The sequence below is a fragment of the Lactuca serriola genome, chromosome 4 (genome assembly GCF_051521515.1).
Source record: "Lactuca serriola cultivar US96UC23 chromosome 4, Lser_US96UC23_V15, whole genome shotgun sequence".
Lineage (NCBI taxonomy): Eukaryota > Viridiplantae > Streptophyta > Magnoliopsida > Asterales > Asteraceae > Lactuca > Lactuca serriola.
The window spans coordinates 336,007,387-336,079,475 of NC_136411.1; positions in this window are offsets into that span (position 1 = coordinate 336,007,387).

Here is a 72,089-nt window from a genome sequence, read left to right on the forward strand (position 1 = left end):
CCCTCAAATTTTAAGGTTTAGGTGCTCTAAGTCCAATATGGTAAGCCCCTAAGTCGTATCTAAGCTCCAAATGTGGTTTGGAAGGGTTTTAAGGCTCAAAAACCTCCTTTGTATGAGTTTGCTGCCCAAGGATGTTCCAAGGCCGTAAACTCATGTCTTTGGTCCTAATTCATGATTTAACTACGAATTTGCAAGCTAAACTTGTTAATCTATGAGTTAGGAAGGATTACATACCTATTTGGGACTTGAACTATGTGATTTTGGGTCCAAGATAGAGTTTCTAGTGAGAGAGTAGAGAGAGAGAGAGAGAGTGTGGAAAGGTTCAAATGAAGCCCACTCAAATTTAAATAGGGTTCGGCTTTGGGGCTCGGTGGAATTCTACCCGATACTGATGTTAAACGAGGCTTTTGGTCGCACCCGATTAAATTGTCGTAATACGATATGGTCGAAACTAGAATTTCTCTAATCACTAGTTTGGGGTGTTTTCTTGAGTTTCAAACGTGTTTGGATACCTACGAGGTCTTATTAAAAGTCTTAAATTAATTGACTTAATTCAAAAACGAATTGGAAACAATTTGCTAAAGACGAGTTTTATGAACGGAAACGAGTTACGACGATGAGACAAACTTCGGGTTGTCACATTATCCCACCGTTAGAGGGAATTTCGTCCCGAAATTCAAACTTTAGATACAATTCATGGATTCGGAAAGAAATACGGATACTTCTACTTTGTCGGATTTTCACGCTCTCAAGTGAACTCGGGTCCTCGTATAACATTCCAGCGAACCTTCACTTATCGGGATACGGCTTTGTTTCGCACGTTTAAATATTTTCATCTATGATTTCGATTGGTTATCTCATGAGGTTCAGACTTTCTTTGATTTCGGTCACATCGGAGGGATTACTAGGGTTTCATTGGATAAGAACTACTTTAGAATGAAGATGTGGAATACCGAATGGATGTTGCTAAGTTTTGAAGGTAATCGGAGTTTGTAAGTTACGGAATTGATCCTAAGCGTATTATGTCCTTTCGGGGAAAAACTTTCAATAGGACACGGTCTCCAACAAATGAGTACACCTTTCTATGTCGGAGTGGTTAGGGGTTTGGAGATCTTGGAAAAATTTTGAGTGAATCTACGATAGTAGTTGACAAGATCCAATAATTGACAGATTTCTGTGGGTGTCTTCGGTGTCGATTAATTCTTTATCATCTGGGTCTTGGACGGGTCCACATGTATGCTTTCCTAGCTTACCACGTGACCAGGGCTTGACTACGAGGGTAGCTCCAGGAATTTGGTCGATGTGGAACTTGACTTGACGTTCGAGAGGAACTCCTGGAAGCTTTTCGGGAAATACACCAGGAAAAATTACAGACTTCGGGGATGCAACTTCCTGTTTCTCGATGGTTATATAGGCTAGGAATTTATGGCACTCCCTTCGGGGAAGCCTTTTGAGCTTTGATGTATGAAATGATGCAAGGGATGAAACTAATTTTATCGCCATAGATTATAAGAGTTTGACCAGGGGAAAGGTTGAGATGGATAGATTTCTCGGAACAAAGGATATCAGCACGAGTGAGACTCAATCAATCCATGCCCATGATAACATCAAAGTTCTTTATTGAAAACTGGCATAAGATTGATCGCCAAGGGTAAGGGTACAACCTATGAATATATCGCTAATTTCCTTATTCTCATTGTTAGTCATCTCGACGGTAGACATTTCGGTTACTAATGGAGGACTAAGATTAAGATGATGTTTGAATAAATAGATAACAGGTTCACTTTCAACAGTATAATCGAAAAGGATTGCAAGTATAAGGGCTGTCGAGGAGGAATATACCTGTGGCAACGTTAGGATCGGTGGCTTCCTCATCTTGTCCTATAGCTAGGACTCTTCCAGTGTTGCCAGCTATTGTTGTCTTGGGGCAGTTTCGCTTGAAATGCTCGACTTCGCCGTAACCGTAGCAGGCCTGACTGATACCCGCTCCAGATGCTTGATTGGTTGATTGGGTTGGTGTCTTGCAATTTTTCGTAGTGTGACCCTTTTTGCCATAGCTGTTACAAAATACCTCTCGAAATGGGCTGGAAGTGAGGTGATGATAGTTGCACTTGTTACACGGAGGGAGGGTACCAGCATACATACTGGTAGGAGTTTGAGCTGTGGATCCGACGGCAGACACAGCAACAGGGGCAGTAGCAGCGCGAACTGCCACCGTTTGCTGCTTCTTCCATGACTCCCGAGAAGGCTGAATCTTCTTCTTTTTCTCATATTTTCTTTTCTCACCACTCCTCTCTGTCGGCTCAAGAGTGGTGGCTGCTTCCTCTAAGTCATCGCTATGGTCGATCAGGGTTTGCGCTAGGCATTTGGCGTTGTTGTAGGTGTCTGGCTTCGCTGCCAAGACAATTCCCTTGGTTGGCTGGGTCAACCCCCAGATGAACCTCTCAATCTTTTTACTCTCTGGGGTAACCATTCCCCGACAAAGTACCGCCAAGTCATCGAATCTTGAAGTGTAAGCGGCGATATCGGAACCCTTCATCTTCAGGTTCCAGAGTTCGTGTTCTAGCTTCTGCATTTCGCCTCGAGGGCAGTACTCCGCAAGCAGAAGTTCCTTCATGGCCTCCCAACCCATGGCATTGGCTACCGGTAGGGTTAGGGATTTGACTCGGTCGTTCCACCAAGTCAGGGCTTTATCGGTGAACGTGCAGGCAGCGAACTTCACCTTATCCGATTCAGAGCAGGCACAGATTTCGAAAATAGATTCGATTTTCTCGAACCATCGGGTTAGGGCAATGACACCTCCAGTTCCATCGAAAGACGAGGGTTTCGCGTTCATAAAATCTTTATAGGAACACTCCTTCCGGTGTCCCTGGCTACCTTCCTGGTTTTGGGGCTGTGGACCACCTCCTGAACCACCGGGGTTCATTTGCGACATGGCGGCTGCCACTGCGGCATTAACAGCTGCCTGGAACATTACGGGATCAAATTAGGGAGGAAGTGGTGGCGGAGGATTGTTGTTCTTTGAGCTGGGTCTCTTTCTTGGAGGCATCTTGATCTAAAAAGATCAGGAAAGAGAGGATGGTAAGTCCTCTGAAATGAACCAAGAGATATGATACAAGGGATATCTCATTACGACAGATATAGAATTCTATTAAGCGATAAAGCAGGAATGAGTTATCAAAGCAGACTAACTATCGATAAGGAATGATTGAGGAGCAATGTTGGAATGAGGATTTCTATAACGGATTTGGCTCGAGAAATACAACCATAGTATTTCATGTTTCACTGCAATGACGGCTCGTTGTTTGGGTATTGGGTAAGTTTTAGGCATGCCGATTACCATAGTTACTCCCAAGCACATGTTGGCCGTGTCTCGAATGAATATAATTGATCAGGCTATATTGATCCTAGACACGACTATATAACTGCCCAGGTTTAACCGCAGCGTACAACACCCACTTACTTATGTTTTGTTCTACTTGTAGCTACGGATTTCGACGGTTAGGTATACTTGAATACTTTTGAAAATACTTATATTTTAAAGTATACTTTTAGTTCAGAGCACTTATGCCCCTTAGTGTTTATAGTCTTATACCATGTAAGGTTTGGTATACTAGTTCACTATAAACAAGGGCTCTGATACCAATCTGTCACACCCCGAAACCGATGGCGGAAACGTTCCGAGGCGGAGGACGTCATGAAATATCGCAACCAATGTACATAGTAAGCATAGTAAACACAAAACTTTACATTACGTAGATTCATTTACATTGTCTAAAAAAAAGAGTTACATTTGTTATATATATATATATATATATATATATATATATATATATATATTGTAGGGTCTGAAAGGTGTTGTGTCTTGGGCTCACTATTTAGTTCATTTAGTGTCCGGATTGGGCCTGTCCATACGTGAGTTATATCTAGGGTTTTGTATTTATAGGTGCTTGCATGCATCTTAGTACGTAGGGATTTGGAAGTTAATTGCTCTAAAAGATTTATTTGTTTTGTAACCCTAACAGCCTCTACATCGGAAGTTCTTTATCGAGCTATGCTGAGGCTTCAAGCTATTGAATCATTCGACATATTTTGATTCATTCTTGTGTTTTATATTGCTGTTTATCATTTTTGTGATTAACCTGTTAGAAGATCTAAACGATCAAAGAGTTTCTTAACTCATCAATTGGTATCAGAGCAGGAGACTGTGTAATTCATACACATCTTTTCTGTGAAATAAGTGATTAGGGTTTATTCCGCATTTACTGGTATTTATTGAGCCGTCACTCCATAATTGACGTATCTAAGTATTTATTCATCTTGCCCTAATATTACCGATTACAAGTCTGATCTTACAACAGGTTAAAACAATCAAGCATGGACGATTCTCAATCCAATCCTATCAACATCTCAAACAGTATTGGATCTACAACAAAGATTCCAATTCTCTACACTCAAGATTATGAGGTTTGGGCGCATCACTTTGAAGACTACGTCATTGGATCTGAAGATAATGGATATTTGATATGGGAAGCTATTGTGTCTGGACCATTTGCTCATTCAGGAACATCCAGAATTATTAAAACTCAAAAGGAGTATAATGATTTGTTAAAAGATGTGAAAGATGTTGCTCAGGATGAAAAGGAGAAGTTTCAGTGCAACATCAAGGCATTGCGACTGATTCGATTCGCTCTTCAATTTGACACGTTTAGATTGGTTAGTTCCTGTAGTACTGCTAAAGAAATCTGGGATCGGCTGCGAGAGCTGTATTCTACAGATGAAGATCCGGAGCACTCAATTCAGACCTTGCTTCTATCTGAATTTGGAGAGTTCAAGCAAAATCCTGATGATTCTGTTAAACAGACGTTTGATCGCTTCAATCATCTTCCCAGCAAGATGATCAAACATGATATTGAAAGGAAGCTTATGGAACAGAAGGTCACTTTTCTGAATGGTCTAAGATCCGAATGGAGAGCTGTTGTGTCAACAGTTAAAGCACACGAGCAGTTCAAATCATACTCGCTGGCGAAACTGGTGGGAATTCTGAAATCCCAAGAAAAGATTGTGCTGCAAGAAAATAGCGTTGTTTCTAGTCTGGGGTCTCTAGCGCTTCTGTCCAAGGGTAAAAATGTAGAAGAAGATGAAGAGGATCTTAATCTGGGAGATCACGATATGACAGCCGAAGACTATGCTTTAATGGTGTCAAATCCTAGAAGGTTTATCAAGAAAAAGTTTCCTTCCAACAAAAATCGTAATTGGCAGGGAAGCTATAGTTCCGAAAGAGTGAAAGATGAACCGAAGGTTGAGGAGTCGAAAAAGGAAGCAAAGGGTGAAGCTAACTCTGGTGTCAGTTGCTTCTACTGTGGGGGAAAGAATCACTGCGCAAAGGATTGCGCGCTGAAGAAGATTGATATGGGAAGCTATTGTGTCTGGACCATTTACTCATTCAGGAACATCCAGAATTATTAAAACTCAAAAGGAGTATAATGATTTGTTAAAAGATGTGAAAGATGTTGCTCAGGATGAAAAGGAGAAGTTTCAGTGCAACATCAAGGCATTGTGACTGATTCGATTCGCTCTTCAATCTGACACGTTTAGATTGGTTAGTTCCTGTAGTACTGCTAAAGAAATCTGGGATCGGCTGCAAGAGTTGTATTCTACAGATGAAGATCTGGAGCACTCAATTCAGACCTTGCTTCTATCTGAATTTGGAGAGTTCAAGCAAAATCCTGATGAGTCTGTTACACAGACGTTTGATCGCTTCAATCATCTTCCCAGCAAGATGATCAAACATGATATTGAAAGGAAGCTTATGGAACAGAAGGTCACTTTTCTGAATGGTCTAAGATCCGAATGGAGAGCTGTTGTGTCAACAGTTAAAGCACACGAGCAGTTCAAATCATACTCGCTGGCGAAACTGGTGGGAATTCTGAAATCCCAAGAAAAGATTGTGCTGCAAGAAAATAGCGTTGTTTCTAGTCTGGGGTCTCTGGCGTTTCTGTCCAAGGGTAAAAATGTAGAAGAAGATGAAGAGGATCTTAATCTGGGAGATCACGATATGACAGCCGAAGACTATGCTTTAATGGTGTCAAATCCTAGAAGGTTTATCAAGAAAAAGTTTCCTTCCAACAAAAATCGTAATTGGCAGGGAAGCTATAGTTCCGAAAGAGTGAAAGATGAACCGAAGGTTGAGGAGTCGAAAAAGGAAGCAAAGGGTGAAGCTAACTCTGGTGTCAGTTGCTTCTACTGTGGGGGAAAGAATCACTGCGCAAAGGATTGCGCGCTGAAGAAGATTGATATGGGAAGCTATTGTGTCTGGACCATTTGCTCATTCAGGAACATCCAGAATTATTAAAACTCAAAAGGAGTATAATGATTTGTTAAAAGATGTGAAAGATGTTGCTCAGGATGAAAAGGAGAAGTTTCAGTGCAACATCAAGGCATTGTGACTGATTCGATTCGCTCTTCAATCTGACACGTTTAGATTGGTTAGTTCCTGTAGTACTGCTAAAGAAATCTGGGATCGGCTGCAAGAGTTGTATTCTACAGATGAAGATCTGGAGCACTCAATTCAGACCTTGCTTCTATCTGAATTTGGAGAGTTCAAGCAAAATCCTGATGAGTCTGTTACACAGACGTTTGATCGCTTCAATCATCTTCCCAGCAAGATGATCAAACATGATATTGAAAGGAAGCTTATGGAACAGAAGGTCACTTTTCTGAATGGTATAAGATCCGAATGGAGAGCTGTTGTGTCAACAGTTAAAGCACACGAGCAGTTCAAATCATACTCGCTGGCGAAACTGGTGGGAATTCTGAAATCCCAAGAAAAGATTGTGCTGCAAGAAAATAGCGTTGTTTCTAGTCTGGGGTCTCTAGCGCTTCTGTCCAAGGGTAAAAATGTAGAAGAAGATGAAGAGGATCTTAATCTGGGAGATCACGATATGACAGCCGAAGACTATGCTTTAATGGTGTCAAATCCTAGAAGGTTTATCAAGAAAAAGTTTCCTTCCAACAAAAATCGTAATTGGCAGGGAAGCTATAGTTCCGAAAGAGTGAAAGATGAACCGAAGGTTGAGGAGTCGAAAAAGGAAGCAAAGGGTGAAGCTAACTCTGGTGTCAGTTGCTTCTACTGTGGGGGAAAGAATCACTGCGCAAAGGATTGCGCGCTGAAGAAGATTGATATGGGAAGCTATTGTGTCTGGACCATTTGCTCATTCAGGAACATCCAGAATTATTAAAACTCAAAAGGAGTATAATGATTTGTTAAAAGATGTGAAAGATGTTGCTCAGGATGAAAAGGAGAAGTTTCAGTGCAACATCAAGGCATTGTGACTGATTCGATTCGCTCTTCAATCTGACACGTTTAGATTGGTTAGTTCCTGTAGTACTGCTAAAGAAATCTGGGATCGGCTGCAAGAGTTGTATTCTACAGATGAAGATCTGGAGCACTCATTTCAGACCTTGCTTCTATCTGAATTTGGAGAGTTCAAGCAAAATCCTGATGAGTCTGTTACACAGACGTTTGATCGCTTCAATCATCTTCCCAGCAAGATGATCAAACATGATATTGAAAGGAAGCTTATGGAACAGAAGGTCACTTTTCTGAATGGTCTAAGATCCGAATGGAGAGCTGTTGTGTCAACAGTTAAAGCACACGAGCAGTTCAAATCATACTCGCTGGCGAAACTGGTGGGAATTCTGAAATCCCAAGAAAAGATTGTGCTGCAAGAAAATAGCGTTGTTTCTAGTCTGGGGTCTCTGGCGTTTCTGTCCAAGGGTAAAAATGTAGAAGAAGATGAAGAGGATCTTAATATGGGAGATCACGATATGACAGCCGAAGACTATGCTTTAATGGTGTCAAATCCTAGAAGGTTTATCAAGAAAAAGTTTCCTTCCAACAAAAATCGTAATTGGCAGGGAAGCTATAGTTACGAAAGAGTGAAAGATGAATCGAAGGTTGAGGAGTCGAAAAAGGAAGCAAAGGGTGAAGCTAACTCTGGTGTCAGTTGCTTCTACTGTGGGGGAAAGAATCACTGCGCAAAGGATTGCGCGCTGAAGAAGATTGATATGGGAAGCTATTGTGTCTGGACCATTTGCTCATTCAGGAACATCCAGAATTATTAAAACTCAAAAGGAGTATAATGATTTGTTAAAAGATGTGAAAGATGTTGCTCAGGATGAAAAGGAGAAGTTTCAGTGCAACATCAAGGCATTGTGACTGATTCGATTCGCTCTTCAATCTGACACGTTTAGATTGGTTAGTTCCTGTAGTACTGCTAAAGAAATCTGGGATCGGCTGCAAGAGTTGTATTCTACAGATGAAGATCTGGAGCACTCAATTCAGACCTTGCTTCTATCTGAATTTGGAGAGTTCAAGCAAAATCCTGATGAGTCTGTTACACAGACGTTTGATCGCTTCAATCATCTTCCCAGCAAGATGATCAAACATGATATTGAAAGGAAGCTTATGGAACAGAAGGTCACTTTTCTGAATGGTCTAAGATCCGAATGGAGAGCTGTTGTGTCAACAGTTAAAGCACACGAGCAGTTCAAATCATACTCGCTGGCGAAACTGGTGGGAATTCTGAAATCCCAAGAAAAGATTGTGCTGCAAGAAAATAGCGTTGTTTCTAGTCTGGGGTCTCTGGCGTTTCTGTCCAAGGGTAAAAATGTAGAAGAAGATGAAGAGGATCTTAATCTGGGAGATCACGATATGACAGCCGAAGACTATGCTTTAATGGTGTCAAATCCTAGAAGGTTTATCAAGAAAAAGTTTCCTTCCAACAAAAATCGTAATTGGCAGGGAAGCTATAGTTCCGAAAGAGTGAAAGATGAACCGAAGGTTGAGGAGTCGAAAAAGGAAGCAAAGGGTGAAGCTAACTCTGGTGTCAGTTGCTTCTACTGTGGGGGAAAGAATCACTGCGCAAAGGATTGCGCGCTGAAGAAGATGGCAGAGAAAGACGAAGAGAAAGATGAAGAAGCAAGTCTTATGAAAAGACTAGAAGAGATAAAGAGGAAGAAGGCTGCTACTAATTATTCTATGAATGCTCTTATTATGCAGGGTTCGGCAGAGGATGACGAGTTCGGTGGCGTACAGGTGTGGTCGACCGACTCAGAAGATGATGAGGTGAGAAAGCCTTCTCATGGAAAGGCTTATGTCGCAAAAGGTGGTCAAACCACTGGAAGATGTCTGATGGTGACCGATGTATCTCAGATGAGGGGATAAAACACTGATTGTGGAAATGAAGGGGCCAAGGAGCAAGAGGACTTATGCTTTACAGCAAAACCTCTCAGTGTGCAGATCAGTGAACTTGATGAACTAATCAAGAAGGTACAATCTGTTTTTGTTTCGTTTAAAATTCCACAAAAATCATATGAAAAGGAATTAAATAACTTGAATTCAAGAATTTCAAATCTAGATAGTTGTTTAACTCAAACACGGGTCACAAATTCTAATCTGACTGACCAAATAAGCAGGGTGTCATCCAAGAGTGAGGAGTGAAGGATGTGGATTGAGCAGAGGGAGTTGGAGCTAATTATGTCTAGGGATGAAAACATTTATTTGCAAAGAGACAATTTGAAATTGTTAAAACAAAGGAATGTTTTTTGTTTGATCGCTAAAAGACTTTATGCTAACATTACTCAACTGTATCTAAATTGTGAAATAGGGCAGAAGATACATCGCATGATTCTACCCTTCCTTGAGTTTAAGGAGGATGAAATCGATGCTGAAGCATACAACTGTGAAAGTGTTGTATCTTCCGATGATGTTAATCCTACTTATATGTATGGTCTGGACAAAATAAAATCTTTTATAAGGTCCAAAGACCATAAGGACATGCTTAAAAATCTTTTAGATGGAAATGATAAGCTGATACTCAGGACCGAAAGCATACAAAAATTCGACTCATTGAGTACCAATTTAAGTTCAGAAAACAAAATTGATGTTGAAAACGCATCTGAACTTAATGAGGACGATGATATGATTGAAATTTCTGTAGAGGTTGAAGTCGACTGTTCTGAGTTTGTCAAGAGCGAACCCGAAAACCACAAAAACCTGATTTCTGAAAATTCTGTGGAATTCGCTCGTTTGTCCAAATCTAAGTCCCCAGCCCTTAAAGAAAAGGCCGTTGTGTTTCAGAAGGTTAGAACTACTCCCAATCAGGTGTATAAGGTCACAGGAGTAACCGAACATCAAACAGCCGAACTCACTACCATAGTGAACGAAGATAATACAGATGGCTGTGATGCGTTTTTCTGGTCAGCACCCATAGACAATGCAGACAAAACGGTTGGTCTGTCGGAGCGAACATCCTGGAAGACCAAAGGTAGATATGTGCCCGAACCGCTGAATAAGCCTACCAAATTTGACGAACCAAGTACAAGTGGCACAAAAGAAATTCCTGTAGAAGAAGTCACCTACACAAGCGAAACATCATCTATGAAGAGTGAACCGATTGCTAAGAAGCTGAAACAAAAAGCTAATATCCACAGACAACTGAAACAGGTGAAAAATCAAAAGCAGCAGAGAAACCTGAGATACAAGAAAAATCTCTCAGAGCGAAAGTAGTTGTGGCGCTCTCAAAACCCTCATTACTCTTACCATGATAAATATTCTAAGTCAGAGAGAAAGACTTTCGGGCCACACAAAGAACATAACCGAAAGGATAGGTTCGGTCCCGAAAGCAACAGCAACCGAAAAACTAGTTTCGGTCCACCAAATAATAACAGGCAAAGACCTGATTCCAGTCCATCAAGCTTTTATAATAAAAGACCAAGTTTCGGACCACCAACCAACAACATCCAAAAATCCAACTTCGGCTCATTATCAAGCGGCTACCGAAGGTCCAGGTTCGGTCCCTCTAATGACCACAAACGAAAGGGTCATTTTGAACCCCAAGTTAGGAAAGACTCTCATTCTAATTTCTTTTCCTCTAATTCTTCTCATTCTCAATCTTCTTCTAAACCCAATTATGTTCCTACACAAAATTCAAGATCATCAACGAACTTGAAAGGAAAAAGGAAGATTTCCATAGCCAAGGAAGACCAAAAGCAGACTAAAGTCCATACCCCAGAATCTGAATCCAAAAAGCATGCAACTAATCCTAATAAAATCAAAGTGTTTACCATAAAAAGAAAAGTTGAAACAACCTTAATAAAACGAACATATCTTGTTGATGTTTCTCTTACTATTCATGTTCATGTGAAAGGCTCACGTGGACCCAAGAAACTTTGGGTTCCTAAATCTACTTAATTTTTGCAGGTTACTAGTGACGAGCAGTTAGACGAAGAATGGTATATTGATAGTGGCTACTCACGTCACATGACAGGAAGGAAGGAAGAGCTAAGGGAGTTTCGATCACTTCAAAATGGTGGCAATGTCAAGTTCGGTAACAACTCCTATGGAACAATAAAGGGTTATGGGATGATAACCAATGGAGACTTCACAAATAAGAAAGGTGGAATACGTAAAAGGATTGCAGCATAACCTCATCACTGTATCTCAACTGGTGGGAGGTACCGGTCTTAAAGTTTCATTCGACGACGAAGGCTCAGAAATTGTAGAGAAGAAATCCAATTAGGTAATTCTCAAATTAGATCGAAAAGGCCAAATGTTTCCTCTGAATCTTAGACCAATCAAAGGGAATCCAACCATATGTCTTTTATCCAAAGCTCATTCCGACGAAAGTTGGTTGTGGCACCGAAGGCTCTCACATCTCAGCTTCAAAGACATCAACAAACTTGTCGCCGGAGGTCATGTTCGGGGTCTCCCATTGCTCAAGTTTGATCGAGAACACTTGTGCGCTGCATGCGAAATGGGGAAACAAAGTCGTCAAAGTCACCCATCAATTATAAACACGAAAGTTGTTGAACCACTTGAGTTGCTTCACATCGACTTGTGTGGTCCATCATCAATCGAGAGCATTGGCGGTAGCAAGTATATTCTTGTTATTGTTGATGATTTCTCACGTTTTACATGGGTATTCTTTCTGAAGCACAAATCTGAGGCCACTCCCAAGCTGAAGATGTTTATTAAGCAGGTTGAAGTGCAACCAAGAAAAGTCGTTCGAAACATTAGGAGCGACAATGGACTGGAATTCAAGAACAAAGAATTCGAATACTTCTTGGCAGAAAAAGGAACCAGTCATCACTTCTCAGCCCCTTATACGCCTCAACAGAATGGTATTGTCGAAAGGAGAAACCGATCCTTGTGCGAGGCGGCCCGAACTATGCTAAGGTTTGCTTCTCTTCCCTTATATTTATGGGCTGATGTTATTGCTGCAGCATGTTTTATGCAGAATAGGTCTTATCTCAACAAGCGTTTCTCTCTCACTCCTTATGAGATCATCAATAACAGGAAGCCGAATGTAAAATTCTTCCATGTGTTCGATTCAAGGTACTTCATCTTCAACTCCAAAGAACATCGTAACAAGTTTGATGTTAAAGCTGACGAAGGAACTTTTCTGGGATATTCTCTTACTTCAAAGGCATACCGGGTTTTAAATAAATGTTCTAGAAAGATTGAAGAAACCTATTATGTGACGTTCGATGACAGTTACGTCAAAAAACTAAAGACTACTGAAGAAGCAATTGGAGAGATTTTCTCTCAAACAGGTCAAGTCACAGCCCCAATTGCTAATTTATTTGATCAGTTCGTAGACTTATTCGATGAACCTGAGAAAGCCACTCTCTCGGAAGACAAGGCGGCAGACAACAAAATCGATCGTCTGAAGCAGATTATCGAAGAAGCAGCCAAACAAATGGGAGAAGGAGAACCAGTTCGAAATGAACCTCCTCAGCACAACACTTCAGTTGAGGGGGAGAATGAATTCTCTTCAAATCAACTGGACTCACATTTTCAGGGGGAGAATTCAATCCCTATAGCACCCGAAAGTCCTGTAGCACCTGAAAGCCCGGCTACACCCGAAAGTCTTGTAGCACCTGAAAGCCCGGCTACACCCGAAAGTTCAGTAGCACCCGAAGGTCCAAATCAACATGAAGATCCAAATGATTCATCATCTGTTGAGGGGGAGAATTCTGACATGGTCTATGATGATGATATTCAATCTGAGTTGGAAGATATGGTCAATGCCGAATTGGATCCATCCTTTGATCCAAACTTTCCTCCGCTCACTAACTGGACCAGAGATCATCCTGTATCGCAGATAGTGGGTAATGTATCTGAAAAGGTCCTAACCCGATCTCAAGTGAAGGCAAAGCAAACCTCCCTATTTTCGAAAGTAGAGTTCTGCATGTATAATTCCTTCGTATCCAAAGTTGAGCCAAAGACCGTCAATATGGCTCTTGATCATTCTGATTGGTTCCAAGCAATGCAAGATGAACTCAATGAGTTTGAAAGAAATAAGGTCTGGCGTCTCATTCCAACACCAAAAGATGCCTCAGTCGTTGGTCTCAAATGGGTATTCAGAAATAAAATGGATAAGGAGGGAAATGTGATTCATAATAAAGCTCGTCTTGTGGTGAAAGGATACTTCCAGGAAGAAGGAATTGATTATGAAGAAACATTTTCTCCGGTAGCAAGGCTGGAATCTGTTCGGATATTTCTTGCCTATGCTGCACACAAGAACTTCGAGGTCTACCAAATGGATGTGAAATGCGCCTTACTGAATGGAGAACTTGAAGAAACAGTTTACGTGGTGCAACCTCCTGGTTTTGTAAATGAAAAGCATCCAAATCACTGCTACGTTCTAGACAAGGCAATTTATGGTCTGAAACAAGCGCCTAGGGCATGGTATGAAACACTAACTAAGTTCTTAAAGATGTCTAAATTCAAACAAGGTTCGGTTGACCTAACCGTCTTTCGTAAAAAGGAAGGTAACCACCTGATGATAGTTCAAATCTATGTCGATGATATCATCTTTGGCTCAACGAATCCTAGCTTAACAGCTGAATTCAGAAAGCTGATGGAGACTAAATTTGAAATGAGCTCAATGGGTCCGATTAACTTTTTCCTTTGTTTAAACATTAGACAGGGACCCGAAGGCATCTTTATCAACCAGGAAGCATATACCAAGACTCTTCTCACTAAATTCGGAATGATGGGAGATTCAAAGGTCAAAGTTCCAATGGCGTTCGGCACCAAGCTTACACCATCTTTGGAAAAACCAGCAGTCGATATAACGCTTTACTGCCAAATGATTGGTTCCCTGATGTACCTCACAGCTAGCAGGCCTGATATAATGTTTTCTGTGTGTTATTGTGCTAGGTTTCAGGCGAATCCTCGTGAACCACACATGCTAGAAGTGAAAAACATACTCCGATATCTGAAGCGAACCACCTCTCTCGGTCTCTGGTATCCCTCAAACTCAGGTTTCTTTTTTCAAGCATACTCAGATGCAGAACTTGGAGGATGTGGTTTAGACAGGAAAAGCACCACAGGAGGATGTCAATTCCTCGATGGGAAGTTGGTGAGCTGGCAATCTAAGAAACAAACATGTGTTTCACTGTCTACAGCTGAAGCAGAATATATTGCATCCGCTTCTTGCACATCTCAAGTGATTTGGATCCAAAGCCAACTCCGGGATTATGGACTCAATATGAAAAAGATCCCACTATATTGTGACTCGGAAAGTGCAATTAGGATCTGTCATAACCCAGTGCAACATTCCAAAAGCAAACACATTGCATTGAGGTATCACTTCATTAAAGATCATGTAGAAGACGAAAACGTAGAGATTCATTTTGTTCGAACTATTGATCAACTGGCTAACATCTTCACCAAATCTCTTCCTGAAACAACTTTTAATAAAATTCTACAAGGGCTAGGTATGATGTAATCGGAGTCAGTACCAAAAACTACTTCTCAAAACTAAAAGTTGGAAGCGAAATGAACCGAACATTCGGGTTCGGTTCACATAAGTGCCGAAATGAACCGAGCACTCGGGTTTGGTCCTATTCACTTGTCTTCGCTTATCACTTAAAGGTAGTTTCTTTGGTTGTAATCTTTTTGTACGCTTATTTCTCAATTATTTCTATCTTATTTTCCAATTCTTTTTCTTTTTCAAACATTTTTTTTCAAACCGAAATGAACCGAGCGTTCGGTCTATTTCGGGTTCGGTTCCAAATTTTTTGTTTTTCTCTTTGAATCAAAAACTCCAAAAATATTTTTTTCTATTCATTAAATTTTTTTTATCATTTGTGAATAATCAATAGGGCAGGTATTGTTGTCACATCTTTTAATAGTTAAGTGTCCCTAGAAGCATGTTGCTATATGTTGTCCAAAGCCTCAACCGATTCTGAATAAAGCCTTACTAACATGGTATATACAAACCTTGTCTTCCCAATTAGACTATTATATTTATTCTAATCATGAGCTACCTTACTCTCTTCTCACATGAGATAAGAGTTTTCTGCTTGATCCTTATTTTAACAGCAGAGGTACTTTGGTTTCTTTACACCATCTCCAATATTTTTCTCCATCCTCTTCGCTTCATACACATAACCCTTGAGACTCTCAGCAATTACCACTGAGGTTTATGGTTACACAATTTCTGTGTTTATGATCTTAGCTTTGTGCCACTACGTGTTAAGTGAAACCCACAATTCAATACCTACAATGCATTGACGGTGAACAATTAAATTTGCTCTAGTTTTCACTAATGAATTAATGAATTCACCCATGGGGCTGTACCTTGAAATCTCTGAATATTCTTTTTGTGTGATTCCTATGAAATTGTTAAATCCCATAACATTTCTTCCCTTAGAATCCAGTTTAAATTTTTTTTTTCTGAGATTTCTGTTGGATTAATGTCTAAGTCCATAACTATAATTGGTAAGACTTGACCTGACCCGACATGGTCCATTTGGGTTGCATGGCATCATGCACTTGGATAGACTAAAATGAGAGAAATAACACTTAAGGTTTATTAATATATTATAAGTTCTAATATATTAATAGAGATTATTTAATTAGTATTGATCAAGAATTAATCTAGAATTAATTAAGTGATCAAAAGAAGACTAATTAAATATATGGGTTGATTGTGTAAATCATCCATACTTATATAGTGGGCTAATGCTCCATGGATTATCAAGTTGGGCTCAAACCCATTGGATGCTCCATGGTGTATTTGAACCCATGGATCCAAGGAAATGGAAAGCCATGTCAATTAGGGTTTACCCTAATTGTAACAACTACATAAGCATCTTATTGATGTGATAAATCGGCCACTAGTTATGCATGGAGGGCAAGCCGATTCTTGAAGTGTTCTCATTTCTCTCTAAGTTATTCCAAGTGATTATGGTGTTGTGTGAACCATTTGAGGTGTCACACTTGGGGCACTAGGCACTCAAGCTTCATGAAGACAAGCACCAACAAAACGTATGTTATTCTAACTTGTGTTATTCAAAGTTTTGTATGCTAGAATAGAACAATACCTTGGAAAGTTGATATTTGCATGTATAATAGAGAAAACATAGATCCAAGGTATTTAGGGTTGCATGTACACTTAGGAGTGTTAGATTACTCAAAACCCAACAGTGGTATCAGAGCCTAGGCTTGTTTTCTTGTTGTACTTGCTTAAACTGCTTAAAAATCGACTTTTGGTGCTGTCTGCCCAGCAGACTCGCCGAGTCCATGAAGGGACTCGACGAGTCCAAGGCAAAATGCATCCAACTCGCTGAGTTTGTTCATGCACTCGACGAGTTGGACCCCCAGACAGCATATTTTCGAGTTTTGGTGCTGGAATTGGTCTAGAATCATTACCTTTGACTGTTTTGGGCTTATAAAACATGTTTTGAATGTGGTAATGATTATGTTAAACCAATTTCAATGCTATAATAAAAGTTTCAATTTTATATGTGTTCATGTTATTCTTGAAAATTATTGATTATGAATGATCATGCTTATGAGTTTTGCTAGATCATAGGAATTGTGTGCAAATTGTTTGGTGATATAATTCATGATCTTGTTGAAAATTGTATGGAGTTCATAACTTGTCCTCAAGTTATGAATTTTCAAGAATTTTATGTTTCCTTGATTTATGAGTTAGTTTAGATTGATAATGAAAAATTATGTTTTAGTTGTTTTCAATCCATATTAATCTAAAAGAAGTTCATAAAAATATGTTTTTTTAACTTGTCTTCAAGTTATGTGAAAAGTCATATTTATGAATCTTAAAAACTCATAAAAGTTTTGTAGGTTACATAAAATGTAAGACTATTTTTCCATTAAATAGTTTAATGACTCCATAATTTGTCCTCAAGTTATGGATGTTGAAGAGACACTTCTTTAAAGTGTTTTTAAAGAATAAGGGGTTACATTAAAATGAAGAGTCTTCATTTTAATGAACCATTAAACTCATAAGTTATGATTTAAAGAGTCTTGAAATAGTTTCAAAACTTGCCCTCAAGTTTTGGAATTTGAAAAGTTACTCCTCATGTATACTTTAATTCCAAATTGAACATTGAAATTTTAAAAAGTTTAAAATTCAACCCTTATACTATTATTATAATTTTAATTATATAGATATGTATAAGAGGAAGTCAATCTTACCGTTAGTAGGCCTCATTCACGAAGCCGGTCTATAAGGGGGGTATAAGGTTACTGCCTATAAAATGACAGTTTAATGGGTGTCCACTCTCACCCACCGCTTCCTTGACTGGTGGAGGGTCGTTAGCCGAACGGGTAGGAATGGACTATAATTCTCCCTTCATTAAAAGTATAATGAAAAATACTAAGTAACTAAACACTTATAAATTCCCAATCTTAGTTACTTAGGAAAATGTGAAAAGGTGCTAGCCCATAAAATTACACTTTGTACCTTACCAAGTCTTTAGTGGAGCGTGTGTGGTTAACCGACACACTAACATGGACTAGTAAGAGTGGCAAAGGGTAACTTGGCTTTATTATAGATCGGTGGAGCGTGTGTGATTAACCGACACATCGATTAGGTAATATTGTTAAGGGTACCAAGTCAATTTGTATGGTTATTCACACCTTGTTTGTGATCCTCGGCATCCCAGTCACAAATTTGAGAGGGCACAATCGAGATTCAAACATGCCATTGAAAAGTTCAATGTATCTCAAAAGATCTAGGAGTTTCAAAACTAATAAAACCTAATAATAAAATATTTCGTTTTCATGGTGGAAATTGGTAAATCGTCATTTACCTACCTTCAACTATTTTATAATTTGGATTACGGCATCCCTCTTCCAGTTATAAATAGGTTGTTGGGTCCTAGCCTTAATATTTCATATTGGGTGTTATATTAAGGACTTTAAATCAACTAACTTGAATTTCTCCCATTATAGATGTCTAGTTTAGACAGCTATGGTCTTCCCAAATCTTTAGGAACAAGCTTCCTAATGAAAATGATATCCCAAATGTTAATGAAGGTGAAAGATCAATCCCTTTGTTGGGCATTTGTGCGACTAGAAATCATACTTCACTTCATCCACCTCCTCCAATAAATCTCCCTACCCACAAATTTTAAGACTTGATATGTTCTAAGTCACTCAATCCCTATTGGCAAGCAAAGTCTATATGTTCTTAGATCTTGGGGATTAAGCCACATATTGACAAGTCGGTAGAGTCGGGTATCGAAGTCTCGAGGTAGCTGGCTGCTGACTTGGTTCTTCAGTCACTCCTTGATGACAGGTCGCGACAAGACCCTTAATGATCTTACCTATTTGCTTGATGATGCTAAATCAGCAATGATTTAGAGCATTAGTAAAAGCAAATTGGATTGGAAGATCTACTTTCCAAACCTATTTGGACATTGAAAATGGTGACATTGGAGGTCCAGGAAAAACATTCTCTTCCCAATGGAAAGGGATCGGCCATAGTCAACTCGGTTGACCAAATGGTAAAGAGAAAGGTTAAGTCTGTGATAGCCCCATCTACCGTTTCCAAAGAGTCCATAAAATTCTGTTGCCAAAGGAAAGACATTGGTTGCGAAGCTGCTAAATTTACCTGAAACATCTTAAGGATGGTAAAGTCAATACGTTTGACTCTACTTTAGGTAAAGTCCATTGTCTAACTCTATTAAGTTTCTATTTTGAGATTCTTATTGCATAATGTGACGAGGTCACATGTTGATGTTTTAAGAATCAAAGAAAAGGTGAAGAAACTTAAAGGAAGTATATGATGATTCTGATCGCGAAGATGGATTTCGATCGCATGGTTCGGTGATCAGAATTTTGAGCTGTTACTTAAGAGTTATGATATATTGCTTAGGAATAGATAACAACAAGTTTTCCATATGGATTGTAAGGATAAATTTTTCCGCAAAGTTTTAAAATAAAAAGAAAAAATGGTTTTGATTTTATTTATTTTAAGTATCCTTACAATGGCATTTGTGAAAAATTGTTGATTATATGTTTCCATTGATAAGCAATATGGGTAAATGGATTTGATTCTTTCATTAGTGGAAGTGTCATAATTTACCAAATAAGGAAAGATTCTCATCACCCAAGTTTCAGTTGGATAGAAACTTGGAATCATGCAACTTGTATTGTATGATCATGAGAATTTTTTTATATATTTGGGAAATTAAGTCTAAATCCTTGTTCACATGTACATGTGAATCAAGTGAAGGAAAAAGGGATCGGATACACTTGGGTGTGCGCTGATCAAGTCCACCACAAAGTTGATAAGATTATTCATTATGATTTACTAAAGTTTAGTAAATATGGTTATACTTACAAGTTTAAGTATAGTTCTGGATCATTGGAGAAGTTTCAATGATAGACATAATGAGTAAGAAGAATCAAATAAGGCAGAAAGATAAAAGTTTCTCTAATCTGAAGAGATGGGAGAGTACTTGAGTATCTTGTTTTATGATTATCTTAGTGATTATGAAACCATGTCACAATTGATCCTCTAAGGACACCTTAGTTCATTTTGTTTGGCTAAGGAGGGGAATCGTGAATTGTTGAAATGGTTAGATCAAAAGATAAATTACACTTTGTTCCAAAAATTAAATCTTAGAGTCATACTCCAAGATTAAGCCTTGAGTGACATAATCTTAAGAAATGTTTAAAACACTTGTTAAATGTAGAGTAAAATGTGTTCTTACTCTTGTACATTTGAAATTGGTAAGTTGTGATGTTTTGGATAAAACAAAGACCAACTAAGACCAATTGTGAGAAGTGTTTAACTTGATAAGAATCTACACTAACTCTTGAATATTCATTTTTGTCAAGGAATGGTTCTTGACAAAGAGAATCTTATATGTCAAGAGGTCAGTGGGAGTCTTAAAAGGATCTTAAGATAGATTCAAGAACTAATCAAGAGTTTTGTTAATCACTAGACCACGACTTGAGGTTTGTAACCTATCGTGTTGACATATTCTGTGCCCATTCTAGTTAAAGTTGGTTTTGCATTGGAGTTCTAAGAGTTCTCAACTGGTTGCATAACAACTTGGAAGCAATGGCAGGCCCTTGAGCTGCCAGGTGGCAAGAAATTAGATTGATTTCAGTCCATATGAGTTTGGATTTTTCATTAACCTTGTCGTGTGATTATGGTTATGTCAAATGCACATGGATAGGAACACATACACCATCAAAATCTAATTGTCATAAGGTTTCTCTCCGATTCATGAAAATGATAGTGAGGAAACTCTTTCACTAAGTAGATTTAAGTGGATAGCAAGTGTGAAGTTTGCATTCTCATGTCGTTAGTGGAGCGTGCGTGGTTAACCGGCACACTAACTAATGAGAATGGCAAAGGTTTAGACTCACATGTGAGCTATCTAAGGAAAGGTTTAGACTCCAGGTGTATGATCTGATAAGTTCTTATCAAGGCAATCTAGTATCAGAAATCTGACTGATTTCTAGGTACATGTTAAAGCTAGTGGGAGCATAAAGTGTTATGCTAGTTAGATAATAATCATTATGCAAGTGTGAGCATGATGATTATGTTGCAAGTTAGCAATGTTAATTATAGAAAACAAAAGTTTCAACTCGCTTTGAAAAAGTTGTTTTACTATAATTAAGGGAGTGAAATTTATACTTCATTCCAATTCTACAAGCTTAGATTGAGATTTTAATCAAATTTAGTCAAGAATGTATATGAATGTTATGTTGAAATGGTTCAACGTAAGGAATTTCTATATATGTTGCTTTCTCAAAATTCGATTATGATTACGGCATCCCTCTTCATAGCTCGAATTATGAGAAGATGGCAAATAAAAATTTTATAGCATGAATCGTATCCCATATGCTTCGGATATAGGATCGATTGCATGTGTTATAATAGTCATCCATTCTAATTTTTCCTAATGCCTAGGGCGTTAAAAAGGGAAAAGGGATTAGAACTGGATATGACTAAGATGATTAAGCAATTGTCGAGAACAATTTGGGGTATTCCAAAGTTTGGTTACTCATGGACAATTGGAAGTATAGAGTAAGGATCATATTGACATATTTTGGAAAGAGGCAACTCTTGTTCAAAAGTGATGGTCAAGATGGGAATATGGAATTGTTTCCATAGGTGGAAGTTATTCTTTGAATCTGTGTAAGATTAAAGAACTTAATGCAAAGAAGGATGTTCAAAGGAATGTACTTTGAAATTTGAGACTTCATCTCCATGGAATTGATTTCCATTGGAATAATTTTTAATGTTTGTTGCCAAGTCTTTGTGACTTGTGTGAATATCATTACAAGAGGATCATTGCATAGATTACGGTAAATGACAAGAACTTGGTATTCTTACATTTACAATAAGGATTGGGATTGTGAAATGAGAATCATTGAAGTCATGTTCAATTGATATACATTTCACAAAGAGATGACCATATGTAAACATAGTGTGCATACTTGGAGTATGACATAGCTATTGTTTAGAGAAACATAGTATGCGTGCTTGGAGCATGGCATCACTACTGTTTCAATTCAAGGATTAAGTTGATTAATCGAAACATGAATAATGAGTGATCAATATGGTGCTTAGATAAAAGGTGTTTTATTTACGCTCAGAGTGTTGAGGCCATATAGGACTAGTATTATTTTGTGTTTCCCTTTGCATGTTTTGACTTCCAGAACAACTAGGTCATTCTCCTGAATGACCAAGTTATTCAAACCATCCACAGTCGGTCATATGTTGGAAGTAGATATGAATCAAGACTGTCATGAATTTGGCTTGTATGATTTGTCTAAAGTGCTTTAGACAATGCAATAGTTGCTACAACATTCATGAGTACTCATAAGGGCTGAGTATTGGATTCAACCCACGCTCAATTGGATTCACTTCATGGATTTTATCACGAGTGAATCATGAGACGATAATATCTTATATTCTACAAACCTAGAGATATGAGTTGTTGACTATGAGTTGGTTATACATTGATTGCACGTAAACGCATTGATAACTCGATGTTATAAAACGTGCCTTTGTGTATGATTCAACAAATAGTTAGTACAAGCATATGAGTCAAAGTTTATCGATTCCTTTTACCTTCGGGATAAACGCGATATTTGTGGGCCCCTCAATGATTTAGTGATGACAAAAGTAAGTGCTCGGCCGGGCCTGGACTGATTTGATTTGTTCAATTAGTCAGTCGTCATAAATCAGAAATCGGGAAACAACAAATGGACAGAGAGAATGATTATAATCCATGTCTCAGTCAATATGATATCTAGAATGGAGGAATATATGATCACTTATCTAATGGACAAGTCATTGACAGAGGTCAGAGTTCATCGACAAGGTCAGAGATCGACAGAAGCTTTTGAGAGCTACGATTGCTAGTCAGGTTCTGAAGTCATACTTGCAATAATAGTTTTAGACTTATCCAAGTGGGAGACTGTTAGATTAATGTCTAAGTCCATAACTATAATTGGTAACCCTTGACCCGACCCGGCATGGTCCATTTGGGTTGCATGGCATCATGCACTTGGATAGACTAAAATGAGAGAAATAACACTTAAGGTTTATTAATATATTATAAGTTCTAATATATTAATAGAGATTATTTAATTAGTATTGATCAAGAATTAATCTAGAATTAATTAAGTGATCAAAAGAAGACTAATTAAATATATGGGTTGATTGTGTAAATCATCCATACTTATATAGTGGGCTAATGCTCCATGGATTATCAAGTTGGGCTCAAACCCATTAGATGCTCCATGGTGTATTTGAACCCATGGATCCAAGGAAATGGAAAGCCATGTCAATTAGGGTTTACCCTAATTGTAACAACTATATAAGCATCTTATTGATGTGAGAAATCGGCCACTAGTTATGCATGGAGGGCAAGCCGATTGTTGAAGTGTTCTAATTTCTCTCTAAGTTATTCCAAGTGCTTATGGTGTTGTGTGAACCATTTGAGGTGTCACACTTGGGGCACTAGGCACTCAAGCTTCATGAAGACAAGCACCAACAAAAGGTATGTTATTCTAACTTGTGTTATTCAAAGTTTTGTATGCTAGAATAGAACAATACCTTGGAAAGTTGATATTTGCATGTATAATAGAGAAAACATAGATCCTAGGTATTTAGGGTTGCATGTACACTTAGGAGTGTTAGATTACTCAAAACCCAACAATTTCACCTAAAAGTATTTTCAACATGCCACTTAAATTCTCTTCACACCTACTTGTTCAACAGACCACATTGGTCTCACAAGTACTTCAGTCGATTTCTGTCTTATGTCAAGATCAGGAATTCTGAACTGAAGCGAAAGCCTCCCAAATTAGCCTTATTAAAAGATGCCTTTCAACACTTCTTAATAAGTGTATGATCGTAATTCAACGGGAAACCACACAAACACTTTAAGGTCTCTCTTGACTTTGAAGGAAGAGACTCGTGCCCGGGATCCATTGTTTTGTGTCTTTATTGACATCACAATTTCCCACATATGAGTTGCTTTATTTCTTTTTCTTTTACACTCTATGCACGAAAATCTTTTTGATTTTCCATAAATCCGGTTTCGTTAATTACAAGCTATTTTTGGCTATGGGATTTAAGGTTATAAAAGAGATGTGGCTCACAATGTTACACGTGGTCATTTTGCTCTATGACGACAACTCACTCTAAAGGGATATGTTGCTGACTCAGCCGAAAGTCTAATCTCTTTGATATTTCAAACGGCGCTTGATGGGAAGGTGTGTGAAGCGGAACCGTTTTTGACATTTCAAACGGCGCCTGATGGGAAGGCGTGTGAAACGGGACAGTCTTTCTCTCTCCTGCGTAATCATCGGGGCTCTAAACTGTCACGCATCATTACCTAAGGAAACGGTTCGTATTTTCTTTGAAGACTTAGGAACAAATTTTCTCTCTCTTCTCACCACGGTATAAAAGGTAATTTCTACCGTCATTTACATATTTACTGCACCAAATATTCAGAGAGCAAGAAAAGATTTGTTTCTCCTACTGTTCATCATCTTCCCCAAATTCTTCTCTTCAATGGCAGACTCCTCTTCACTTCATGCTACTTCTCACATTCTGCCAATTCGACCTCAACAAAGCCTGATCATCGATCTCACTCCACAAGTTTACGATGCGTTCATGTTTCCAATCATGGAATGTCCTAAGCATTCCCGACTGGTTCCTGCTCTCACCAAAGTCGAACCTGTTCCCATGGAGTATATGTCGCAAATCTTCTCCACAACCCACTATGACAAGTTTGTCGATCGAATCTTCTTCGACATTCTTGATATCAAAGCCTCCATCTCCAAACAGCGATTTTGCTTGCTTTTATGGTTTGAACCCGATGAGTCTAGGGTTAACCCTAAATCCATTCCAGTGGGATAGTTGTTCTCCATGTTTTATAACAATGGTTACACTGAAATTCTGACGACTGTTACAAAGTTCAAGAAATCCTGCTTACCTCCTCAGTGGAATGGCTTCTTCACCGTGTTGTTCAAAGGGTTATCGGAACGTAGTGCAGGTTCAGACGGGGCGAGTCGTCTGTTTATGACCATCTATTATGGGTTGTACAACGGCATCAATCTCGATTATGGATCGGTTTTATGGCAGCAGCTGATTCAGAGTCTAGCGTTTACTTCTCGCCATTCAGAGGTCTCTTATGCCAGATTTTGGACGCTGGTCACAAAGTGGGTGATGGATAAGTATCACATTCCTGTTGTTGCTGATTCTCCACTCTCCTCAATCGGAACTTTCCACACTACGAAGATAATCGTCTCTAATTCCTCTAAATTCCAGTTCGTTGGCTCAATCCCTGAGTCAATGGATGGATGTGTTCCAAGCGACAGCTGCATTATCAGAACTTACAAGGAGTTTCGTCGCTCAGGTCCTAGAGAGCTCACTCCTGAAATGATTCAATCAATCCATGATGCTGATAGGCCTGCTCCCAGGGGAAAGAAACATGACAAGGGAAAAAGACAAGAAGGTTGTCAAAGGAGCGAAAGGTCCTTCTCCGAAGAAACGCAAACCTTCCAAGGAAACTCAATCCCCTCCACCAAAGAAGAGGAAGACTCAACCTAGGCGCAAGCTTATTCTTGCCTCCTCCTCCAGTGAATCTGAGGAAGAGAGTTCAGACTCCGAAGAGTCCCTTCGAGGTAATACTCCTCCACGCTCGCCTACCTCTGAGGTACCTGTTTCCACTAGACCTGTCTCTCCTCCCCCAATCTCCATCTCTATTTCCATTCCCCCCATAACCTCCAATACTCAAGTACCACCCACCTCTATCCCAATGTAACAACCCGAAATTTCATATCACTTCTTGTACCTCAACTTGTAATCCAATCCGATCAACCAAACGTCATTTTCAAATTCGTTTCTGATTTCGCCATTTTATTAATTTATTAGTTTATATCGACCTAAAATGACTTAATGGGTGTCTTAATACATTTAGAAATCATTTTAACTCCCCACTTTAGTAATCGAAATAAGTATAGAATCGACCGTATCAAGTCACGACAATTTGGTCGGGTATGACCAAAAGCCTCACATAACGTCGGTATCGGGTAAAATTCCGTCGTGTCCAATTTCCGAACACTATATAAAGTGTTTTAAGACTTCATTTGAAGCCTTTGGCCAATTTCTCATTAAACTCTCACAACCTCTCTCCTCAAGCTAGAATTAAGGTCCAAATCTCAAATCTAGACTTGGAACACTTTAAACATGAATTTTGGGTGATAAAAGTGAGTTTACGGCCAAGACATATTCTTGGGCCGTAAACTCCTCTTAAATGGTGATTTAGTGCCTTAAAACATGTCAAAATGCTTTCAAACTCAACCAATGGCTTTGTAGTAAAATCTAGATGCATCTAAAAATAGTTTAAGGGTTTGTAACACATCAAAAATGTCATTTATAGGAGTTTACGGCCTAGGAACATACCCTTGGCCGTAAACTCATAAAACTTGCTTAAGGATGCATCAAATTCACTTATATGGCTTGTATAAAATTCTAGAATCACATGTGATTGTTTTTAAGCATCAAAAACTAACTTTTCATGAGTATAAGAGAGTTTACGACCATAGAACATGCCTCTAGGCCGTAAACTCCCAAAAATAGGCTTAATGGTGTTCTAAATTCATTTCAAGGCTTGGAAAATTAACTAGAATTACATGTGATTGTCCTTTGTAGCTTAAATTAACCATTCTTGGCCATGGGTGAGTTTACGGCCATAAACTCCAAGAGTATGGCCGTAAACTCCCTTTTAAATAGTTTTAATTCATTTCCAAGTGTTCCAAGGCATTTTTAGATATCCATTCTAGTAATCCCCGTGTCCATTTAAGCCCTTGAACCTTCAAAATCACACCAACGTGAGTTTACGTCCGTAAACTCATGTGTGGGTGTGTTTTGTGGTTGCAAACTCTCTAAAATGTTTACTCTTGGGGAGTAAACTCAAGTCCCAAGTCCCTAGTGCCATTACAAGTCCGATGATGTCACCCGGGTCACTCCAAACGCTCGTTTTAAGCTGTTTAACCTCGTTAGAATGTAATGTTCCATATAATTAGTGAATGTATCTCTAATTGTATATATATGGACATTATTTCATTTTACATAGGGACATCACGAGTAAACAATCCCCGAACCAACGTCTAGTATCCAAAACCGACGCATTTCCGAGTCCGGTGAGTTCATACCCCTACCATTTTCACTGTTTTTCACTGTTTTCAGGGGGGGAACACAAGCAAAGTACAAGGGTTTTCGTGTACTCAAAACTTATTTTCATGTGTGTGTGTTTCACATTTCATATGCTTTTAATATTGATTACACAACTGATAACTAGTAGAATATACAGATCACGTTAAACATTTATTTGTGAAATGGGTTTTATAAACTGTGATGTTTTATATATATTTCACAAATGGTTTCCACACTTTATCAGTTAAAAGCATGACATTATAACACATGAACAATATAATTCGTACACTGTCTTGTCCTCGGTAACATTCCACAGAGATACGCGAATGGAGGATTTTCCTATTATTACTAGTAAATTTGTTATTCCGTATGATTGGAGACACGTCCTCGGCGAACACTCCACAGAGATACGCGAGTGGAGGACTACACCCGTAACCAGAATCTCTGGAATTTAGAGAGCGTGACTTGAGTGTATAGATCTATACGGGGCTGACTACCCTACACCTGGCTGCTAGCTACAGCCGAACCAAAATGGTTCAAGGGTGACGAAAGTCATAAGGATTGTGGACTACTTATTGCCACAGGTTCAGTCTTTAGTATGGTTATGGAACTCGCAACTAAGATAACAGAGATTTACTTATAGTAATAATGAACCACTTACTACATTTTTCAGATAACCAGGATTCAGTTTACATCTTTCACATGTTTTGCATCTTTTACATCTTTACATGAGGCAACTAACATTCAAGAAGGTATGGGACCTTCTTGGGAAACTTGTACATAACCAGGTTTAGTAGAATACATCTTTCACATTAAAAACCAACATACAGGAAAGCATGGGGCATTCCTGGGTAACATATACATAACCAGAAAAGGGTAACCAACTGAATAACATTACATCTTTTACAATAACTAACAATTCAGGAAAATATGGGACTTTCCTGGGAATACACTGGTACATAAAAGGAATAGAACAATGAAGTGGATAATCAAACTATATTTTACTTTTGTGATACAACAATCAACTTTTAAGAAAATATGGGATTTTCTTGGTGTGTGTTACATTTTCAGAAACAGAAAGGAAACATAAACATTTTCACAAAACAAAACTACTTATGAACTCACCAGCGTCATGCTGATTTTAAACTGCTTGTGTTCTCAGGTCAACGATAGTACAGGTACCCGAAGACTTACTTAATACAGGATCGTGTGCGTGCAAGGCTCGTTCGTTTTGTTTATATCTAAAATTATGTATCACAACTGTATAAACTGTGTCTTTTGAAACAAATTGTAAAACTTTTAATATGTAATGTAATGTTTGTTTCACTTTACTTACTATGTACATTGGATTTGATACACAACGTGGAGTCAACCCCGGAAATGTTTCCGCCTTCGGTTTTCGGGGTGTGACAGATTGGTATCAGAGACCTTGTTTATAGTGAATAAAGTATACCAAACCTTACATGGTATAAAACTATAAACACTAAAGGGCCTAAGTGCTCTGAAATAAAAGTATCTTCAGACTACAAGTATTTTCAAAAATATACAAGTATACCGAACCGTCGAGATTCGTATCTATAAGTAGAACAAAACATAAGTAAATGGGTGTTGTGTATTGCAGTTAAACCTGGGCAGTTATGTAGTCGTGTCTAGGGTCAATATAGCCTGGCCAACTATATTCATTCGAGACACGGCCAACATGTGCTTGGGAGTGATTGTGGTATGCGGCATGCCTAAAACTTACCCTAATACCACAAACATCGAGCCAGTATCGTAGCAAACCATGAAATACTATGGGAGTATTTCTCGAATCATCGTACATGTATAGACCCCCGATCATTCCGTTAGCAATATTTTACTTGCTTCAATAACTCTTTCCTGCTTTACCACTTAATTGGAATTAATATCTGTCATATCTCTCGATTCAGAGGACTTATCATCCTTTCTCTTTATTGATCTTATTAGATCAAGATGCCTCCCAGGAAGAGACCTAGCTCCAACAACCCTCCGCCACCTCCTCCTGAAATCGATCCCGTGTTATTTCAAACAGCTGTTACCGCCGCGGTGGCAGCTGCCATGTCCCAGCTAAATACCGGTGGTTCAGGAGGTAGTAATCAAAATCAAGATGGTAATCAGGAATGCCGTAAGGAGGTTTCCTATAAGGACTTCATGAATGTGAAGCCTTCTTTCTTCAATGGCACTGGTGGTGTCATTTCCTTATCCCGATGGTTCGAGAGAATCGAATCCATCTTCGAAATCTGTGCCTGTGATGAGTCCGATAAGGTCAAGTTCGCAGCTTGTACCTTCCTTGATAAAGCATTGACTTGGTGGAATGGCCGAGTCAAATCCTTAACTCTCCCTGTAGCCAATGCCATGGGCTGGGAGGCTATGAAAGAACTCCTCCTTGCTGAATATTGTCCCCGAGGTGAAATGCAAAAGCTAGAGCACGAGCTCTGGAACCTGAAGATGAAAGGTTCCGACATTGCTACCTACACTTCCCGATTTGATGATCTTGCCCTTCTTTGCCCTGGTCTAGTCACCCCTGAAAGCAAAAAGATCGAGAGGTTTATTTGGGGGTTAACCAATCCGACAAAAGGTCATGTCTTAGTTGCTCGCCCATATACTTATGATAGTGCTAAGACTTTAGCCCAAGCTATAATTCACCACAGTGATGATGTTGAGGAAGTCACCACTGCTACCCCTGAGTCGACCAAAAGCAGTGGTGAGAAAAGGAAATTCTGGAAGAAAAAGAAGGGTCAATCTTCCCAAGGCTCCTCCAAAAGACAACAAACAGTAGCAGTTCATGTTGCTACTACCCCCGTAGCTGCTGCTTCCGTTGTGGGATCTACTGCACCAACTCCTACCAGCCGATATGTTGGTAACCTCCCTCTTTGTGAAAAATGCAAGTATCACCACAACCCTGGTCCCTGTCGAGAACTATCCTGTACCAATTATGGTAAGAAGGGACACACTGTTCGATACTGCAAAGCTCCAACTCAATCAGCAAATCAATCCTCTGGAACAGGCGTTGGTCAAGCATGTTATAACTGTGGTGAAGCCGGACACTTTAAAAGGAACTGCCCCAAGAAGACTACTGCTGGCAACACCGGAAGGGTCCTTGCTATGGGACGGGAAGAAGCGGTCGCCGATCCCAACGTTGTCTCGGGTACGTTTCTCCTCGACAACTCGTATGCTAATATTCTTTTCGATTCGGGTGTTGAAAGAAGTTTTATTAGTCATGCATTCAAACATAAACTAAAACATGATTCCCAACCTCTAACCGAAATATTTACCGTCGAGATGGCAAACGGAGAGAAAGAAAGTGCGAGTGAGGTATTCGTAGATTGCACTCTTACCTTAAACGACCATTCATTTCCTATCGATCTTATGCCCGTATCCATAAAGAGCTTTGATGTCATCATTGGCATGGATTGGTTGAGTCCCAATCATGCAGATATCCTTTGATTCGAAAAAGCCATCCGTCTCAACCTTCCTTCGGGTCAAACCCTAGTGGTCTACGGCGATAAACTCGGTTCCAACCTTTGTATCATTTCCTGCATCAAAGCTCAGAAACTCCTTCGAAAGGAGTGTGTTGCATTCTTGGCTCATGTAATCAACGAGAATCAAGAAGTTAAAAACCTCGCGAGCATCCCCGAGGTCTGCAATTTTCCTGATGTGTTTCCCGAAGAGCTTCCAGGAATCCCTCCTAAGCGACAGGTCGAGTTCCGTATTGACCTAATTCCTAGGGCTACTCCTATAGCGAAGTCTCCGTATCGCTTAGCTCCAGCAGAGATGCAGGAGTTATCCAGTCAACTTAACGAGTTGCTTAGCAAAGGATTCATTAGACCGAGTTCCTCACCCTGGGGAGCTCCGGTTTTGTTTGTCAAGAAGAAGGATGGATCCTTTCGTATGTGTATTGATTATCGCGAGCTAAACAAGTTGACTGTCAAAAACCGATATCCTCTTCCACGAATAAATGACCTTTTCGATCAACTCCAGGGAGCCAGTTACTTCTCTAAGATAGACCTTCGGTCAGGTTACCATCAGTTGCGAGTTCATGAAAGTGATGTGCCTAAAACGGCTTTCAGGACTCGATATGGACACTACGAGTTCGTAGTGATGCCCTTTGGTTTAACCAACGCACCGGCAGTGTTCATGGATCTGATGAACCGGGTGTGTTGTCCTTATTTGGATAAGTTTGTCATAGTGTTCATCGATGACATACTTGTCTATTCTCGAAGTGAAGAAGATCACAAACAACACTTGAGGCTAGTGTTGGAGACCCTGCGATCCGATAAGTTATACGCGAAGTTTTCAAAATGCGAGTTCTGGATACGGAAGGTAACTTTCCTTGGTCAGGTGGTAAGTGAGGAGGGTATTCATGTCGATCCTTCCAAGATTAAGGCAATAGAGAATTGGTCAGCACCGAAGACACCCACAGAAATCCGACAATTCTTGGGTCTCGCTGGCTATTATCGAAGATTCATCCAAAACTTTTCCCGAATCGCCAAACCTCTAACCACTCTAACACAGAAAGGTGTACCCTTTTGTTGGAGTGATAAACAAGAAACCGCATTTCAGACGTTGAAGAAAGCTTTGTGCAGCGCGCCTGTCCTGTCCCTACCTGAAGGGACAGAGGACTTTGTGGTCTATTGCGATGCGTCTACTCAAGGTTTAGGCTGTGTACTTATGCAGAGAGGAAAAGTAATTGCTTATGCTTCTAGACAGTTGAAAGCACACGAGGTCAACTATACCACACACGACTTGGAGCTAGGAGCCGTAGTTTTTGCATTGATGATTTGGAGGCATTACCTTTACGGAACCAAGTGCACGATCTTCACCGACCATAAGAGCCTGCAACATATCTTCGACCAAAAAGACTTGAACATGAGACAAAGGCGATGGGTAGAACTACTCAGTGATTATGAGTGTGAAATCCGTTACCATCCCGGCAAGGCCAATGTGGTAGCAGATGCCCTTAGCCGAAAGGAGAGTACAAGCAACAAGGTGAAGAGCCAGTCGATAACCATCCATTCCAACCTACCCATGCAAATCCGAGAAGCTCAGTTAGAAGCCCTGAAACCCGAGAACATGACAACTGAAGCTTTGAGAGGAATGGAGAAGAAACTTGAGATCAGAAGTGACGGAGTCCATTGTTTCATGGATCGGATCTGGATACCCAAGTCCGGAGGATTTAGAAAATTAGTCATGGAGGAAGCACACAGAACCAGATACTTTGTTCACCCGGGCTCTGACAAGATGTACTTAGATCTCAAGAAACAATATTGGTGGCCAAATATGAAGGCTGAGATAGCTTCATTTGTGGGCAAGTGTCTGACTTGCGCCAAGGTAAAAGTTGAACACTAGAAACCCTAGGGTCTGCTCCAGCAACCTGTGATACCTGAATGGAAATGGGAGATGATCACCATGGATTTCATCACCAAACTACCTAAGTGCTCGAGTGGGTATAATACCATTTGGGTGATTGTCGATCGTTTGACAAAATCAGCTCACTTCGTTCCAATCAAAGAATCATACAAGATGGAAAGACTCGCACGGATATATATTCAGGAGGTAGTCCAACTGCACGGCGTACCTGCATCCATTATCTCTAATCGAGATAGCAGGTTTACTTCCCGATTTTGGCAGTCTCTCCAGAAAGCCCTTGGAACCCAACTAGACATGAGCACGGCATACCATCCTCAGACCGACGGACAAAGCGAGAGAACAATCCAAACCCTGGAGGACATGCTTAGGGCATGTGTCATTGACTTTGGAAAGTCGTGGGACGCACATCTACCTTTGATCGAATTCTCGTACAAAAACAGTTACCACACCAACATTAGGGTTGCCCCGTTCGAAGCCCTATACGGTCGAAAGTGCAGATCCCCTCTGTGCTAGGCCGAAGTGGGAGATACACAGTTAGCCAAGAGTCGAGTCCCCGACAGTGCACTTACCGGTCCTGAAATCATCCATGAAACCACTGAGAAGATTATCCAAATCCGTGAACGACTAAAGGGCTCGCGCGATCGCCAGAAGAGTTACGCTGATAATCGTCGGAAACCACTAGAATTCCAAGTTGGAGACCGTGTTCTGTTGAAGGTCTCGCCCTGGAAAGGCACTGTACGCTTCGGTAAACGTGGGAAACTTAATCCGAGGTACATTATACCTTTTGAAATCATCGCCAGAGTTGGTCCGGTAGCCTATAAGCTTCATCTACCTCACAAACTTAGTAACATCCACCCCGTCTTTCATGTTTCAAACCTCAAGAAGTGCCTATCTGATGAAACCCTAGTGATTCCATTAGACGAGATTGAGATCGATGAAAACCTCAACTTCGTGGAGGAACAGATCGAAATTATGGATCGAGAAGTGAAACGTACGAAACAGAGTCGCATCCCGTTGGTGAAGGTTCGCTGGAATGCCAAGTGGGGACCGGAGTTCACTTGGGAGCGAGAAGACTCAATGAAACAGAAGTATCCACAACTCTTTCTAGATCCATGATTTGTATTTTCTCTTATTTCTTGTCTTGAATTTCGGGACGAAATTCCCTCTAATGGGGGGATAATGTAACAACCCGAAATTTCATATCACTTCTTGTACCTCAACTTGTAATCCAATCCGATCAACCAAACGTCATTTTCAAATTCGTTTCTGATTTCGCCATTTTATTAAGACATTAGTTTATATTGACCTAAAATGACTTAATGGGTGTCTTAATACATTTAGAAATCATTTTAACTCCCCACTTTAGAAATCGGAATAAGTATAGAATCGACCGTATCGAGTCACGACAATTTGGTCGGGTATGACCAAAAGCCTCACGTAACGTCGTTATCGGGTAAAATTCCGTCGTGTCCAATTCCTGAACACTATATAAAGTGTTTTAAGACTTCATTTGAAGCCTTTGGCCAATTTCTCATTAAACTCTCACAACCTCTCTCCTCAAGCTAGAATTAAGGTCCAAATCTCAAATTTAAGGCTTCAAATCTCTAAGGTACTTTCCCTAGCTTGTATTGTAACCTTCTTAGCCTTCAAATTCGAGTTCAAAGCATGGATTAAGACCATATTCATGAGTTTATGGCCATGGAGCCTTCATGGGCCGTAAACTCATATAACATGGGTTTTTAAGCCCTAAATCCCCTCCTAAGCAATTTTGGACTTTAGGTATGGCTTAATGGCTTCATGGACAAGACTTTTATCATTTGAAACATGGATTTTTAGCCATTTGAAGGAGTTTACGGCCAAGGCATAAGCTTGGGCCGTAAACTCATATAAATGAGGTTTTCATGAACTTAAACCCTTCCAAATCATAGTTGGGACTTAGATATCACATTAAGGCTTGCTAATCTAGAGTTGGAACACTTTAAACATGAATTTTGGGTGATAAAAGTGAGTTTACGGCCAAGACATATTCTTGGGTCGTAAACTCCTCTTAAATGGTGATTTAGTGCCTTAAAACATGTCAAAATGCTTTCAAACTCAACCAATGGCTTTGTAGTAAAATCTAGATGCATCTAAAAATAGTTTAAGGGTTTGTAACACATCAAAAATGTCATTTATAGGAGTTTACGGCCTAGGAACATACCCTTGGCCGTAAACTCATAAAACTTGCTTAAGGATGCATCAAATTCACTTATATGGCTTGTATAAAATTCTAGAATCACATGTGATTGTTTTTAAGCATCAAAAACTAACTTTTCATGAGTATAAGAGAGTTTACGGCCATAGAACATGCCTCTAGGCCGTAAACTCCCAAAAATAGGCTTAATGGTGTTCTAAATTCATTTCAAGGCTTGGAAAATTAACTAGAATCACATGTGATTGTCCTTTGTAGCTTAAATTAATCATTCTTGGCCATGGGTGAGTTTACGGCCGTAAACTCCAAGAGTATGGCCATAAACTCCCTTTTAAATAGTGTTAATTCATTTCCAAGTGTTCCAAGGCATTTTTAGATATCCATTCTAGTAATCCCCATGTCCATTTAAGCCCTTAAACCTTCAAAATCACACCAACATGAGTTTACGGCCGTAAACTCATGTGTGGGTGTGTTTTGTGGTTGCAAACTCTTTAAAATGTTTACTCTTGGGGAGTAAACTCAAGTCCCAAGTCCCTAGTGCCATTACAAGTCCGAAGATGTCACCCGGGTCACTCCAAACGCTCGTTTTGAGTTGTTTAACCTCGTTGGAATGTAATGTTCCATATAATTAGTGAATGTATCTCTAATTGTATATATATGGACATTATTTCATTTTACATAGGAACATCGCGAGTAAACAATCCCCGAACCAACGTCTAGTATCCAAAACCGACGCATTTCCGAGTCCGGTGAGTTCATACCCCTACCCTTTTCACTGTTTTTCACTGTTTTCGGGGGGGAACACAAGCAAAGTACAAGGGTTTTCGTGTACTCAAAACTTATTTTCATGTGTGTGTGTTTCACATTTCATATGCTTTTAATATTGATTACACAACTGATAACTAGTAGAATATACAGATCACGTAAACATTTATTTGTGAAATGGGTTTTATAAACTGTTATGTTTTATATATAGTTCACAAATGGTTTCCACACTTTATCAGTTAAAAGCATGACATTATAACACATGAACAATATAATTCGTACACTGTCTTGTCCTCGGTAACATTCCACAGAGATACGCGAATGGAGGATTTTCCTATTATTACTAGTAAATTTGTTATTCCGTATGATTGGAGACACGTCCTCGGCGAACACTCCACAGAGATACGCGAGTGGAGGACTACACCCGTAACCAGAATCTCTGGAATTTAGAGAGCGTGACTTGAGTGTATAGATCTATACGGGGCTGACTACCCCACACCTGGCTGCTAGCTACAGCCGAACCAAAATGGTTCAAGGGTGACGAAAGTCATAAGGATTGTGGACTACTTATTGCCACAGGTTCAGTCTTTAGTATGGTTATGGAACTCGCAACTAAGATAACAGAGATTTACTTATAGTAATAATGAACCACTTACTACATTTTTCAGATAACCAGGATTTAGTTTACATCTTTCACATCTTTTGTATCTTTTACATCTTTACATAAGGCAACTAACATTGAAGAAGGTATGGGACCTTCCTGGGAAACTTGTACATAACCAGGTTTAGCAGAATACATCTTTCACATTAAAAACCAACATACAGGAAAGCATGGGGCATTCCTGGGTAACATATACATAACCAGAAAAGGGTAACCAACTGAATAACATTACATCTTTTACAATAACTAACAATTCAGGAAAATATGGGACTTTCCTGGGAATACACTGGTACATAAAAGGAATAGAACAATGAAGTGGATAATCAAACTATATTTTACTTTTGTGATACAACAATCAACTTTTAAGAAAATATGGGATTTTCTTGGTGTGTGTTACATTTTCAGAAACAGAAAGGAAACATAAACATTTTCACAAAACAAAACTACTTATGAACTCACGAGCGTCATGCTGATTTTAAACTGCTTGTGTTCTCAGGTCAACGATAGTACAGGTACCCGAAGACTTACTTAATACAAGATCGTGTGCGTGCAAGGCTCGTTCGTTTTGTTTATATCTAAAATTATGTATCACAACTGTATAAACTGTGTCTTTTGAAACAAATTGTAAAACTTTTAATATGTAATGTAATGTTTGTTTCACTTTACTTACTATGTACATTGGATTTGATACACAACGTGGAGTCAACCCCGGAAATGTTTCCGCCTTCTGTTTTCGGGGTGTGACACCCTGTACCACCTCCTATTTTCACTGAAGCAACCACCACAACCACCGCTGGAGTTAGAACCAACATATCTGATACGGGGGCTCCTACTACAGCACCTGAACCCACTCCCACTACCGACCATACATCCATACCCGAACCTACTTCCACAACCGAGCCTCCACCCTCACCCTCATCTCCTGCTCACTCAGCAGATAATGAAGAAGCTTTTCTTGGAGGAGAGGACATGATAATGATGATGCTCCAGTCACCAAGAAGCATCTCAAGGAGCTTCATGAGAAAATCGATTCTCTCATTACTTCCTCCTCTTCTTCCTCACGATCTACTATCTCAGAGGCTGCTATTCAGCGGCTCGTTAATACGTTTACTAAGGCTCATGAAGCCTCTATCAACTCTGCCACTGCCGCTATCGATGCCTCTACCAAGGCTTGTGCTGCTGCGACCGAAAAAGTCGAAAAACTATTTGTTGACGCTACTTCTATTTTGCAGTCTTTATAGGAAACCGCTGATTCCAATGAAAAGAAGCTTGACTCTCTTGTTAACAAGCTGGCCACTTCAGTTGCCTCCGAACTGGAGTCCTTTGCCAGTCTTCGTCAATCTCTCAGTGATGACAACAAATTGTTTCAGGCGACTGTTGAGGAGCGCCTGACAAAGCTGCAAGAAGATCTCGCTTCAGAGAACTCAGTGATGGATGCTCTTGCTCGCAAGACCACTGCTCTCAAGGTCAAGAGTCTTCATCTTTTCCAATCTGAAAAGGAAGTTCCATCTCTTCGATCGGAGCGTGTGGTTATTTCATCGTGTGTTTCAGATGTCCACGCCGCCCTTTCCAATATCATTGAAGCACATGATCCGATCCTGAATTACTCAGTGAGGTGCACTCTCGCAGAGAAGCTTGCTACTGCCCTTGCCCTACTAAGCAAACTTGAAGGGATTCTTGAGTTCGTGCCCCATCCGAAACAAGGGGGAGAAGATGTGTCTCAACCACCTCCCACTTCCACAACAACTAAAACAACCGAACCTCCTCCAACAGGTCAACCCTCAGGTTCGGGTGTCAAAGACAAAGGAAAGAAGATTGCTGAAGACAGTGATGATGATGATAAAGAGACCATCACTGATCTCTTAAAGAAACAAGGTCGGGATAAAGATGCTGAAATGAGCGCTCGCGTTGCCAGAGAGTTCGAGGCGAACGAACGAAAAATGAAGGAGGCTCATGATCTTCATGAGAGTAGGAAAACTCTTTTTACTATGTGGACTCTTGAGAAGCTTATAAAGGAAGCAATTGAAACTCCCAGCATTCTGTGGCTTGAACCAGTGATTTCATTGGATCGAATCAATTCTGTCGACTCTCAGTTCGATATGCCACTGACTTGAAAAGCCTTCATCTTCCATGCTTTTGAAAACGTTGCTGATGTCCCTCATCCTCATCCAAAGGTTGATAGGGAACTTGTCGAATTCTATCTGAAGTCTGCTCAACCATAGTATCAGACATGGAGCGCTCAGAAAATCATCAACGTTCGGGTCCTCAAGCCGTTTCGTAAGGGGAACTTCACAAACATTCGGTTCAAAGTGGTGAGGGGTTCTGGTAAAACCGAACACACTATATCACTTGATGATCTTCCCAACCTGAATCTACATGATTGGATTATTTTGCATAACATCCTCCTCACCAACGAAGCCGAGTATGGTCCAATTATTGATCACTTCAAAAGGATGCTCATATGCTACATTATGGAGGTTTCCAAGATGGATCAGGAGATCACTAGCATCTTCAAGAAAAAGCCTACTATCTCTCCTGTTGGCTATGCTAGTGATTTGAACATGATGCAGATGGGAAGAATCAACCCAAATCGAAATTATGTCATGTTTACAAGGAACGAAGGCCAAAAATGCTTGTTCGCCTTGGCAGATAAGCACCTTTACACCACTGCATGCTTGGAACATGTTCTGGGAATCATTCATTGATGCAAGCAGAATTCAGCAGATGATAAGAAGTATTTTGATGACATGATTCAGTGGTACATTCGCTTCAGACAGACCATCCTTGCTCTCATCCCACGTCTGTTTGAAACCACTAAGAAAGTTCCTGCATCTGGACCCAGCAAGCCGAAGTGATAGTCTCGCTCCAATTGACGCAAAGGAGGAGATTGTAGGGTCTGAAAGGTGTTGCGTCTTGGGCTCGCTATTTAGTCCATTTAGTCTCCGGATTGGGCCTGTCCATCCGTGAGTTATATCTAGGGTTTTGTATTTATAGGTGCTTGCATGCATCTTAGTACGTAGGGATTTGGAAGTTAATTACTCTAAAAGATTTATTTGTTTTGTAACCCTAACAGCCTCTACAGCGGCAGTTCTTTATCGAGCTCTGCTGAGGCTTGAAGCTATTGAATCATTCGACATATTTTGATTCCTTCTTGTGTTTTATATTGTTGTTTATCGTTTTTGTGATTAACCTGTTAGAAGATCTAAACGATCAAAGAGTTTCTTAACTCATCATATATATATATATATATATATATATATATATATATATATATATATATATGAACAAAACATAAGACGGGTCTTCTATACGCTCCGACTTCCAATAGATCGCGGGGTACCTGTCTAATGTGGACCTGAGAATACAAGCAGTTTAAAAATCAGCATAAAGCTGGTGAGTTCATAAGCGGTTTGTTTTTCTGAAAATAAACGAGTTTCCTTTGGCTTTCTGAAAAAGTTTGTTATCCAAGAAAATCCCATATTTTCTTATAAGTATAGTTTGGTTATCCGTTTGTTATACGATCCGGTTATGTATAGTTTGTTATCCCAGGAAAAACGCTTATTTTCCTTAATAGTTTATAGTTGGTTATCGGTTTCTGAAAGTAATGTACAAGTGTCTACCATACTTTATGTGTTCGTGTGATGTTTCCTGAGAACTTGTTTATCCTTGATAACACTCCCCATATATACAAGAGTGAAGGACTAATAACATTAAACTTAGAACTTTACCACTCCCCCTAGTTATGAGAGTGGCGGAATAATAATAATATTAAACTTAGAACTTTAGACAAGTCCTTGATAACACTCTCCCTAGTTATGAGAGTGAAGGACTAATAAAATAGAATTTCCTGTTTTATTATCTTTTAATTCATTAATCTTAAGATTGGAGACACGTCCTTGTAACACTCCCCCTAGTTACGAGAGTGTAGGACTACCCCTGTAACCAGAATCTCTTGGAAGGAGAACGTGACTTGAGTGTATAGATCTATATGGGATTGACAACCCCACACCTGGCTGCTAGCTACAGTCGAACCGAAAGGTTCAAGGGTGACAAAAGTCATAAAAAGATATGGGCCCCTGTTTCGAGCCTTATCCAATCTATAGTATGGTTATGGAACTCGCAATTTAGATTATGAATACTTTTATACTTATTTATTAGTTTTATATACGTGTTAAAACTAATGTACTTTTCAAGGATAAACAGGTTTTCAGGAAACATCACACGAACACATAAAGTATGGTAGACACTTGTACATTACTTTCAGAAACCAATAACCAACTATAAACTTTTAAGGAAAATAAGGGTTTTTCCTGAGATAACAAACTGTACATAACTGGATCGTATAACAAACGGATAACAAAACTATACTTATAAGAAAATATGGGATTTTCTTGGATAACAAACTTTTTCGGAAAACCAAAGGAAACTCGTTCATTTTCAGAAAATAAACCGCTTATGAACTCACCAGCTTTATGCTGATTTTTAAACTGCTTGTATTCTCAGGTCCACATTAGACAGGTACCCCGTGATCTTTTGGAAGTCGAAGTGTATAGAAGACCCGTCTTATCTTTTGTTCATATATATATATATATATATATATATATATATATATATATATATATATATATATATATATATATATATATATATGTGTGTGTGTGTGTGTGTGTGTCTGTGTGTGTGTGTGTGTATATATATATATATAGATACATATATATATATATATATATATATATATATATATATATATATATATATATATATATATATATATGTATGTATAACACATGTAACTCTTTGTTTTCAGACAATGTAAATGAATCTATGTAATGTAAAGTTTTGTGTTTACTATGCTTACTATGTACATTAGTTGCGATATTTCATGACGTCCTCCACCCCGAAACGTTTCCGCCATCGGTTTCGGGGTGTGACATTACACTTTGCACTTTGCTTACGTCGGTTAGTGGAGTGCGTGTGGTTAATCGACACACTAGCTGTACTTAACAAGGTAGGCAAAGGGTAACTTAATATTTATCATAGTAATGGTGTAGCGCGTGTGGTTAACCGGCACAATGATTAAGGGGTAAATATTAAGGGTAACTAGTAATTTGCATGGTTACTTCACACCTTGTTTTGTGATCCTCGGCATCCCAGTCACAAAACCTGAAGGGCACACTCGAGATTGAAACATGCCATTGAACTGCGCAATGAATCTTAAAAGATCTATGAGTTTCAAATTCAATTAAAAAACCTAATAATTTATTTCGTCTTTCATGGTGGAAATTGGTGAATCGTCATTCACCTACCTTCAAATATTCTATATCATGGATTACGGCATCCCTCTTCCAAGTTATAAAATATTGTGTTGGTTCCTAGCCTTAATATTTCATATTGGGTTTCATATTAAGGATTTTAAATCAACTATCTTGAAAATCTCCCAAAAAGATGTCTGGTTCAGACATTTATGATCTTCCTAAATCACTTGGAACTTCACTTCCTCCATCCCCTTCAATTATTCTTGCTAACCCACAAGTTCAAGGTCGCTCTAGCCCTATTGGCAAGCAAGGTCTAAGTGTGATCGCATCTTTGAGTTGAAGTCACATATTGACAAGCCGGGAAAGTTGGGTGTCAAAGTCTTAAGAAAGTCGGATGTTCAATCACTTTCTAAGTCACATAGTGAGTTCCTTTGGGACTACTATGAAACAGACTATGGCATGACCCTTAATGATTTTATATATTTGCTTAGTGCTGCTAAATGAAAAATGATTTGAGGACTAGTAAAGCAAATTTGATTAAGAAGATTAACTTCCCAAACTACCATGGACATTGACAATGGAAACATTGGATATCTAGAAAAGCCTTCTCTTCCCAAGGAAAGGGATTGACCATAGTCAACTCGGTTGACCAAATGGTAAAGAGAAAGGCTAGACTATGATAGTCCCATGTACCAGTCCCAAAGAGTCCATATTTTTCTCTTACCAAAGGAAGGGGCATTGATTGCGAAGCTGCCTATTTACCTGAAAGATCATAAGGTTGATCAAGTCAAGAAGTTTGACTCTACTTTAGGTAAACTCCACTATCTAACTCTGTTAAGGTTCTATTTTTTAGATTCTTAGCACATGATGTGACTGCGTCACATGTTGAAGGTTTAATAATCAATGAAAAATGAAGAAACTTAAAGGAAGTATATGTTGATTCTGATCGCGAAGATGGATTTTGATCGCATGGTTCGGTGATCAGAATGTTGAGTTGTTGCTTAGGAGTTATGATATATTGCTTAGGAATAGATAACAACAAGTTTTTCAAATGCTTTTGCACTGTAAGGATAAGTTTTTCCGCAAAGTTTTTAAAATAAAAGGAAAATTTTGATTTCATTTATTTCGAAGTATCCTTACAATGGCATTTATGGAAAAAAAATTGTTGCTTATATGATTCCACAGTTAGCAGTATTGGAAAATGGATTTGCTCCTTTCATTTGTGGTAGTGTCTAAATTTACCAAATAAGGAAAGATTCTCATCACCCAAGGTTTCAGTTGGCTAGAAACTTGGAAATCATGTAAGTTGTATAGTATGATGAATGAGAATTTTCATCTTTGGAAAATTAACATTAATTCCTTATTCACATGTATATGTGAGTCGAGTGAAGGACTAAGGGATCAAGTACACATTCTTGTGCACTAGTCAAGTCCACTACAAAAGATTGATAAGACTATTCATCATGATTTACTAAACTTTAGTAAATATGGTTATACTTAAAAGTTTAAGTATAATTTTGAAGCATTGGAAAAGTTTCGATGTATGGCAGAACGAATGAGAAGAATCAATTTAGGCAGAAGGATAAAAGTTTCTCAAATCTAAAAGATGGGAGACTACTTTGGTGTCAAGTTTTGTGATCATCTTAATGATTTAGAAATCATATCACAATTAGTCCTCTAAGTAAATCTTAGTGCATTCTTATGACTAAGAAGATGAATCTTGAATTGTTGAACTAGTTAAATCAAGAAGATGAGTCATACTTCGTTCGAAAACAAGTCTTAGAGTCATACTCCAAGACTGTAAGTTGAGTGATATATCTTAAAGAAAGGTTTATATCACTAGTAAAATTTGTCCCACTCTTGTACATTTGAAATTGGTAAGTTGTGATGTTTTGGGTAAAACATAGACCAAGTTAAGGCCAATTGTGTGAAGTGTTTGACTTGATAAAGAATCTGCACTATCTCTTGAATATTTGGCAAGATAGTCTTATATGTCAAGAGGACAGTGGGAGTCTTAAAGATCCTGAAGAGAATTTCAATATCTAATCAAAAATAAAAACCAACAGTTTAACACTAGCACGCGACGTGAGGTTTATAACCTATCATGTTGACATATTTCTATTTATTGCCCATTCCAGTTTAAGTTGGCTTTGCATATGAGTTATTAGAGTTCTCAATTGGTTTCATAACAACTTGGAAGCAATGACAGGCCCTTGAGCTGCCAGGTGGCAAAAAATTCAGATTGAGTTCAGTCCATATGAGTTTGAATTTGTCATTATCCCTCTCTTGTGATTATGGTTTCGACAAATCTATATGGGTAAGAACACATAGACCATAAAATCTAAGTGTCATAAGGTTTCTCTCCAATTCCTGAAAATGATGGTGAGGAAACACTTTCACTAGGTAGATGTTAAGTAGATAACATTTATGATATTTGCATTCTCAAAGTCGTTAGTGGAGCATGTGTGGTTAACCAGCACACTAACATGGACTTGTGAGAAATGGCAAAGGTCTAAACAATTGAGACTATGATTATGGCATCCGTTTTCATAGTTCTGAAACTGTTTAGACACACATGTGTGTTATTTAAGGAAAGGTGTATGATTTTGATAAAGTTTATCAAAACATCTCATATCAGAAGTCTGAACTTTGGTAAGGAAGTCAATAAAGTATTGATTTCTCGAAGTCCAGCTGATTTTTGAGTACATGTCAAAGCTAGTGGGAGCATAAGTGTTATGCTAATAATCATCATGTTAGTGGGAGCATGATAATTATGATAAATGTTGCAAGTAAGCAATGTTAATTATAGAAAAACAAAAGTTCAATTGGGAAAAGTAGTTTTGCTATAATTAAGGGAGAGAAAATTATACTTCATTTCAAGTCTAAAAGCTTAGATTGAGGTTTTAATCAAATTTAGTCAAGCATATATATATATATATATATATATATATATATATATGTATATATGAATTTTGTGTATGAATGGCTCAGCATAAGGAAATTCTATATACAGGTCTGTTATCTGCCTTCTAAAAATTCGATTATGATTACGGCATCCCTTTTCATAATATGAATTATGAGAACTTGGCAAATAGAAATATTGTAGCAAAAGGAGTGGTCTAGTATCATATCTTTATGTGAGACATCATGAATCGTGTCCCATATGCTTCGGATATAAGATCGATTGCATGTGCTATAATATTCATCCTTTCTAAAAAATTTCCAAATGCCTGGGGCATTAAGAAGGGAAAAGGTCTAGAATTGGATATAACTAAAAGGATTAAGCAATTGTCGAGGACAATCTAAGGTTTACCAAAGATTGGACAGTTGGAAGTATAGTGTTAATTTTGGAAGGAACATATTAACATATTATGGAAAAAGGCAACTCTTGTTCAAGAGTAATAGTCAAAAGGGGAATATGGAAATGTTCCCATTGGTGGAAGTTATTCATTAAATCTGTGTAAGATTAGGAAACTTAATGCAAGAAGAATGTTCAAAGGAAATGAACTTTCAATATGAGACTTCGGTTCCATGGAGGCTGTCTCCATTGGAATACTATGTAATATATGTTGACAAGTCTTTGCGACTTTGTGCATAATCATTACAAGAGGACCAATGCATATAAGTTTAGAATCTAACAGATTTAGGTAAATGGCAGGAATTTGGAATTCTTGCACTTCCGGTAAGGAATTGGGAGTGTGAAATGAGAATCATTGGAATTATGTTCAATCGATCTATTTCACAAAGTAAAGATCATAGACCAACTGAGTATGCATACTTGGTGTATGGCATGACTAGTGTTTAGAAAAACATAGTGTACATGTTTAGAGCATGGAACAACTATTGTTTTAATTCAAGTTTAAAGTTGATAGTTTGAAATAGTATGCAGTAAATGATGGGTAATCAATATGGCGATAAATAAAAGATGTTTTATTTATATTCATAATTAAGCTCTGAGACCATATTGGATTCGATTATTCTTGTGCCTCACTTTGCATGTTTTGACTTCCAGAATAACTAGGTCGTTTTTCCTGATTGACTAAGTTATTCAAATCATCCACAGTCGGTCATATGTTGGAAGTAGATATGAATCAAGACTGTCATGGGTTGGCTTGTAGCGGTCTAAGATGTTGGAAAAAGTAGTGCTACAACACTCATGAGTGCTTATAAGTTCTGAGTATTGGATTCAACCCAAGCTAATTGGAATCACTTCATCGATTTTATCACGGGTGATCATGAGATGATAATATCCTATATTCTTTAAACCTAGAGATATGAGTTGTTACTATGAGTTGGTTATACATTGATTTCATGAAAACGCATTGGTAACTCGATGTTATAAAACGTGCTTTTGTGTATGATTCAACAAAGAGTATAACAAGCCATATGAGTCGAAGTTTATCCATTCCTTTTACCATCGGGATAAAAGCGATATCTGCGGGCCCCTCGATGATTTAATGATGATACATATGAGTGCTTAGCCAAGCCATGACTGATTTGATCTGTTCAATCAGTCAGTCATCATGAATTGGAAATCGGGAAACAACAAATGGACAGAGAGAATGATTTATAATCCATGTCTCAGTCCATATGTGTCACACCCCGGCCGTCGGCGGAAACACCGGGCGATGTAACGTCATTTCTCGTATCATAGTTATCAACTTCCTGAAAACACATGCATTTTAAAATACGTCAACATAAAGTTGGTGAGCTCACAGGTTTTGACTCCATATAAAAATAATACATTTTCCAAGTTCAAAAATTATATTTTTGAAAGTATCATTTTGACTCTCCAACGTTTAGCATATATATCCTAGGTATAAAAGTTTACTTACCAAATAAGTATATACCTATAAGTCTCATATATTATAAATATAAATGTTTGTAATTCCATACAATCTAAATTGCTACGTATAAATCTTATTTCAATTCTATACGAGTAAAACCGCTACGTATAAATCTATTTCAATTCTATACGAGTAAATAGGATAGATATAGTGGTCTACTTAATATATAAGTAATATACGTACTAGATTCTAATACTTAGAGTATAAGTCTTTGGGAAACTTATACTTAACATTCTTATTTATATATCAACAAAGTATAATGCTTCTACAGTTGTTCTACCATGAGTCTGTAGCTGCGACTGTATGACTTAGTTTTATACCTCTTATTATTATTACAAGGATCACACAATGCGGTAGTACAAGGATTACACCTTGCAGTAGTACAAGGATCACACCTTGTGGTAGTACAACAGCTATAATTAGAATTAAAACCAGGTTTTATCTTGACATAAAACCAATAACAACAACATATAACATACCTGGTTTTATCTTGACATAAAACCAAAATAACAACATACTTATCAATTAACATATAGAACTTCCGAGTAAAACTCTGGAACTATATCGCACACAACATATATATAGAATCCTAAGTATAACTCAAGATCTACATTAGTATACTACTATAACAATAACATGTGAAGAAGTTGATAGTAGTTGTATATATTCAAAATATTATTTTTAGACCAACTATATCCCGGTTATTATAACTATCTACGTTGATACTGATATACTATCATAGAGACATAATAATAACGTATATATAATATTTAGCATGTGTTTTCCCCTAAAAATATTAGAAAGTGGGGCCGTGAAACTCACCTTAGTAGCGTGATTATAGAATCTAAACAGTCAGAGGCTGGTTATTGTCAGGCTCGAGAAGGGAAAACGGCCTTCAAAAATGAGAGAGAATGAAAGAAGAAGGTGTAAGGATTGAATGAGCTTTGATCGCTATTTATAGGGTGTTCTGGGGCCATTCACGTCGTGAACATGATAGGTTCACGTCGTGAACATCCATGAGTCATCCCATAGCCTTAATGCGTGTTTTCTAGCTCTGATTAGTGTCTGTTGACTCCTCACGTCGTGAATTTTTGATGTTCACGTCGTGAGTTCAGTCAAATTAGGGTTTCTGACAGTTGCATCTTCGAAAGGCCATAACTTTTTCATACGAACTCCGTTTTCGGCGTTCTTTATATGCACGCGTAGGTAATTTTGAGTACTACGAATTTCTTTTAGACTCCAATAGCTAATTCTAAGTCTATTTTAAATCCCTCTTGTTATAAGGAATTATAGCGTTAGAATTTATCATAACTTTTTCACGCGAAGTCAGATTTAGATGTTCTCTATATTTTTGTAATCGTATGAATGTATAATTTGAGTTGTATCATGAAAGTTCATACTTTAACATGAATTACATAGTAAGTTTATCACATTACTAGTTTAACAAAATCACATTACATGATTGGCATAATCACATGTGATTGTTATTGACCTAATTTTCACGGGTCTTACAATATGATATCTAGAATGGAGGAATATATGATCCCTTATCTAATGGACAAGTCATCGACAAGGGTCAGAGTTCATCGACAAGTTTAGAGTTCGACAGAGGCTATTGAGAGCTACGATTGCCAGTTGGTTCTTGAAGTCATACGGAATAATAGTCTTAGACTTATCCAAGTGGGAGATTGTTGGATTAGTGCCTAAGTCCATAACTATATTTGGTATATACTTGACGCGACTCAGCATGGTCCATTTGGGTTGCATGGCATCAGAGCATTTGGATAGACCGTTTGTGAGGAGAGGACATTTGTGACATATTAATATATTATAAGTTCTAATATATTAATATGAAATCATGTTATTTAATTAGTATTGATCAAGAATAAATTTGGATGTAATTTAGTGATCAAAAGAGACTAATTAAATATATGGGGATTGATTGTGTAAATCATTCATTCTTATATATGTGGGCTTATGATCCATGATTCCTTATGTTGGGTTTAACCCATGTGGTGACCCATGGATACTCCATGGAGGTTAAAACCCATGGAGCATAAGGAATGGGTAAAGTCATGGGTTACATGGTGTAACCCTAAGGTGAACACTATATAAGGACCCCTTTAGCTCAAGAAATTTTCACTGGTGATACATATATGAGGGCTAGCCAATTTGAGCATGTGTGTATTCTTCTCATGGTTATTCCATGTGTTGGTGATGTTGTGTGAACCATTTGAGGTGTCACACTTGGGGCACTAGGATCTCGAGCTTCATGGAGTCAAGCTACATCAACAAGGTATGTATTTTATCTAGTTTTGTTATACTAGTACTTAAAGATTGTATGGTAGTTAGGGTAATACATTGGAATATTCATATTTTCATGTATAATAGAGAAAATATAGATCCAAGGTATTTAGGGTTGCATGTACACTTAGGAGTGTTAGAATGCTCAAAAACCTTCAAAATAGTCCCTGTGGCCGGTTGGGATAGACCGGAGGGTAGGCAGGCACCTGAAAATGGCCTGACACGGGTAAGTCAGCACACTAGAACGGCTTGACACGGGTAGGTCAGCACCCAAGAATGGCTTGACATGGGTAGGTCGAGCACCCCAAAATTGCCCGACAGTATGTATGATTGTATGGTACGTGGTATGATGGGGGAATTCACTAAGCTTTGTGCTTACGGTTTTCCGTTTTGGTTTCAGGTACCTCTTCGTCTAAAGGGAAGGTGCCAGCAAGGTAGCATCGCATCGCACATGTACACATTTGAGATTTCTGAGATTGTACTCTAACATTATTACTATTTGACGATATGGTTTTGAGACATGTAACTATGGTTTATGAATTAATATGATATTAGTAATGTTTTGCTCCAACAAATTTTTAAGCATTATAATTAAAATAAAAATTTGTGGTCTGGATTTTTGGGATGTTACAAGTTCGTATCAGAGCCTTGGTTTGAGGGATTCGAGCACACCTTCAGGGGTGTCTGGACTCAAATCGAGGGCTTGAAAGATTTTTACAAGAAAATAGTTTTCTAAAATTTAAAAATAAGGAGTGAGATTTTTGGGATGTTACAAGTTCGTATCAGAGCCCTGAAGTTTATGTGTTTTATTTCAGAATGGTGATTACGCATCATAGAGCCGGAGGTTCTAGGTCTAGATCAGGATCAGGTTTAGGTTCGGGTGCGGGATCCGAGCAGGTTGATGACGGGCTATGAGATTTCATCATGTCTGAGATCACAAGAGGTATCCTTGAGGCGACCCCAGTCATTTTTGGGTCGATCAAGGAAGGGATTATTGAGCTGATGGAGGATCGCCTCCGGACATCCAGGAGTGACTTGGCGTCTAGTCAGTTGGGGATGCACACACTGTCCTTCAAGGACTCCAGGGGGAGTGGTGTACCAGACTTTTACAGGGTGAAGGACCCCATTGCTGCCAGGAGATGGATCGCAGACATCGAGTTTGCGCAGTTGACGAGCTTCTGGTCGGAGGGGTCAAAGGTTCGCTTTGTTGCGGGTTGTTTGAGAGACAGAGCTAGGGATTTGTGGGAGTCGGTTGGCGAATCACTGGGAGCCCCGTTTATCGAGGATAAGACTTGGTCAGACTTTATGACCAGGTTTAGGGTTGAGTTTGAGCCAACTGTGGAGCTTCAGCAGTTGGGCAGGGAGTTTATTGACATGAGACAGTGGCAGAGATCACCGCCAAGTTTCGAGAGAGGGCCTTGTTGGTACCTTAGTATGCAGGGGATGAGGAGATGCAGAAGACCCACTATCATGACATGTTGAGGGCTGATATTTAGGGGCATGTCAGCTACTCAGCCTTCCTGACCCTAGAGTCCATGATTGCTAGGGAGAGGGAGAGGGAGATTGATTTAGAGCACCTAAAGAAGAGGAAGGCAGAGACGAAGCAGATTACTGGGGTTTCGGGGAAGAAACCCAAGGGATCCGACATTAGGTCGATGGGCCAGCCGGGCCAGAGTTGCTGTAGGAAATGCGGCAGGCCACATGAGGGAGCTTGTAGAGCGGGATCATCGGGCTTCTACAAGTGCGGCAAGATAGCGCACTTTGGTAGGGATTGTGCTGCCCCTGCCCCCACTGTTCAGACATTAGACCTAATTTGCTTTCATTTCAATCTGACGGACCATAAAAAGGACAACCGCCCTAGGTTGAAAGCAGCAGCAACAACGCTAGTGGTGGTGCCAACTCCAGCAACTACAAGGGTTATGGATGGCCGAAAGGTCAAGTTAGAGACTCTAGTGGTGAGGAGCTGAGCTTTCCAGTTGACAGCCAAGGAGGCACGCGCCGCACCCGATGTGGTGACAGGTATGGTTTCTTATCTTTAGCTTTTATTATATGTGGCTTGTGATATTGATGTACCATGTTATACGTTTTGTTTAGGATCGTTCCATGTGAATGGTTTCCCAGTTCAGGTGTTGTTTGATTCGGGTGCTAGCTGATCATTTGTCTCTCTTGCGCTTAGCAAGAGGTCCCCTGAGTCTTCGGGCATGTTGGATTGCCCCCTGGAGGTCGAGATTGTGGACGACCGATCAGTGCGAGCATCAGAGGTTTTTAGGGATTGTGTTTTAAGGTTGTTCGAGGAGCGCTACTTGGTGGACTTGGTTCCCATACCATTGCAGGGGAACAAGGTTATTATAGGCATGGATTGGTTGAGCCCCAATGGGGCAGTGATCGAATGCGCACAACAGTTGGTCCGGGTCAAGACGCCAAGTGGGGGAGAGTTGGTGATTCAGGGCGAGAGGGCGTAGCGTGGACCAGCCTTATGTTCAATAGCGAGAGCTAGGCGCTATCTCCAGCAGGGGTGCGCAGGGTATGTCGCCTATGTCTTGGATACCCGGGAGGCGAGTAAGGCAACGGTGAGTGACATACCCGAGGTACGAGAGTATGCGGATGTATTCCTAGAGGAGCTTCCTGGGATACCTCTAGAGAGGTAGGTAGAGTTCAGGATCGACCTAGTCCCTAGTGCGGCTCAATAGCCAAGGCACCGTATCGGTTGGCTCCTCTTGAGATGCAGGAGTTGTCTACACAACTGCAGGATCTGTTAGACAAGGGATTCATCAGACTGAGCAGTTCACCCTAGGGAGCCTCGATTCTATTTGTGAAGAAGAAGGACTGGTCGCATCGAATGTGTATAGATTATCGGGAGCTGAATAAGGTAACGGTGAAGAACCGTTACCCACTACCGAGGATTGATGATCACTTTGACCAGCTTCAGGGGGCATCTTGGTTTTCTAAGATAAATTTGCAGCCAGACTACCATCAGATGAGGGTCAGAGAGGAGGATATGCAGAAGATTGCTTTTGAAACACGATATGGTCACTATGAGTTCGTGGTGATGCTCTTCGGGCTCACGAATGCTCCTGCCGTGTTCATGGATCTCATGAACCACATGTTCAGATCGATGTTGGATCGGTCTGTGATAGTTTTCATTGATGACATCTTGGTCTATTCCAAGACACAGGAGCAGCATGATGAGCACTTGCAAGAGGTGTTGGATACTCCGAGGAGGGAAATCGTGTATGCCAAGTTCTCCAAGTGTGAGTTCTGGTTGCACAAGGTGCAGTTTAATGAGCACTCATGAGAAGAACTATCCAGTGCATGATTTGGAGTTGGGGGGAGTTGTGTTTGCACTCAAGATTTGTCATCATTACCTTTATGGGGTCCGTTGTACCATTTACACGGACCATAAGAGTTTGAGGTGCCTCATGGATCAGCCAAATATAAATATGAGACATCGTCAATGGCTAGATGTGGTGAAGGATTACGATTGTGAGATCCTCTAAAACCCGAGGAAGGGCAATGTCGTGGTCGATGCGCTTAGACGCAAGGCAGAACCGATCAGAGATATTTGCTTGAGGATGACCGTGGTGACTCCACTGTTGGAGCGGATTCGAGAGGCCCAACAGGAGGCTATAAAAGAGGAACATCGTAAGAGTGATCGTATTGTGGGTTAAGTTTCCTCTTTCGATTATGATAGTCGTGGATTGTTGACACTACACCGTAGGGTGTTAGTCCCATATCATGGAGGTGTGCGCTAGGTATTGATGGAGGAGGCGCACAAATCCAGGTTTTCCATCCTTCCTGAGGCGATGAGGACGTATAGGGATCTTCGTCCAGATTATTGGTGGCTCTAAATGAATCGAGATGTAGCTTGGTATGCTGAGAGATGCCAGACCTACATGAAGGTCAAGGTCAAGCACCAGAGGACTCACGGAAAGATCCAGTTGTTGGATATCCCGATGTGGAAATGAGAAGATATCATTATGGATTTCATCACGAAGCTTCCCATGACCACGCGGGGAGTGGATTCAATTTGGGTCATTGTGGATTGGTTGACCAAGAGCGCCCATTTCATTTCGATTCAGGAGAGCATTTCGGCCAAAAGGTTGGCCGATATCTACATTACAGAGGTAGTGGCTTGGCACGGGGTGCCAGTCTCAGTAGTTTCTAATAGGGATATGCAGTTCACTTCCAGATTATGGAAGAAGTTTCACGATGAGCTGGGTACTCGTCTGCACTTTAGTACTGCTTTTCACCCGCAGACAGATGGTCAGAGCAAGCGGAACATCCGTATTTTGGAGGATATGCTGCGGGCATGCGTTTTAGACTTCGGAGGTAGTTGGGATATACTTACCTTCCATTGGAAGAGTTTTCCTACAATAACAGCTATCATGCGAGTATAACTGTCCTCCCTTCAAGATGTTGTACGGGAGGAACTACAGGACCCCAATATGCTGGGGTGAGGTTGGACAGAGGGTCATGCGGAGTACCGAGGTGGTACTCAAGACTACAGAGAGGATCCAGCGGGTTCAGAGCAGGCTTCAGACTGCTCAGAGTCGGCATAAGAGTTATGCCGACAAGCGTCGTTCGGACCTGGAGTTCTAGGTCGGGGATATGGTGCTCCTGAAGGTGTCGCCTTGGAAAGGTGTCATTCGGTTCAGGAAGCGGGGCAAGTTGGGCCCCAGGTACATTGGACCTTTTAGGGTTGTAGCCCGGGTGGGCAAGCTGGCTTGTAGGTTGGACTTGCCAACCGAACTCAGTCAGATTGACAGTACTTTTCATGTCTCCCAACTACGGAAGTGTCTAGTAGACAATTCAGTAGTGGTGCCTTTAGAGGATATTTAGGTGGATGACAACATGAACTACATCGAGCGGCCAATAGCTATCCTCGACAGGAAGTTGAGGGATCTGAAGAACAAGAGGGTGGAGTTGGTGAAGGTGCAATGGCAGCACCATAAGGACTTAGAATGGACTTGGGAGACAGAAGACGATATTAGGGAGCACTACCCCGAGCTTTTTCCGGATTCAACAGCAGACTTCGAGGATGGAGTCTAAAATAAGTTGAGGAGATTTGTAAAACCCGGTTCCTGGTACGTATTTAAATTCAAGTAATTTCATGTTTTTCTCTAGAACTCGGCAAGTTGGAGGCCCAACTCGTCGAGTAGACTCGATTTTGACCGAGAGGTTTAGTGATCTAGTCGACGAGTAGGGCTATCTGGATGAAACCCTAATATTTAGGGTGTTTACCCTATTTAAACAACTTATCTTGTCTCAACGCAACCTCCATTGTCCCTCCCAACTCAAAGAAACCCTAAATCGAAACCCTAACCTTTTTTGAGTGTTCTTGAGCCATTTTTATGTCCTTGTGGTGGTTGTGAAGCTTGAGAAGGAAGAAGGAGCATGGAAGTTCGAGTGAAAGCTAGTATAAACTGAAACCTTGACCATCTATCTCTTAGATCTCTAGTTAGGGTTCATTTATACCTTTTCTAAGCCTTAGAGGTGCCATACTCGGAATTTTGTGGTTGATTTAGGGTATAGCTTCCGATCTGCAACAATTGGGGGTTCTTATGGCATAAAGGTGCCAACTTTATTGCCATAAGCACCCCATGAATCTTGTAGACTTCATTCTAGAGCCATTTGGGCCAAATACCTCATGCATGGATGTCAAGATTGGAACTTTACGTATAATATGGACCTTAGGAGGTCAGATCTATGATTTGGATGCATTAAGACCGATTAAAATCACCCATATAGTTTTGGACAAAGAGGGACTCGGCGAGTCGCTTAGGTGACTCGGTGAGTCGGGTCACAGTCCCCCCCCCCCCTAAATGTCTTCTGGAAATGGTATTTGGTTGAGTTGAAGGAAAACTCAGCCTGTTGGGGTTTGTTATGGACTTGAAGATCGAAGGACTCAACGAGTTCAAGGAGGAACTCGGCGAGTTCAAGGCAATGTCCCAAAAATATGAAGACAGACTCGACAAGTTCAAGGAGAACTCGACGAGTCATAGACTAAACACCTTCATACAGATGAATATGAACTCGACGAGTTCAAGGATGAACTTGGCGGGTCAGTTGAAGAAGGTCCCGATGTTTTGTTGAAGACGAAATCGTCGAGCTCTTGCTAGACTCGACGAGTAGGGATGGGGTTGTAGCATTTTGTGGACGTGGGGGACTGGACAAGTTGGTGGACCAACTTAGCGAGTCTCGTCAACCAGATGTTGACTTTGACCAAGGTTTTGACCTTGACTTTGCCTTGGACTTGAGTTGACCCTTGTAGGGGTTATGAATATGAAATGTTAAGGATGTTGTGTAGGGATCGAGGAGTCGAGAAGAGTTGATTTCCATACCGACGATAGTGCAAACACTACACGATATTGAGGTGAGTTACCTTCCAGTAGAAGTGGGTCTACGACCACAATGCAGACCCACCAGCAGGGAATGTCTTTAGATGATTGTCTTTGTGATAATTGTATCGGTTTGCTACTACCTGACATGTTCTATGTAACAATATGATATGTTATATGTGATAGTCGTCGTAGGATGGGAATAGTCCCCCGATTCGGTATGATATTATGTGATAGTGGTAGGGGCTAAACAATCCCCGTGACCGGTTGGGATAGACCGGAGGATAGGCAGGCACCCCAGAATGGCCTAACACGGGTAGGTCAGCACCCCAGAACGACTTGACACGGGTAGGTCGGCACCCCAGAATGGATTGACATGGGTAGGTCGGGCACCCCAGAATTGTCGGACAGTATGCATTAGTGTATGGTATATGGTATGATGGGGGAACTCACTAAGTTATATGCTTACGGTTTTCATTTTTGGTTATAGGTACCTCTTCGTCTAAGGGGAAGGAGCCGGCAGGGTAACAAGCTGATAGGAAAAAAAGAAGGTGTTTATTGCTTATTGTTTATTCCCACCACAATAAGTTAAATTTAAGTGTTTGAATAAGAATCTTTAATAATCAGCTTATTGTGGTTCGGATAAGCTAAATAAGCTGATTTTAATAAGCACTCCTCCTTCCTTATTGCTTATTATTTATTCTCACCGCAAATAAACTAATAAGCTATAATCTAATTTACCCAAACACCCCTAAAAGTCAAAACACAAATTCAATCTTTCACTCTGCAAGGACAAGATCCACAATTGATAACCTGTTGAATAACGTTTTTTTAGCCCAAAAATATTTTTCATTTAAAAAAAATAATTTTCATTCAACATTTATAAAAATGAGTTACACAAGCTTACTTTTTTTAACTTGCAAGATAGATTTGGTGTATTGTTTCTTTAATCTTATTTAGATATGGTAATATTACCAAATATTAGACTTTTGACTTAGTGTCATATGGACACCTAACTTAACAATCTTAACATGCAAGTTTCATGTCCACATGTAATTATAAAAACACACATACATTGACGATGCAAAAATGACGTGGATGTCAATTTAATAATACTTTTAGGAAGAAAAAGACCACCGATGAAAAGAAAGAGCTTCGAAGGTGGCTCTAAAGAAATTTTGTTGATAGATACAAAAAAATAAACTATTAAGCATAAGTCTTGTCTTAGTTTCATCTTTTAGCTTTATCATAAATAAGAAAATATATAGATGATTTGACAGAAACATAAACAATATAAGAATTAATTTTGTGAACCATTACAATCAGAAATTGATTCCATAGACAAATACCATGTATTTTATAGTTTTTCTATTTTCCAATTATGATCCAAGATTTTTTATTTTTTAGATTTATAGGGTTTGATAGTCTCTAAACTTTTGTCTCTTAATTATCAGCAGTCTAATTATTTTTAAGAAAAGGAATTTATCCGAATTGGAAAAAAGTAACGTGTTCCGGAAATACCTTAATTTTTTTGCAAAGTTTTTTCTCACCTCCTTTTCTATTTTATACGACAATCTCATTTTTTATCTCCCACTCCCCTCTTTAATCTTTAAAAAAATTTAGAGTCTTTTAAAAGTTCAGATCTTAAAAATTTAGATCATGACCAATAGACCTTTATTAATCTTTTATTCGATTTTTATAAGTTTTTGTAGTAATATATATATATATATATATATATATATATATATATATATATATATATATATATATATATATATATATATTACAAAACATAAACAAAAATAGTAAACGAATATATAGATGCAATGAATTATGCATATTATGTAAATCAAGTTTAAACACGAATTATATAAAAACCATTTTATCTGTCAGTTATTAATTAATTCCTAATAATTAAAGGCGTGAAAAAAATGGAACTATAGCAAATGAAAAATGAGTGGATTGTCATTGTCTCTCATGGAGAGTGACCTACTTAATCCCCTATGAATTTGCTTCCTTTTCAATCATTTTGATCCTAATTATCCCTTTTGTTTGTTATTTTTTTGGGTTAAAATATTAATTGATTTCATTAATGTCTCATACTTATTGTTAGGTTTACTTTCAGTCGACCTCAATATACTTCAGCATTTCTTGGGAAAAGCTCGGTTGCTAATCATTCACAATCATCATTTCTAATAAGAAAATCACTTCTTCTTTGAGACAAGGATTATATTACATCTACGGGTTTGTTTACCTGTCAAAACAAATACAAATTTTAAACAAGTTGGATAGATATATAAATTTAAATGGATTGGAATTAGATGGATTTGTTAACATATATTATTACAAATTTAAAATCATAATTTATATCTTATATAACCTAAGTTGACTTTTGCTGGTTTTCGGAAGCACTGCGTTTCAAAGCCACATGACAACTCTAATTACCATTCATTTGCTTATAACAACCTTTGGTAAGCCTTTGTTTTCCGACCGGCCATTTGATTCTGAGAGATTCTTTTATGGGTTGCGTTTAAGGGTTGTATTTGGTCGTTTATTGACACTTTTTGATCTCCACTTGCTTTGATAACCAATTGCTTTTGCATGTATAAATAATGTATCTTGGATAATCTTTGGACAATCTTTGCAGCAAATGATTTGTTTATGTTCATTCATCATTGTAGTTTATTGATTGTTGATTTGTGAGTATTAGTTAATACAAAACATCATAATCAGTTTTGTTTTTATTGATATTGTTTATGTCCATTCATGATTATATTTTATTAGTTGTTAGATTTATGTGTTTTGTTTATATGAAACATAATAATCAACTTTGTTCAATACGTACATGAAAGTGTTAGAATTGAACAACATTGATATGATTTTAATGGAACACGAGGTAACTATGTGATATATTTACACTTCATTTCTTTACTTTTCATTGGTGTATGTGTTCAATTTTTTGTTTATTAAGATATTAGTTGTGAAACTCGTATGTTATACAGGTTGGATAAAATAAAATAATTAAATATTAAGGTTTAAACAAAAATTTATTTAAATTTGAAATTTAAAATTTAAAATTTGAATTTAAAAGGAAACATATATATCCTAATAAATAAAGATAATTTTGCCAAATGTTAACTTCTTATTGAATTTGACACATATCATTTTCTTAGAATTTGAAAATTATTTTTTTTCCACTTGTCATTTTTATATTTTTTTTTCTTTTTAATTAAATTCCTACCTATTAAATGTCACCTCATAGTAATTAATGTGAATTAATGTATATAGTAAACTAGGGGTGCAAACGAGCCAAGCTACTCGTGAGCTACTCGAGATCGGATCGTTAAAAGCTCGACCCGAAATCGATTTTAAACGAGCCCGAGCCGAGCTCGAGCTTAATATTAAGCTCGTTTATTAAACGAGCTCGAGCTCAAGCCTATGTCATTAAGCTTGATTAGGCTCGCGAGCCTAAACAACCCTTTATATAATATAATTTAATATTATTTATATATATATATATTAAAATAAAAACATATTAGGGGAATTATGGATTTAGGGTATTAGTAAACGAGCTTCTTAACGAGCTCGAGCCGAACTTAAGCTTATTTAGACACGTCAGATAAAAAACGAGCCCGAGCCCGAGCCCGAGCCGAGCTTGTATAATTCTTTACGTGCTCGAGCCGAGCTCAGTACAAGGAAGCTCGAATCGAGCCGAGCTCGAGCTCGAGCCTTATATAACTTAACCGAGCCCGAGCCGAGCCTAGCCAGGCTCGGGCTCGGCTCGGCTCGTTTGCACCCCTATAGTAAACCTTCCATTTATGAATTCTTATTTCTATTAATATATTAATGAATTCCATTTGTGAATTTATATTAATTAGTTTTATTAGGGGGTGTTTGGATTAGCTTATTAGCTTATTGATTATTGCTTATTTGTGGTGGGAATAAGCAATAAGCAATAAGCATGGGGAGAGATGCTTATTAAAATTAGCTTATTTAGCTTAATAAGCTGGATTTTATCCAAACACTCAAATTAGCTTATTGTGAGAATAATCAATAAGCACATTTTTTTTCCTATCCAAACACCCCCTTAGTATAGATTAATTAAGACAAATTACATAAATGGTCCTTTCGGTTTATACTATTTATTGTTTTTATTTCGAAAGTTTACTTCAAAAAATACTTAATTTTTACACATTCATATTCAACATGATTATTTAAAACATGATAATAATTTTTTATTAGTATAGATTGAATTACTTTTTCATCATTTTATTTATATTTATTTCAAAATTTTATTTTAGAAAATATTTAATGTCTACAACGTATATTTAACTTTTTTAATCAACCCGTGTAATACACGGGTCTCACACCTAATTCAATAGTATATGAGTTGTAATATTGTAATTTAATGGTTATTTTCAATTAAGGTAATTATTAACTAAGATGGAAATATGATTTGTTACTTAAGAAAAGATAAACAATGAGAAAATGACAAATGGAAAGAATTATTTATTGAAAAATACCAAAAAAAAATGACATGTGTCCAAGTTAATAAGAGAGTGACACGTGGCAAAATTATTTTCATTTATTATGGAGGAAACGTCTTAATGGTACCGATAAAGAGATCCTGATAAGGAAGTTTAATGGATTGTTCAAGCGATGAAACTTAGATGTCTTTGTTGGTGATAATTTGACATGTTTTAAAAGGACAAATGACAACTAGGAAATAGTGGAAAATAATTAAGACAATTTAAATTGTTCGGGAAGCCCGACCTGTGCTTGAGCTTCGCAGATTAAAATATCCAAAATAATGGCACTAACTGGGATTAGGACGTAGGAATGATGCATGCTTGGGAGGCATGACCCGTGCTTTAGGACCGAAGTTTGAAAAGTCCTAAAAAATCATAAATCTTATGGTTAACTTTCGTAATTGAAGAACGACCCGAATTTAGTGAGACATAGCCCACATTTGGTCTTTTTTTAGCGTTTTGGCTCCAGATAAACTCCAAATATGCTCCATAGACTTTCAAACTACCACTCCACTACAAATTATCTGAAATAGACATCAAAACATGAGCAGTACATGAATTCTCACAAAATACATGAGCTGAACGTTATTTAAACTAATACATATAAAAAAAAATATTATGCAAAATGTTGATAAAACTAATATAAAAGATACATAAAATGGCTTCAATCAATTCTCCCCAAACTTAAAACTTACCTACCTCAAGTAATGAATAAATTAAACATTATAAACAAAATGGAAAGATATAGACAAGCTAAAAAGAAACTTAGAATAAAAACTGGAAGAAAAAAAACAAACTAAAACACCTCACTTTTTTCTACATGATTAGACTTTATACCGAGGAAGCTCCAATAAAATCATGAACTTAGACAACAGTTTGAATGCTTTTATTGCAGTTTCAGAACTTATATTTAGTAAGTCAAATCAACGTTTGAGTATATAAATTTTACATTGAACTAAATTTGTTAAAACAATATATTTTTAAAAATATTTTCACGAAAATTCGTTTATAAAAACATAACTTAACCGACCCTCCTCTTTTTTTGAACTCGTCTAGTAAACGCGATAAGCTCCATTATGGACAGAAAATCCAAGCCTACCCCTATGATTCAGCTATCGAGGGACCTAACTCATTATACCACACATCTTTTTTGTCTTGATCAACTCTTCAGATATAACTTTGCTTGGTTGTCGATTTCGCCATGAACTTGACATGGATTTGACTTTGAATTTCAAATTTCTTTAAGTTGCTTGATGCACCATTTCTAACAAGTACATTGATTGGGCGTGTATTTCACTATGTGGCCCACCGTATCTTCAATACTTCAAAAATGATAATTAAATGTGTGGATATAACAAGAGTTCTCCCCTAACCTCAAAAGGCGCATAAACTACATGGTTTAGTACACCAAGAAACGAAAATCGTTATTCAATCTAGGTTCTTTTTAAGGTATTATAAGAAATTGTTGTAAAATGTTGTTCAGTTTTCCATTCTACACTTCCATTGTAGAAATTATTCGACTATTACATTGGTTCATATCGCGTAAACATTTAAAGTACTTTCTGATTTTGAAAAGATAATTCTTATATTTGGTTGTAACGAGACTGTTATTTTCGGTTCCTATCACACTTCATCTTATAGAGCTATTGAATGTAAAGAATGTCCTCATCTCATATAACTTTCTTCTAATATTTTTTATTTTTTTATTATATGCAAAAAAAATAAACTACAAACTAAAAATAAAATCTTTTTTTTTGGAGGGGGAGGGGGGTTTATATAATGTGGAAAAATAAAAAGATAAACAAAAAATATTTTTTCGGCTTTATCACCATTTTTATATGCAAATGAAATGCAGAAAATAAAATGCAAAAATTGAAAATTGAAAATTTTAAAAAAAATGAAACTGAATATTTCAAAATTTTAACAAAAATAAAAAATTTCACACTAACCCCCTCTCCAAGCTTAAAATGAAGCATTGTCCTTAATTCTAGAGAATGAATGTACAACTCAATGGAACATATAAAGCAAAAGGTTGCAGCTAGGAAAGAGTGTACCTGATATGTTGCAAATTATTCTGTTTTTGATGAAGATATTGGCAAAAAATTTGATTTTTAGCAACTTAGAAGATCCTCTGGTTTCACCAAGCTAGTTGGACCTGTGACAATCTCTTATTGAAAACATAAATATAACGACCCAAAAATCGAAGGTAAAAATTTCATTCTTAATATAATTAGAAACACCATTATAACTTCGTTCAAAAAATTGAAAAGCATTTCAACTAAACATTTGTCAGAGTCCAATCCCAAAGATCAATCATTGCGGAAAACACCGGTGTATACGCTGCGATCGTCCCGAGGTCTTTCATTTGAAAAATGGAGTACCTGAAACAAAAACTGAAAATCGTAAGCACAAAACCTTATGAGTTCCCCAAATACCACATACCATACATATCCAACGATCCATACAAGTCATATATAACCGCGAGCCATACATATCATTCATATATCATAATTAATAAAGGTACTATGTGTCGCACATAGTCTTGCCATTATGCCACGAGCAGCCTCATGGTCTTCCTTGCCTACCCAGGGGCCACAACATTGGGTCATACAGACGAGTGCCAGGAGCCACCTTCAGGTCTTCCATGCAAGCATCACAAAGACAACTAGCATACAATCTACTCTACTTACTAATTAGCATATAGTGTGCCAGGAGCCGCCTCCTAGTCTTTCAAACATAACGTCAAGGGCTAACCCTCGGGTCTTCCTACAATCCATAAACCAAATAGGCTGACATTGGTGCGTTCGACCCACACAACAGTGAGGAAACTCACCTCGAATGTTGAAACTTACTGCACGAAATCCCTAGCTGATGCCCTGATGATTTCCCAACTAACAATTACCAAAACAACATCCAATTAGCAACTGAATTCCAAACCATGATCCATAAACCAAACATTGGGTAAAATGACCATTTTACCCTAGCCCATGAAGACTCACAACCTAGGCCCAAGCCCAAAACCAACCAGGCCCAAACTATAAGATCCATAAAAGCCTATTAATGGACCAATTTTCCAAATTGGGCCTAAACTCTTACATGGGCCTTTCCCTAAAGCCCATTTACTTTTCTGAATTGATATCCATGAGTATATCTAGCCTAACAAAGTCCATGGACCACAAGCCCATATGATAGCCCGAACCCGAAAAGGCCCACAAGGCCCAAATCCATCATGGACCTAACTCAAGAAGACCCAAAATCCAAAAAGGCATGAAATAATGAATGGTCAACCCTAGTCAACTCCTTCTCCATGGTCCAAAGCCCAAAAAGTCAACAAAACGAGATGAGTCAACCAGGGCGAGTACGCCCCATATACTCATTTGGTACGCCAAACGTACACCTGCTGAGGCCAGTACGCGTTGTGTACCAGGTGGGTACGCCCAATGTCACACCCCGCTGAAGCGGAAATACAGGGCGTGGCAGTACATAGGGTTTCATAGCAAAAGATAAAGACAACACCAACCATAGTATTAATAAGCATTACAAATTTACAATGGGTTTGAACACCTTTTAAAAGAAATTACAATGTGAATTGAAATACAACACATGCGCATGCTCCTAAAAGTGATGTGTCCCTAAGTGCCACTTACTCGATAATCCTGAAAAAACATGTAAAACGAGCGTCAACTATAAAAATAGTTGTTGAGTACTCACAAGTTTATAACATAATATAGTTTGAAGTCATGATAATCAGAATATTGATAACACTTTCCATAAATAAATGTTCATTACTAAAATAAATAAATAAGTTTCATGAATAGGAGTTTGTTGCTAAAGCGAGTAATAAAGTTTCCATAATTAGAAATATATAGCAAAAATAAGTAAATAAGTTTGCATAAACAAAGTTTGTTGTCATCATGAGAGATAAAGTATGTTTCCTAAATGAGATGCAACGTTCATATTCTCATGGGAAATAAAGTTTCCATAAATAGAAATATATTGCAAAATGAGTAAATAAGTTTGAATAAACAAAGTTCGTTGTCATCATGAGAGATAAAGGATGTTGCCTAAATGTGATGCGACGTTCACATTCTAATGGGAAGTAAAGTTTGTTGCTAAAACAAGATAAAGGTTTGTATGTGCATAATGATTATACCAGGAGTTCACAAACCAAGCCTAATGACCGAGGGTGCCCTCTTCTATGTCTATCGCTAACATAGGGAAATATGGTAAAATGCATTCAAGTGAATCGTGCGAGTGAGGAGTTGTGTACCTCCTAATAGCGCTATCCATAATGACCATGGGCTCAAATGAGTTAATGGGTTGTATGAACTGATTCTACGAACTTAAACGTGATAAGGCCTCATGAATTAACAATAGCATACACATACACAAAAAAATATAGCAACCAAGTTTGATACTAGTCAAATAAAATACAACGAATAATAAACAGTTTTTTCTGACATGCTTTTCCACCCCAAAACGTAAAAACCGAAAATAGGCGGAGTCGTGAATACTTGCAATGCATTGAGATGATGCAAATGATGCCTTGATCTAAGTTCCACTTGTAGCACTACCGAATCCTACAATAATGGTATACGCTACTCGGTCTCTAATCGAAATCTAATGCTAATATACTAAATTCTACATATAGAGAAATGTAACATCCCATTTAAATGGAGTAATTATTATGATTATTTTATATTATTATAGCCCAAGATCGAATAATAATTAGTGGGGTGTTGGTTTCGGGGTGCCAGATGTTATACTTTTGATTTCTGAGGGCTAAAGAGTGTTGGACTTATTCTAGGAAGGATTCTTGAAGCCAGGGTGGAAATGGTAATTTTTGGATCTTAATTGAGAATCCTTTATAGAGGAGGGGATGTTTTGTAACTATTGGATTTATATTGAAAAGAATTACGAGAGCAAGGGCCAAATGGTAAATGTTGGGATTTGAATTGAAAAGAATAAAGGAGGAGGGACTGAAAGTGACAATATAAGCCAATGTTTGAGAAGTGTGCGGGACATATAACCCTATCACTCCCCTCGTTCTAACCCTAAACCTAGCAACATACTGTGGCCGCCACCCTTATACCTCCTTCCAGCCGCTGCCGTTCGCTACCCTTTCCATCCCGATCAACCAAGACCGCCGACGACTCTCTCTTTGGTCGGGGATACCAAAGACTGACGGAGAATAACAACTGATCCAGCAGCGATTACCATTGGGGTCGTTCTTCCGGTGGAGGTGCAACCACTACAGTGAAGACAATGTCGTCGGTCGTAGCGCCGATGTACTGCCGTTGCTGGATCATTGCAACTAGATGATGGCAGCGTCCGTTCGTGTGTGTAGGTTTTCCATCGTGTAAAGTTGTGATGGACCACCATGGCAGCCGGCCATGGTGGTTGTTGCCTTCAACACCGCTGCTATCCATTGCTATAACGCTAGAGATGCTGCTGTCGTTCGTAAATCGCCAGCCTCATCTTCGTTTCGCCGGTGTGATGTTACAGCTCCGTCCGTCGCCAACTCAGCCACTGCCACTGCTGTGAGTCGCTTGGTTGGTGGTGGTGTAATTTTTCCAAGGTTTGTGTGTGTACCTTCGGGTGTGGTCCAGTCAAGGTCGTGTTATGGCGTTGTTTTGGCCAAAAACCAAGGAAGGCCACCATGGCTGCCAACCATGGTGGTAACCACCACTTTTGCTACTCTGCCACCACTAGCCGCCGTGTGGTGGCGGCTGTGTGCTAGTTTTGCTATGGTTTAGGTGTGTGTGAGTGTATTTTAGTGTGTGTGTGTGTGTCATTTTGGTTTAGCATTGTAATTGTAACAAAGTGGAAGAATGAAAGGAAGAACCCAAACCACCACCGTAAGGTGGTGGTTGCCGTCTCTTGCCGCCACCGGCCGCCATGTCGGGTGGCGGTGTACTTTGATTGTGTTTCGACCTCGTTTGGGGGATGTTTGGACAATGTGGGATCAATGAAACCCTAATGGGCCAAATAAGGCCCAATGTGACCTAAAAGCCCAACCAATGGACTAATAGGCTAATATTGGGTTGGAAAAACCTTAATTAGGGTTTGGAAAATCCTAATGACATAAAACCCTAATTTTGAGAATTTATCGGGACATACGAGATTATTTAATAACTTGAAATATTAGATAATAATCATTGGTAAACTAACTTATGGCATAATGGACTTAATGGATTATGTCTTTAATGGGTTAAGTAAGAAACACTTAACCCTAATCATCATTTCATGTGAAAACCCTAATTTTGGGATTATGGGGTTGGACTTATCGAGACCCACATTTGGGCCATTGGAATAGAATTGGGTATTAATCCCAATCACACCATATGAATTATTTAGTAAAGTGAGAGACTTAATGGATTAAGTCCTTAATGAGTTAAGTGAGAAACACTTAACCCTAATTGTCATTTTATATGAAACCCTAATTTCACTTGGGCTTTGTGTTGGGCCTTTCCTTTGGGCTTTGGTAAACGGATTATTAATGGGCCATCCAAGAATGATCATATGGAATAGAATATGTTGATGTGCTTAGGGTAAGGCCTATATGAGGGTGTGGGCCCAATTTGGAAAATTGGGCCATATGTTGTGCTTTGGCCCATTACTTGACTATTGAGCCTTTAGTGTGTGAGTTGGACTTTGGGCTTGGAACCCAATTATTAATTGGGTGTTGTTTGATGTTGACAGTTCCGGAATCCATCAACCAGCAGCTGGAGTTTTATCTGTGGGACTTCAGCAGCGCCAGGTGAGTTCTCCTCACTATATCAACAGGGTCTAAGGCACCAAGGTCGGCCATTTATGGATTGTATTCGGATTATTGCATGTTATGCATTTTGATTTATATCCTGGTAGTTAGGATGGTGTTATGCTATGCTTTAGTGGCCCGGTTGGGTCGGTATCCTGGTATATAGGATAATGCTATGTTACTGGCCTGTTAGGTCGATATCCTAGTTATAGGACTGTTGCTATGCTTTGTGATCTGTTAGATCGGTTTGATTGTTATATATATACATGCTGGTATTATTTGATGTCTATGTGCACATAATTGTCCTTATTATAGGATGATGCTATGTTAGTGACCAGTTAGGTCTGTATCCCGGTTATTAGGATGTTGCTATGATTGGCGATCTATTAGATCGGTTTCACTGTTATATGAAATGAGATAGCATATGATATTTATGTGCACATGTGTTGTTTGATTGGGGGTTGGGTTGAGGTGGTCCTGCTTTGTGTTGTAGGCCAACATACCCGACGAGCGGTCCGGATAGGCTGTAGGCCCTGCATGGTGGTCCAGACGTGCCGAAGGCTCGAAGAGCAGTCCAAATAGACTGAAGGCATGTAAGGCGGTCCAGTCAGGCTGATGACTCATTATGCATGCTGTTCTGTATTGGTTATATGATATGGTTATGTTTTTATGGCGTTGGTATTTTGGGGAAACTCACTAAACTTCGGGCTTACAGTTGTTGATTTTGTTTTAGGCACTTCTGATGATTGCGGGAAGGCGAAGGCGTGATCGTGCACCTCTTCATATTTTCATGATTGATTCTGAGAATACTCTGATGTCTAAACTATTTTGAAAACAATCTGTAATAAGTTAATGGTTTTAAAATGTGTTAAAAAGTTTAAGTTTGGCTTGATATTTATGGGTGTTACAAGTTGGTATTAGACCCTTGCTTTGAGTGAATTGGAGGAAGACTTGTGTGAATCCAGTTTGAAATCAAGGAAAGGATTTTAAAATGGATTTTTAGATGGTTTTCAAAAATAAGTAAAGGAGGATGCAGGGTGTACGATCAGCCAGAGCCAGTAAGTACACCCTAAAATACCGTATAGTTATTTTGATTATGTGATATGTTAGAACAACCTGCTAGTACTAGGCTAGGGATCTTCAGGAATTGCATGATAGAATTGCCCGATTACATGATGTCTGCTATCCTAGGGTTTCCTTATGTGAGATTGACATCATTACTATAGTTGTTTAGTGTATGCATCACGGCTGTACATAACTAAGATCTTATAGCCCAAGAATGTTTGATTTGTCCTTATGTTCTGTTCTTATTGATTGGGGCTTAGGGTAACATTGGATATTCAAAACTCTATAGGGTCCAGCATTATGTATGTCTAGCATACACTAGTGCTACATGGTTGGTGGAAGTTTCATGGATGGGTGGGCTGTGTGGGACCAGTAGACCAGTTATGAGATATTTGACATTGTTCTAGGGTTGAGGGTCGAGCGCTCACTATGTTTATGTTTATTGCTGGGGTGTTGTGGTGATACTTGAGACAAACATGGGTAGGTGTGGAAGGTAGTATGGGCCCGTACTACTGAAAGCACAGGACCCATATGCGTAGCAAGGAAGTAAAAACCCCTAGGGTTTGGTTGGGAGTAGGTCCCCTATCATTATATGGGTTATCAGAGACGTTTCTGGTGTCTTACCGGAATGGTGGTTACAAGACGTCTTGAGACCGGATCCCGGATAGGATCCCATATTGTCAGAGGATCGTGTTAGTGAGATCATTCGGGAGGAGGTGATCGAGATTGTCAAGGGACAGTTGTCGGAGATGTTTGTGTCTATCAAGACTGTTATGGTTGAGAATTTCGATGAGCGCTATGCAGCCATTGCCGTGACCATTGCCGCGACAGTTTCCACAGCTGTAACGACGGGAAGGGGAGGAGTTGGTTGAGCTTTTCAGTACCAGGACTCGTTACTGGGACATATTCAGATGAGCAGAGGGTTGCAGTTCCTTGGGAGCAGGGAGATATTCTGTACTCGTTATATTTCCGCGGGTAAGCGGGAGAGGGTAACACCCTAGTTTCTAGATTTGAGGCTCGGGGGTTTTGCTTGAGGCCGGAATGTGAGTCGCGGGGACTCCGCAAAAGAGTAATGATTGTGTTCAGCTGGAGTTATGCAACTGGAATTAAAATGGTTTATTGATAGGATTGGAATGTCGTTTTCTAGGGCAAGGATTGTGCACTTTCAGTTTACGAGCTCGAAGGATTAAGCAGGCTTGTGACCCCCGGATCAGGTTGTATTCTAACTCGGGGTTAGTTGGTTGTCGGGATTGGCAACAGTGGTTTAGCATGGGTAAGTGTAGGTGGGTCGATGTGGCATAAGTATTTTGGAGGTCCATTTCGCCTTGGATCTCTTGTATCGGACGGTAAGGACTAATTGTGCAATCTATTGCACTTTCGGGATTGTAGCCTATGTATTGGGAGTGGTTGTAGCCTGGTTTAGGGCAAAGGTTGTTTCAGCTACTGCAGTTCAGTTGTGGATGATTGAGCTGGTGAGTGAGCCAGGGTGCGAGGCCCTGAATGATATGATTCGAGAGTCGAGAGCGGGAGATTTGTTGGAGCACCTTGGGAAGAAGGGTATTATATGGGAGGTCTGCGGACAAGGTCCCACATGATGGTTATTCAGTATTTTCAGGATTCAGTGGTTTTAGTAAGCTTTATTGATTGGCGGAGGAAAACATCAAGGGAAGTAGCTCATTGTTGAGACATTAGTTGGAGTATCTTTCTTTGGACTTTAAGATTTGGGAGTGGGATCATTCGAGCATTGGGGACTGTTGGTCTCCCTGGGATTCAGAAAGTGTTCAGCTAGTTGTTAGAAGTGTGTGATCACTGGGATTGGCTGGTAATGGAGTACTAATTGGTAAGAGTTGGTTGTATTTGGATCGATCGTTGGTAGTGAGAAAGATTGGAAATTCTCCAATTTTCATGTATTGTGAAGACTTAGTCGGATCTAAGTGGGGGAGAATTATCTCGTGATATAGAGGCATGATTGGTTTTGGAAATAGGATAAGTATCGCATCATTGTCATGAAGGAAGTCAACCTAAGTGGCTGTTTGGTTTGTGGGTTGTGTGAATTGGGAGTTCGGTAAAACTCCTGAGCATGTGTATCATGTTCTCCTGGTGATTGATAGTAGAAGTCGGGAAACCAGGTTGGAGTTCTAGTCATGAATTGTGTTCAGTTCGAGTATTCGGCTGAGGGTGTGATCGACTCTGAAGGTTTTGGACTGATAGGTTGAGGGTTTTGATAGCTGCCAGGACTTGGCAGTACATTCAGCACAAGTGTACGGGTTATTAGCATATGCGGTAGACACGCAGGTCAGGGAACAGACCATGGATTTCCGAGAGGATGGACGATCGAAATAAGGCCTAGGGTTAGGCCGGGGTTAGATTCCATGAAATGGATCAGGAGTTCGGAACCCTAAGTGGGTGAGAACAGTCTGCACGGGAAAGATCACCAGGGGGTGGTCCAAGGAGATGTTCAATAGTTTAGAGTGGTCCAGATGACTGAAGGCCTACTGAGGCGGTCCAGTCATGTTGAAGACTCTATATGTGTTTATAGATGTATGTGTGGGTATTGAGTATGCTGCTATGCTATATCAGTCAGTAGGTCTGTTCCCAAGTATCGAACGTGTTGCTGGAGTAGATAGAAGACTCCGATATATTTTGGGTTGATCGGAACTTGTTATTAGAAATCGGATAGATTACAGTGGATCTTGGTGATCTCATCAGTTCAGAGTGTCTCATGGGATTAATCTGTTTGGATCAGGTAATACTCCAGTTAGGTGACCGGGAGTAGATCTGAATGGGTATCCGTCCGTTTTAGGAAGGCTTGGGATTAGAATGTTCTGTCGTTCAGGTTTTGGGAACCGGATTAGACCTGGTTAAGCTAGTGATAAGACTGTAGGAACGTCACTAAAGTTATGAGGTCAAGGAAGCAATAGATTACTTAATATTACTTGTGATGTAAGGCTACCATTAGTCATGTAGCAATTCCTTTTTAACTGTGGTTTTGGTAATGACGGGATTTGACGCATGGATCCGATCGGTTGGATCAGGAGGTTGTTAGAGCCGCAGGGGCATGATAACTAGTGGCAACTAGTTCCAGGGAAGGATTTCGTTCGAAGGTCGTGTGAGGAAACTATGTGGGAGTCCTTTAGCTTCGCGATCAGGCTGGAGCCTGGTAGGTCAGATGATTGGTGAACGAATTGAGACCAGGGAGGTCTCGGTAGATCTTGGAAAGCAGCCATGGGGCATCATACTGCTTCAGGCAGATCAGTTTTCAGACAGTTTTAATGATTAGGGCGGTATTGACAAATTGGGTCTTCAGGTGTATGAGAAGTATCTCGATGTTGGAACCCCCAGATATCAGGATTTGAATAGTTAGATGAGAGACAAGCGGACTGGGCTCAACAATAATGATTTGGTATGAGAGGTTTGTCAGAGAGCCAGACAATCATGAGACTCCAGATTTCGGATTGAGTAAATATAATCATGTAGTAAGGGACTCGTTTACTTTCCTGGTTTTAGAACCCTGTGAGGGTTGGCTATGGTTTTCTTGGAGAGGCTAGAGTTCGGCTTAGGGTTTTAGCCAAGTAGTTCAAGTTGTTTGGCGAGTAAGGAATGGTAAGGAACGATTTCGAGGACGAAATTAAATTTAAGTGGGGGAGAGTTGTAACATCCCATTTAAATGGAGTAATTATTATGATTATTTTATATTATTATAGCCCAAGATCGAATAATGATTAGTGGGGTGTTGGTTTCGGGGTGCCAAATGTTATACTTTTGATTTCTGAGGGCTAAAGAGTAAGTGTCGGACTTATTCTAGGAAGGATTCTTGAAGCCTAGGTGGAAATGGTAATTTTTGTATCTTAATTGAGAATCCTTTGTAGAGGAGGGGATGTTTTGTAACTATTCGATTTATATTGAAAAGAATTACGAGAGCAAGGGTCAAATGGTAAATGTTGGGATTTGAATTGAAAATAATAAAGGAGGAGGAACTGAAAGTGACAATATGGGCCAATGTTTGAGAAGTGTGCGGGACTTATAACCCGTCACTCCCCTCATTCTAACCTAAAACCTAGCAACATACTGTGGCCACCACCCTTATACCTCCCTCCAGCCGCTGCCATTCGCCACCCTTTCCATCCGATTAACCAAGACCGCCGTCGACACTCTCTTTGGTCGGGGATACCGAAGACTGACGGAGAATAACAGCTGAACCAGAAGTGATTGCCATCAGAGTCATTCTTCTGGTGGAGGTGTGACCACTACACTGAAGACAATGCCGTCGGTCGTAGCGTCACTGTATTGTCGTTCCTGGATCATTGCAACTAGATGGTGGCAGCATCCGTTCGTGTGCGTGGGTTTTCGTTGGATAAAGCTGTGAAGGACCACCATGGCAACTGGCCATGGTGGTTGTTGCCTTTAACACCGCTGCTATCCATCGCTATGGCGCTAGATCCGCTGCTGTCGTTCGTACATCGCCAGCCTCATTGTCGTTCCACCAGTGTGAGGTTACAGCTCCGTCCGCCGCCAACTCAACCACTGCCACCACCGTGAGTCGCATGGTGGTTGGTGGTGTAACTGTTTCGGGGTTTGTTTGTATGTACCTTCAGGTGTGGTCCAGTCAAGGTCGTGTTATGGCATTGTTTTAGCCGGAAACCAAGGAAGGCCACCATGGCTGCCAACCATGCTAGTAACCGCCGCTTTTGCTACTCTGCCACCACCAGCCGTGGCATTGTGGAGACTGTGTGCATGTTTTGCTATGGTTTAGGTGTGTGTGTGAGTGTATGTTAGTGTGTGCGTGTCATTTTGGTTTAGCATTGTAATTGTAATAAAGTGGAATAATGAAAGGAAGAACCCAAACCACCACCGTAAGGTGGTGGTTGCCGCCACCAGCCTCCATGTCGGGTGGCAGTGTACTTTGCTTGCGTTTGGACCTCGTTTGGGGGATGTTTGGACAATGTGGGATCAATGAAACCCT